Source organism: Oratosquilla oratoria, chromosome 6 (genome assembly GCF_046742065.1).
Source record: "Oratosquilla oratoria isolate Oo_2021 chromosome 6, ASM4674206v1, whole genome shotgun sequence".
NCBI classification, from domain to species: Eukaryota; Metazoa; Arthropoda; class Malacostraca; order Stomatopoda; family Squillidae; genus Oratosquilla; species Oratosquilla oratoria.
In genome coordinates, this window is record NC_134782.1 from 9,861,685 (window position 1) to 9,933,773 (window position 72,089).

The 72,089-nt window shown below is 41.4% G+C and overlaps 1 protein-coding gene across 3 annotated transcripts; it reads right to left on the reverse strand.

The window, feature by feature from the left end:
* Positions 1-16,740: 16,740 nt before the first annotated feature.
* Positions 16,741-56,332, reverse strand: LOC143026273 (uncharacterized). Of its 3 annotated transcripts, none has more exons than XM_076186377.1 (5): positions 56,162-56,332; positions 32,583-34,791; positions 27,095-27,239; positions 23,105-23,361; positions 16,741-18,230 (listed from the first exon to the last, which is right to left on the reverse strand). In XM_076186377.1, exons 1-5 carry the CDS (start codon positions 56,173-56,175, stop codon positions 18,078-18,080), a joined length of 2,778 nt encoding a protein of 925 aa, XP_076042492.1. In that variant the 5' UTR covers positions 56,176-56,332; the 3' UTR covers positions 16,741-18,077. The 3 variants fall into 3 exon arrangements, with proteins under 3 accessions (XP_076042492.1, XP_076042493.1, XP_076042491.1); XM_076186378.1 differs by lacking the exon at positions 56,162-56,332 and adding an exon at positions 44,306-44,385; XM_076186376.1 differs by lacking the exon at positions 56,162-56,332 and adding an exon at positions 44,150-44,294.
* Between the last annotated feature and the right edge of the window lie 15,757 nt (positions 56,333-72,089).

The window sequence follows — 72,089 nt, forward strand, 5'->3', positions numbered from 1 at the left end:
AGTGACTCCGGTGGCTCAGACTCCGAGGCATAACACCGTTTGCCATAGGTGGGACATGGAATGCCGTTTCCAGGAGACGGAAGACCTCGGTTCAGTCGCTCGTGTCGGCAACGGTGCCGCTTCTGTTAACCTTGTGTCCGTGACGCCTCCAAGGTCGCCAATGCCTCTTGTCGCGGTGATCGCCACGTATCCCGGTCACCGGAGAGCTGGTCCAGACTTGAAGGAAGGACGCCACAATGTTTGAGGGTCACATTCATGTGTTTTCTGTGGCTCTTCTTCTACCCTCCGACGGTGCGGTGACCGACCGCAAGTTCGCCGTAGAAGAGAGAGTGCGGGGAAGCCTATCGAATTTTAGTAAAAAATAAAGAATTTTTATCATTGTCAATTCGACGTACTCTGGAAGGTGCATTCCCTTAGGAGGCTTATGTTAAGAAATAGTGAATTCCGAGAAGAAAAAATCAGTAAACTCGACAATTCTGGTATAGTAAACTGAACCTGTGCAGCATATCCGAGATGATAAATTCGACATTTGGCGGAAGTGCGCTTGGTAACCAAAATATTTTTTTTTTCTATTAATCCGCGGTGTCACGTACCTCCAGAACTTTTTCCGTCCAAAAATCACTGTGGCAAACTATTTTGTTTTTTCAACACAAGTGCATAGAATATTATTTGATATGCTAGAAGACAATTATTTTCCTCTAGTATATCAGATTCCTTCCCGAAAGCTGCAAATCTGCTTCAACAGTCGGAGGAAAAACAGCTCAATGTGATAACGTCTCAAGTCGTGGAGATATTAACCTTACTACAGTCATCTCTCCATAAGAAACATATTCATTTCTTCTCCGACTGACATGTGAAAGTAAAGTCAATATTGACACTACTGCTTTGTCACCGATGCACAATACGTTGTATGCGAAGTCACGAAATCCAAATAATCAGTCTAATGAATTTGCCCGGAGTCTCGTCGTTCTGGTAAATCTTAAAATGTGAACAATGTAGATGACGCATCGTTTCCGGCATCACTCATAAGGATCGTGACACATCCTTCAACACTAGCCAAGTCTCCACCTCAATTATCGGCAAGAATGATAATTTTTTTTCCTTTAGTGACTTTTCCAACATCTTCAACGAAAATAACATCTCCAAAGGATGTACAGTCTTCATCGTCCAACACCTATTTGCCCTCTTCACCATAGCCTCAAAAACCATAAACATTGTTCCTAATGACGGCCTAGATTTATGTCTGATAGCATTTCAATACATCCAGAAAAAATAAAATATATGAGACATTATTTGCACAGGCTCCTGAAGGTAGTTACACCTCAAATATATCTTATTGCAAATTTACAATTTTTCTGTCTGGCAAAATCTTTTTTTTTTTTTTTTCACGCCGTCCTACACATCTCTTCATCGCCGCGTCATTTATTTTTATCAAACTTCCCCAGTCGCCACATATTCCCTTGAGCTATTCTCACCTCCCCCACTCTCCGGAAGCCCCCCTCCCTCCCTTCTCCTCGGCTCCCCCTCCTCCTGACGCCGTTCGGCAAGTATATAAACTCCGATGGCAGAAACTCTCATTGCCTGATCTCGTTGTGCATTTGCACGACTGACATCGAACTCTCAGCGTTGCTTAGGACAACCAGCGTTGTTCAGCAGCTTCCCCATTGCCCCCTGAACATCAAACGTAGCCTCCCTCCATCGCCACCATGCGTCCTGTAAGTATCAACCATCCGTAGTGATATTCATAGGCATAAGGTGTGTGGGTAAAAGTAAGGTGATGCGATGTACAAGGGTAGAGGATAGGAGTGAGTTAGAAGTAAGCCTTCAAGGGGAGAGGCAGGAGGAAGTGGATAGATTTAGGTATTTGTGGTCACATGTAGCAGGAAAAGGAGTGGAGGTGGAGTTAAATCATAGATTGAGAGAAGCAAATAAATGTCTTGGATGGTTAAAAAGTGTTATGAGAAATAAATATCTGAGAATGGATGCTGGGAGGAGATTGTATGAAGGGGTGATTTTGCCGACGACATTGTATGGGGCAGAGACTTGTTATTTAGGGGAGGTAGAGAGGAAAAGTTTAAATTTGTTTGCCATGAAATGACTGAGAAGCTTGGTAGGGGTTACTAGGTTGGATAGAGTGAGAAACGAGAGGGTGAGGAGGAGAGCAGGAGTGGAAAAGGAGATGGTAGATGGACCCGATGAAAGATTATTGGAATGGTTTGAACACGTGGAAAGAATGAGTAATGAAAGATTAATAAAAGGGGTGTGGAAGACAGAGGTAGAGGGAGTGAACTTGAAGGGACGACCGAGGATGAGATGGGTGGATGGGGTGAAGGGGGTGTTGAGCAAGAGGAAAAAAATGGTGGTAGTAGTAGTAGTAATGGTAATAGTAGTGGTAGCAGTAGTAGTAGTAGTAGTAGTAGTAGTAAGTAATATTGTGTTTGCGGGAGACAGAGCCTGACTGCTTTCACCGCACAGTTCTACGAGGATGGAGTTCGTTTTTTAATATACATATATACATATATACATATACATATATATATATATATATTTACATGTGTATATATATACACATATTTACATATATACATATATATTTACATATATTTATTTACATGTTATATATATATATACATATATACATATATACTGTATATATATATATACATATATAATATATACCTATATATATATATATATATATATATATATATAAATATGTATATACATATATATATATATACAAATATGTTAGGAGCAATATCATTTTGGCGGTCGTTATTATCTTTTCAGTGATTCATTGCAGCAAAATTGAATTGTCGTCATTATCAACAGTCATTATAAGCCTTCTTATATTTTGTGGGATGACAATGGTGGTGTTGGTAATAATGATGATAAATATGGTGGTGGCGATGATGATGATGATGATGATGATGATGATGATGATGATGATGATGATGATGATGATGATGATGATGATGATGATGATGTTAATTATGATGATGTTAATGATGATGATGATGATGATGATGATGATGATGATGATGATGATGATGATGATGATGATGATGATGATGATGATGATGATGATGATGATGATGATGATGAAATAAGCAAACACAATAGGGATCATGTACTAAAGTAATTATACTCCTCCCTCCCTCCCACACACACACACACACCTCCACCCACTCAGGTACTTCTGGCCTGCATCGTCCTCATGGGACTCATGTTGGTAGACCAAGTAGCCTCATCAGCAAGTCATCACTACAGGCAACATGACGACGGTTACGGCGACGACGGTCCCGGTGACGACGACGGCGGTTACGGCGACGGTGGTTACGACGGCGGTTACGACGACGACGGTCACGGCGGCGGTTACGACGACGGTTACGACGACGGTTACAGAACCGGGTAATGGATGCGCCTTCGAGTCTCCGAAGACGTTCCAGACACCCTGGAATCGGCACCTTCTGCAACCTTCCCTGTCTGCAGAGTCTTGAGACCAAAATGTCCATCTAAGGTCTCTCTACACAAAGATGACATTTCTGGCAGTTTGGAAATATTTTTGGTTGAATAAAAATTAAGAAAAAAAGAAGAGTGAGAGCCTTCGTGCCAGTTTTACTGTCCACAATTCTACAAAGCCTTGTTGTTTTCTAAATCACTCTTCTTTGGGGAAACCGAAATAGTTTTGAATCCCCAGATTCCTCCCTTTTCCTTCACCTCCCCTCCATTTCACCTCACCTCCTCCCTCTTCCTCTCTTCCTCCAGTCTTCCCCCTCCACCGCCTCATCAATTCGGCGACCCCTTTCTCCGGTTCCCTCATGCAGAAAATGAGAAGACGGGGAGAAGTCCCTTCGGGCTGCGTCAATTTACTTCTCATGCATACTCCCTCAAAAAAACCCATCCCCCACCCCCATGCCCCATCCCCCACTTTTAAATTCTTTCACTCAAATGTATACATCTGGATTTGGTATCCCTTGTATTCAGCCTTCGTGAGTGCACTACTCTGACGTCGATTCTTATGGACAACCTGGGGACTGATTCTCCTTTTCTAGAACATAAGAATGAAGGAGGCAGCAAGAGACCATAAAGCCTACACTAGGTAGTTCAAGAAAAATGCACCAACAGGAAGACCTTTTCGTATTTCGCAACAGCTCCGCTCTAAGAATGCGTTCAGTCGTACTCGTCGTTACTTGCGGCGAAGGTCGAGGTGAGGGCGGTTCGAATCCTGCCACCAGCGAAATTGAACCAAGGGCATGGTTCATTAAATTCCACGCTACAAAGCCCTCTGTGAGGGGCACCGTCCTAGCCTCCCGATAGGGGGGAGTGTGTGACGTTAAATCATATCATCATCATTAATGATAATATTAAATGATGATGATGATAATAATAATAATAATAATAATAATAATAATAATAATAATAATAATAATAAGGTAATAAATAAACATGTGCCACCATAGAATATCGAATCCACTATTGTTGCATGCAAAGAATCACGGCAGCATGACCACCTGGAATAAAGAAGAGATATTACGCTGTTGTCGAGCGGATGACAAGCAAAGAACTGGAGGCAGTATACTTAGGCACAGCAGAAACGACCAATCATAGGGAAGGATTTATAAACTTGGTACGGAACGCAGCAACCGGATTGGTCATAGCGAGAATGCGGAGTGACCAATAAGCGAATCTCGTCTCAAGATGTCTTGCAAGATAGTTCTTATGAGGCCTTTTCCACGCTCCCCAAATATTTGTCTTTTTCTTACGTTAAAAACAATGTATACATAAGTCAATGTTCCCCTGAAAAGAAAAAATCCAATAGCAAATGAAAGAAAACAAGAAATTATTAAACATCCTTCTTCCTGATGATTGTTTTTGCAGTTTTCGTCTTTCGATTCTAATTAAATTCTTTTGTTTTGCCAGCAAATGAAAGAAAACAAGAAATTATTAAACATCCTTCTTCCTGATGATTGTTTTTGCAGTTTTCGTCTTTCGATTCTAATTAAATTCTTTTGTTTTGCCAACCGCCAGACTCTATTTATTTCCTTGGCAACCTCTCGCCAGCGTAGGAAATGGCAACAACTGTTAACATCGCTAACACAAAGTTTTCACCCAAATATCTATCTTCTGTCAGTAATATTCATCACTGCCCGCCAATTGTATATATATATATATATATATATAATATATATATATATATATATATATATACATATATATATAATATATATACATATATATATAATATATATACATATATATATATATATATATATACATTCATATGTATATATACATATATATACATATGTATATATATATATATATATATATATATATATATATATATGTATATATATTGTGATTACCATTATTCCCTCACTCCTCTCCCCTCTCCACTCTTCAATCATCTTGGACATCATTACTTTCGTCTTCAGGAATGATACCCCAATCTCGACCGCTATCACGGTTTTATTACTATTCTTACTTTCTTCTTCTTCTTCTTCTTCTTCTTCTTCTTCTTCTTCTTCTTCTTCTTTAGACTTTTTTTTCCAGGATCACTGGCCGAGTGGATTAGAGCGTTGGTACTTCCAGCGAAGGTCGAGGTGATGGCGGTACGAGCACTGCCACCGCTGAGTTGCACCAAAGACATGGTTCATTAAATTCCTCGCTACAAAGTCCTCTACATGGGGCACCGTCCTAACCTCCTGATAGGACGAAGATTCGCGATGTTAAACCGAATGATTATCCTCATTCTTCCTAAATTCTCTTAAACGCAATAGAATACTTAATAAATTATAAACGACATTATTCTGTTTAGGTTAGAATGCCAAGTTAAATAGATCTCGTCCAAGATGAGCCTGACTCTCATCAGACTTCAAATTGTCTGGAGTTTGTCACGACAGAATCTTTAAAATTGTACCACGATAATGAAGACACACACACACACACACACACACACACACACACGACTCGGTGGCGCAGTTGGTAGAACGCTGAGCTGCCACGAAAGTGGCCCGCAGCTCCTGGTTCGAATCCTGCCCAGGGCCGAAATTATTTCGGTACTGCTGCGCTTCGGGTCGTTACTCTGACTCTCGTGGGCGGGGAGTTGGGGGTGTGTGTGTGTGAAAGGTCATAGCAGTACCCATAGATCGGACCTACGAGCTCTGAGCTCTCTTCCGAGAGGGAAATAGCTGTCGATCACGAGTCCAACACGTGATTCAAAGACCAAGTGAATACAAGTGAATACAAGTGAATACAAGTGAAGACACACACACACACACACACACACACACACACGTGTATGGCTCCAGCACATGTTTTTACACTTAAAGGAAAGTCCGGCTAATACTTATTCTTTTATGCAGACATTTCGAAATTTCTTCAAAGGCGACACGCTTAGAGAGAAAAAAAAATCTGGCTTCCGCTCAAGGAAGGTTGTATCGGAACGTTTTTCTTCCAGATTTCGTGCTTGGGTCTTTTTCTTTTTTTCAAAACAAGAGATAGTATGTGTGTGATTTCACAGAGGGGGGAGGGACGAGACCAGCCACACGTTCACATCATGAGACACGCTCACTCACCTAACCCTCCCATCTCACCACCTCAGGAATCACCAACAATTCAATTGGGGGCATCATACGCCAGGGAACGCGTTGCTTCTCTCACACGCCGGCACCAGGCCTCACGGTCTCTTCGAGGAGCAAGCTCCCATGCAGACACCCACCCTTCCCTTCTCCACTCCAAACAACTCTCGACAGGTTCGATCAACTTGCCCCTCCAGCCATCAATTCCGTGGGCGTTCCCTTCGTCTCCTCTTGCAGACAATTCCGTGAGTAGGATCGTCATCAGAGAAACGTACCACATGCCCATATAGCCAGAGTTGATATTCATGAATTATGCCGGTAACTGGCCTAGATTTAGTCTCACAGATAAGTCTCTGGTTTGATACGAAGTCATTCCAACGATACCTCATGATTCTCCGAAGAAACTTAGTAACAAAGACATCGAGGCGCCTCTTCAAGTCAGAATTCAGTGCCCGTGTCTCACAACCCTACATCAGGACAGGAAGCTCAAGTGACATGAAGATTCGAATCTCAGTCTTCCTACATGAATATCGATAACACCATATACTCTAGTTGAACGAGTCCATAACACCATGGGCAATGCCAATCTTTCAAAGTACTTGTTGATGTTGTCACTATTGTCATTCACTACATTACTAAGGTAAAGTTTCCTAAGACCTCAATGCCATCACCACATGCATGGACAAACAGAACTATCCCATCAAGTAAGACCCCAAACTCCTGGACTTTCGATCTCCAACGACTCCGCAAGGAGGACAGCATCATCAGCGAAAACAAGGCCAGTGACCTTGGCGTTGCCAATAAATGTTCCGCAATGAAGCTGATCGACAACTCTGTCCAATATCCAGTCCATGTAGATGTTGAAAAATGTTGGGGCGAGGATATATCCTTCCCTCACTCCTGAATTAGCTGGACACGTCTCTTCCATAGTTTACAGCACTCCCTGTCCTAGAGTATAGGCCAGATACCAAGTCAATAATCCTCGCAGGAATCCAACGGATCCGTAGAAGGTCCCAGAACACTCCACGATGCACCGAGTCAAACACCTTCTTGATATCAACATAAGTTGCGAGAAACCCTTTTTGAAACGTCGGCGCTCCACAAAAGTACGAAGTGCTTGGATTCGTTCGGTTACTGACTTGCCTGGGGTAAACCGAGACTGCTCGGGCCTCTGAAACTTTAGCAGATGTGAACTAGCCCGCGTCAACAAAAGATGGGCAAGCGTCTTACCTGGCACACTGAGCAGTATGATACCGCAGTAGTTATTGCAATACTGCCGGTCCCGTTTTTCATTCCAGATAGGGACGACCAGACCTTTTTTCCAGTCAGAGGGAATGGTATTGGACTGTCAGACAGCAGACAGTACCGTAAGCAACCCGCTGATCTTGGCCTCAACTCCAGTTTTCAGCAACTCCGCACTGACGTTGCAGATGCCAGCTACCTTTCCACCCTTCAACTTACAGAGAGGAATAAAGGTATCAATACATAGTGCCAGAAAATACTGACTCTACATTTTCTGTGCTAGAAATAAATAAATAGATAAATAAGAAAAAATGAATAAATAAATAAAAAGAGGTGATCGTTGCAGAAAGGAGACAACAACCGGACGAGGAGAAAAAACAAAGATTATTACAACTCTCAGCGTCAAAATAGGCGTAAGCACTTTTATTTCCGACAGCAACAATTTCATGCGACAAAAATCGGATTTTCTCATTTTGTTTCTGTATAATGAAAATACATTTCAGATTATTGCATTAAATGTTTGTAAATAATAGAGAAAACTCATTTTCTTACTCCCAAGCAACCCTTGAACCCATTAAAATACTTTTAGATCAAAGAAATCTTTCACTTAATTTTTGTAGGACAGGGTATGGAGGTAAGTAAAATAGTAGACATCTGGACACAGATTTTACCATATGAGTATTTCTGTTTTAATAATGAGTCGGCGTTAATCAGTGCTCCTGTGCGTGTAGATAACATCACGCCAGAACCACAAGGTCGAAGAGATGGCAAAGGAGAGATTTGGAGATCGGCAGGAAGGAGAGGCAGTATTCATGGAATGACGATTCATTTCAAATGCCAAAAAATACTACCCGACTGTAGCCCTCAGGTAAAGGTGAGGAGCCTACGCCAGGTGTCGTCTAGCTGCGGCCGAAGCCGTCACCTTTGTCTTATTATGCTCTTCAGAGACTATTCGGGCAGGTAACAGTCACTGCTGGGAATCGGAGAGGAGTACGGGACTCGAACCCATAACTAAGCTTCTAATTACGCCACCAGTGCACACGAGGTGTTAATAAAATTCCTAAGGTATTGACTGAATACAAGTTACGGAGTTAATACCCGGTACCGAGGACCTGAGGAGGGCCTACAGTATGTTTAACCACTTCAGTATAGGTCAAATTTTCGCGCGCAGCATCGGCTGCCATATGTACGATTCATCACACCATTAGCATTATAAAATATAAAGTCCCTGTTGTATTACTCATTCTGTTTTACTTTGAATGATAATAATAAACACAGGAAACGTGATCAAACCAGTTCACAGAATCCGGGGTAACTCATATACAAATACTATAATGTGTGTATATATGTATATATATATATATATATATATGTATATATATATAATCAAGACGCCGAGGCCGGTATCATGACGCCTACGTAGGCGTCATCGTACCGAAATGATTAAATGATACATTCAAGGACAGCACGAACCGGAGAAATGGGTTTTCACAAATAATGGTATACAGGTTGACTTTACGAGTACAACCACTAAATAACAACAACAAAGCAGTAGTAAGCTAACAATGAGATAACATTTCTAGTGTCAAGACACCCGAAATGAGAAAAAAAAAAAAAATACCAAACTGTCGCAGAGGTGTGCGTGTGTTGTGGTGGGGGAGGCAAAATATATATAGTAAATTGAAAATTGTGATAGTTTTTTCAGTTAAGGACAAGCAAAATTATGCAACCGAGGCCCCCAAAATGGGTTCCCGATTGATCAAAATATCCTTCAGGCAGCGGTCCGCCTACCAGCTGAATAAAATCACCTATCAGAGGGAATCAAATCTGCTTTGCATGTCAGCGTGGTGAGCAAATTGTGCACCACACTGTAGGAGTAGACTGGAATCCCCAAGACGGAGATTTGTCAACGACTTGAGGGAAACCACAAAGTTCATAGGGTCTCGTTCATGAACTCAATGGTGTCTTGCCCAGAACTCTATCTCGAGCAAGACCTTCGGAGTCCATTGTTTTTTTTTTTTTTTTTTTTTCGACATATCAGCCGTTACCCGCTCTGCGAACGGAATAGACATGAATTCTTTTGTCCGAATTCGGAAATTGAGACGTTATGTGCAGAGCTGGGCGCGTTACTGCCCGACAAGTAGTGCATTTGTAACGCAGGAACGCAATAACGCTAGCGGTAACGCAAGTGCCTAGCTCTGGTTATTTTATGTTTTATGATGGGGAATATTAATGTTGTAGTTTAGGTATTACTTTATTGAGAATATTCGTGATTAGTAAATACTTCTCCGTTGTTGTTGTTTTTTCAGCAGCATCAGTCTAAAGGAAATTTAAGTCGGTAACGCGTTGACGGTAATGCACTCCCAAAATTTTCGGTAATGGATTGACGTTAATGCAACTCCTGTCCGGCGGTAACGCACCCGGCTTTGCTTATATGCCAGCCTTTGCTGCCGTTATGAGACTCGTTATCCTGTTACGGGGCTTGAACATCCGCCGTCTAGTTTCTCGCCTTCAGACGCCAGAACGCACGCACGCACACGCGCACACACACACACACACACATGCGCACGCACGCACCCACCCACCCACAAACACACTCAGTGTAAAAATGGAACTTATGACAGCTTGTCTTTGCCCATCCTCTGGAAAGAAGATTAGTGTCAGGATGCTGTCGTGTTCAACTCAGTGTGTGTGTGTGTGTATATATATATATATATATATATATATATATATATATATATATATATATAAATATAAATATATATATATAAATATATATATATATATATATATATATAATGGAATAAATCACTAGTGACAGTGATGTAATTCAAATCACGGAACCCAGGTTCGCGACACACGATATTCGGTTCGAAACTCGTTGTGAACAAAAGTGCAAAGTCAATGGACGCAGGTCCTGTGGGAGCGTTCGATTCACAATGAAACGACACGCAAGATGCACATGAAACTAAACGTTCCATACAACAAATTACTACTGGAATCACTCTGCCACATTGTGGGGTTGTTGCGACTACAAAGTAAAACTGGGAGAGGTTTGCACAAAAGACATGAAAGAAAAATGTAGCCTCATCCACCCAAAGATGAATTCGGACTCCAAGCGACGCAAGCGACTGCAACAAATCCCCCGCGGGCAGTCGATCCCGCGTCGTCCCACCCGCTAACGCCTTCTTTCAACGGATTCATTTTTTTTACGCATTTTCTTGTCGTTCTCTCCGCCGATACATGCAACTACCAACCAGTCTTTTGGGAATTGTACATGCTCAGGGATCATGATACACCTTCGAAGAGGATGGAATTAACTAAACACAATATCTCTCTCCTAATGCTATTGAACGTTTAGTTTGTAAATCCCAAACTTCCTTAAATCGCATTTTTCATAACGTCTTAATTACCTTTATGTTAAATATGAGTTTCAGAAATGCCGCCATATTCAATCTTCTCTTCGTATATTCTAGTATCATTCATTCCTATATTTGCACCCGAGATTTGGTAAAGAGGATTCGGGGAGGGAAATATAGGGTGGATGGAATTTATTTTACACAGAATAATCTGAACGTGTACAAAACTTCATGCTTCCTGGAAGGGATCGATTTCGGTTATGACGATGCAGAAGCTGGGCTTGGCCTCACACTAGGCCGACTAGGCGCGTCTAACAAAAGCGCCGGTTTTCATATATCTTGACTAACACACTACCAACTAAACGTTCCTCCAAGATGATTGAAAACACCTGCGTCGGAAATCGGCTAGGAACGCTCGTGAAGTAGTATCTTCCAACTCTCTTTTAAGAACAAATAAGAACGTGAAATGGCTCGAGTAGTGACAAAGCACTTCCCTACCCATCACCTCACTCTAGTCTCCGTTTTCTACCTATGAGAATGGTCGTCAACTTGACCTTGACTAATCGCGGGTAAAGGCTCTTGACTTCCCATTTTCTGTAATCCCGTTTGTGAAAAGAATGGGAACTCAGACTTGAAATTCCACGTGTTCTTCCATCCCTTCTAATCCTCGTTTGGAAAGGTTTTGCTCTCAACACCGAACCCCTAATTGGGTAGTAGTAAAACGAGTCTGTTTTGGCTGATGTATCTCTATATATATTAAGTTTCTTTTCTTACAAGGGGGTAACCAAAGTAAAAGGGTATATACCCACCCATTCCACTTCCATCTACCCCCTTTTCCTCTCTCTCATCTTAGCTCCTCATGGATGACGAGACATCCCTGTATCCGGCCCACTGCCCTAGACCAGAAGTAATGCAGCGAGACATAGCATCTCCACAGCAAGGCCGCTTCACTTAATCGGCGACCCCCCACCCCCCTCTCATGCAGAAAAATAGCAGACGGGTAGGAGTCCCTTCGGGCTGCGTCAAATAAGTGGCACATAACCACTCCCCAACCCCCCCACCCACTCCCTTCTATGCATCATAGTATTGGCTATACACAGCCATTCTCCACTCACATCTGTCCCCTGCCTTCTCCCTTCCCAGCTCAACAGATATTCCCCTCCTGCTCATCGCCCCTTTTAGCCCATCTTATCCTCGGTCATCTCCTCACGTTTAATCCACCCCCCCCCCCTCTGCCTTCCACACCACAGTCTATCCAACCTTGTAATCCCTACTATACTTCAGACATTTCATAACAAACACATTTAAACTTTCCCTCTGCCTATCTTAAATACCATGTTTCTGACCCATTCAGTGCTGTCAGCACAATCACCCCTTCATATAATTTCCTTTTTGTATACATTCCCAAATGCCTATTTCTCGCTACACTTTTTAATCCCCCAAGACACTTGCTTCTCTCAACCTAGAATCTACCTCCACTCCCCACTTTCCAGCCACATATAACCCCAAGTACCTAAAGCTATCAACACCCTCCAGGATATCTCTTCCAAATTACTGCCATCCTCACCTCTTGTGCATCTCACCACCTTACTTTTACCCACATTTACCTCAACATTCTCCTATTGCATACCTTCCCAAACTCTGTCATTAACTACCTTAATCCCACCTCTGACTGCCACAAATGCAGTGTCATCAACAAACAACTGGTTCACCTCCCACTTCTCTCCATTATCTTTAACTATCTCCAGTCCTCTTCCCATTACCCTTGCATTTACATCCTGTACCACCTTATCCATGTACATTGAAAAGACCACCTTTATCACAAATCACTCTCAATTTCTAATTCTAATAGGCTCTACTACTCTCATAAAAAATCTTTACTGCCCTTAAGAGCTTTCCTCCAATCCCATATATCTGCAATAACTACCACAGCGTCTTCTTTACTCTGTCATAAGCCTTCTCCAAACCTATAAAGGCCCAAAACACATCCATACCTTTTCCCAAAGCCTTCTTACAAATCTGCCTAACCACAAAAATTTGATCTATGCATCCTCTGCCTTTCCTAAACCCTGCTCCTCACCAATTACTCCCTCTGTTCCTCCTAATCTCATTCAAAACTCATAAGCCTTCCCAACTACACTAAACAAAGCAACCCCTCTAAAACTATGTCAAATTTATTCCTTTTATTTGCAGTGGAACTATACAAGCACTCCAACATGCTCCCCTCCCTTAGACATATCAAACCTCACTAGCCAGCCCACTACTACTGTACCTCCCTTCTTCATAGATCCATCCAACCCAGGTACCTTATCTGCTCTCATTATTTTCAATACTCATTGTATTTCATCTTTTCTTATACCTCTTCCATTTTCCTCTCCCTTCACCATCATTTTCTTAGCACCTCCCACTGCCACCATCAATTCCTTCCATTCTTCCTCCACATTCAACAGCTCTCTAAAATACTCTACCCATCTTACCCTTACTGCCTCTATTTCCATTAACATCTGTCCACTTGCACCTTTTACCTTTTCTTCTCTACTTGATTCACCTACTTCTCTTAACTTCCTTCCAAAACATCTTTTAATTACTTTCAAAATGTTGTCATTCTTCCATTTTACATCTGCTCTCAATTATGTTTTGGTTCTCTTCTTTTTTCTTTGTACCTCTCAAATGTGTACAGCGTCCTCCCTTGCAACTAATACCTAAACATTTGATGTTCAGAATGTTCTCATCTTGTCACACTGGTCTCAATCTTGCTAGTGCGTCTGTGCAGCTCTCAAGATGATTTCTAATTTTGATCCTTCTTCAGTGATAACAACACCCAAGTGGTAATCGTCTCCAGTTCCTGGCTATTGACGAAAATATTGGTACTGATCACATCTGTGCTGTCTGACATGATCTATTCTTTCATCACTTATTTCCATACCAACCCATCAACATCATCAGTGGATTTGAGGTTGGTCATGGTACATCCTCCCATGCCCACAGTTCACCCATGGTTTTCAAAGGTATCTGTCACTAAGATTTCCATAAAGATGCTAAACATTGTCACAGAAAGGAGACATACCTAACTAACACCTACTGATGTCCGAAACTATATGTACGCATTTTCAAATTCTAACATCAATATACATGTACTTAACGGCACATTTTGAAATTGCCTCAACATTCACTCATGCACACATATGCACACAAAGACAGCACATGCATGACTACTTCAGTCTAACTTATCATTGAACAGCTGTCAGAATTATGACAGTTTCATTCTTGATGAAATCAAAATTATCAATCACTGAAGTAATAATCATGACAAAATACACATACATGTAATATGTCACAGACAAAATGAAAAATATGTAATTGGGTGAAATATGGGAGTAGAGGACCAAAGACTCTGTATCAAAACCTGTCATGATCCTTAAGACTTCAAATTCAAGAAACTACATCAGCAGTCCAGGATGCAGCACCCTCGAGACTTCATCGAGCTTCCTTTGGAATGAAAAGCAACACAGTTCAGTGGACACTACATTGAAGGCCAAAAGGTTAGTATCCCTACCCTCTTAAACTGTTGTATAGCAACTTTCCCATTGCAATATACTGTTTAACTCTTAGCATATGATGGCACAGATGTCAGCATCATGAGGTGCGAGTTGTTGTAGCTGAGTGACCTCTGTATTCTGTGAACAGGTTTGATCATATTTTCTGTGATTATCAACATTCAGAATGAGGGAAAACAAGCATCACAGCTGTGACCTTATATTTCATGACAGGCATATTGTGATGCATCATTAAATTATCATATATCATGTGCACCATTATTCAACTTATATTGAAGAGATTAAAACCACTTTGGTTGACCACAGGTAAAATGCTCTCGACTTCCCATTTTCTGTAATTGCAATAAGAACGGGAGCTCTGATTACATATTCCACACACCCTGCCCTCCTTATTCAGAAGTGCTCAAGTATTTCCAGTTATGTCTGATGATTGTATTGTGATTGACATTTTTCCTTGGTATACACACCATCTATCTGAATTATGCATACCTGTACACTGGCTTGCTGGTGTAGTGGTACCAACTTGGCCTGGTAGCTAAACCAAGTTCTATCCCATGCATAGGGCTGTGAAGTACAAAGGTATGTACTTGAACTTGGTCACCCTTTGTAAGGAAAAAAGGACCTAAGGAATTTCAATAAGACTTCAATTTAGATAACAACTTTAGTGTATCCTCCCTTGTTTTTCAAGCAAGACTTCATTTTGAACACTAACTTTTTGAGCATTTGATTTATGAAATTTTTGGCTTCAAGGCCAAGCACCAGAGCACTTTTTGAGTGTGACCTCCCTTATTCTTCAAGCAAGACCTGAGGTAACAGGGAACAGAGAGGGTGAGGTTTTGGAGGGTGGATTATGAATAGTTAACCCAGATGTTTTGAAGGTCAGCAAGAAGTTTTGGCACACTTGATGCGTAATGCTTCCTCAACTGGGCTTTCATCAAATCCCTCAAATTTCCTATTGGAGAAAGGTCAGGACTGTTGCCTGGCCAATCTTCTATGTATTCTGTTACCACAAAATCCAGCCAACCTGTTACTAATTTTCTGTGTCAGCAGGTGCCCCATCCTGCTGGTACATTTCACTTTGACAGATGCTGAAGCAGTCCTCAAGATGGTCTGCCAAGAGCTCCTTGTACCTCTCCTTGTTCTTTGGTAAGAGCACAGCCCTCCAGACCATGACTGGGTCAGGATGTTTGAGTCCCCTCACTATACCTGGGGAGAGGAGGGATCTTGAACATTGTGTATTCTTATTTTCCCTCCTTGGTTGCTAGTGATGGTAAAAGTTATCATCAGATCATAACACTTTCCTCTATTTCTCCCGATTCCAGGCAGGGTATTTCAGGCAAAAACAATTTGATTCTTCCTCTGCCTGGTTGTAATAATCGGCTTTCTTCAACGTGTGCAGTACTTACACCCAAGGTCACTGTGGAGGCAATGCTGCAGGGTCCTCGGACACATTGGCCAGCAGTGGAGGGTTCTTAGTATTTTAATTCTTTACAATAAATGAGAAGTTCCCTGTCAACTTGGCACTGCAGGACTTTCAAGGTCCTGAATATAGTTCTATGAGCTCCTCCTGACATTTTTCTGAGGAGCTAAGGGTCAGCACCCCCCAGCATCGTGGCAACGCTTGGTCCACCTCTGCACAGAATGCAATGGAATGCCAGTGATACTAGAATTGTTTTTTAGACTTTCCTCCCTTTACCAGGGCAGCAATATTTTGCTGGTTGGTCTTCCTCCAAGTCCTTTCCCAAGCCCATTGCTTAATGATGAACATAAACACATCTGTCCACCACAAAAGCCAGTGGTAACTGATCTACTCATGCCTGCATGATATCATTGGTCTTGCTAGCCTGTACCCACCTCTGGCATGTTGTCCAAATGTATTTGAACCACTGTTTTAGGGGGTAGTCTCTTCCTCACCATCAGAATTGGCACGAGGCAAGATGTGCCAATCCTGGTGATGATGACTGTACAGTAACAAATAAAACATTTATGGTATATATGTATGAAGAATTCATTTATTCCAACTATAAACATGTTAAAATAATAATAAATAAAAAAAAAACACTATACTTAAAAAAATATACCACACACAGGGAGATCAAATTTTCATTCTTAAGGCAGCTTTGTGAAAAACTAAGAAGAAATTAAATTGTATTTTTTCTTTTTCTTTTTTGTGGATCTGAAGAAGGTATAGATAAAGGAGATAGAGAAGTTGGAAGACCATAAGACTCACGGGAGGAAAAAATGTAAAGTCAATGAGGACCTTCCATGTTGGATGTGAAGCAATGAGAGATATTTGAGGTAAATGTTGATTTGAGGCAGGAGTGTATGTCACCATGGTTGTTTAACCTGTATATGGATGGAGTGACAAATGAATGCTAGAGTTGAGTAGGGGAGTAAGGATGAAGGAAAATGGGCAAGAATGAGTAATAAAATCTGTGGTGGAAGATTAAAGTATTATATTCCTCTAGGTCATTTGCATGACAACAAATGGGGCAAACCAATTTTTCTCCTCCAAAGTCAAGGCAAAAAAGAGGAGTTCTGGTAGGATGACTCCAACTAGAATCCTGATAATTGGGTCACTGAATGTGTATGGTTGTGGAACACAAGAGTAAAAAGGGACTGTAAGTGAAAGATGGATGTTAGCACAGAGTGAAATCAAACTGAATGAGAAAGGAGAGGTGGAGTTTTGAGAATGTGGACAGTAGGATCTCCAAGGTAGAGGGTGAAAAGAGAGGGTGTGATTCTGTTGATAAGCAATAAAATGTGTGTGTGCAACAGAAGAAAGTGCCATCAAGGATTATGTGGGTGAAAATGAGAACAGAATGCAAAGCATGAAGGTTGTGTGTATGATCCTGATAATGGCATAAGGGAAGAAGAAATGGAAGAATTTTGAGGAGAGATTGTGGAAAGGTTCCAAATCAATGTGGAGTGGTGATAGACACAGTCAGTGAATGGTGTAAATGGGAAGTATGGAGTACCTAGAAAGAATGAAAGTGGGAAGAAAATGTTGGAGATATGCAATGAAAGAAAACTGATGATTGCCAACATGATGTTTTAAAAGAAAGATGTGCAGTACATGTGGTTAGATGTGGATAGTAGCACAAAACTTGAGAGAACATTGATTATACAATGGTGTCCAAGGGTGTGGATGAACACAGATATGAATGTACTATGGGGAGCAAGTGGAGGAATGTGGTGGAAGTGGAAGGATTAGGAATGCTCTTCTCCTTTGCCTCACTGTATCACTTTGAAGGTAACAATTAAATGTATTGGAGGGAGGGAGGGTTAGCAAAGTTGTTGGTTCTCTATATGTAAAAGATGTCCAGAACATAAAATCACTTTGGAAGAAACATTTTACCATCCCAGCTATAATATCTCTTAAAGCATGAATACATCTGTTCAATATCAAACTGTTCTTGTTCCAGTTGTTCCTGGGAGACTGTTCCTTGGTCCTCAAGCCCACTGTAGAATTTGTGCAATGCTATATTCTGAAAAACAATGCAAATAATCATTTACTCTGATATCTTGGCTATGGATGACAAAAGCATATGTTCCTTTGATATTCATCTAATTAACATCAGTGTAATAATCATTCAGTTTCAATAACACATATTTATACTGTATTTGAAATTCAGGGATGGAATGGGTGGAAATGATTTTATGCCTTTCCCTTTTTGGCTACCTCCCTTGTAAGGGGGAAGAAGCCTTGGTATATATATGTATGTATGTATGTATGTATTTATTTGAAATATACAGATATTGAAGAATTTGTAAAAAAAGAAAAGAAAAAAATAGTTACACTGTGCATTAATAAATAATACTTGATGACTTGAAGCTTACTATATTGGTATGCTAACTGTATTGATATATGCAGTCAAGAATGTACTTCACTCCTAGACCAGAGCCACACATCATTCAAAATATCTTATCATAGAGAACATAAGAGCATATGAATGAAGGAGACTGCAAGAGCCAATAAGGCACTAAGCAGTTCCATGTCCATTAGCTCCTGTCATCCCCATCCATAAAGTTGTCTAATCGTTTCTTAAAACAACCGAGTCTCAGCGCTCACTACATGGTTACTAAATCTATTCCATTCATTGATCACCAGTTCTTGCCTATTTCCTTCTTCTTGTCTTAATATGATGACCTTGTTTGCATCACTTTTGTTAAAGCCTTTGATCCATTTGAACACCTCTATTAGATCACCCTGCACTCTCCAGCTTTCCAGACAGGTTGAGTTAAGGTGCCTAGCCTCTCTTTGTAAGGTAAATTTCTGAACCCATGCATCATTTTGGTAATTTTCTTCGGTACTTATTCTGGTGAATTGATGTCCATTCTATAGGACAGAAACCAAAACTGTACCGCATAGTCAAGGATGGGTCTAACACTAGTTTGATTACACTGGGTTACAGCCAAAAAATCGTCAGGGGTTTCTCAGCTGATTTAGACTAATTTTGGTGTTCTGAGTCCGAATATCACATTGGTTTTGCTCAATTAGGTCAACTTTTTGAGATACAGCCATAGGCCTACCTGACGAGCTATACATATGATAATTTGAAGGGTTTTGAGTTCAATCCTATTTTTCTTGAAGAAGATAGCGAATTATTCATATATAAATGGTTGCTTCTGGTGTGTTTCTGTTTGAAATTGACTAATTTATTTATTTATTTCTTTTCAGGGTATTGATATGGCTTCGGCGCGATGGTCATGCTGGAATAATCCTGACATTTTCTGCTACATTTGCGGAGAATACACGCTGTCAATGCACAGGAAGAGCATCACAAGCTTTGTGAAGCGCGCATACCAGGCTTACTTTCAAGTCAAGCTGGGTGACCAAGATAAGTCCTGGGCACCGCACACGGTGTGCATGACGTGCGTGGAATACCTCCGGCGGTGGACGAAGGGCACGAAAACTTCACTGAAGTTTGGGATTCCGATGGTTTGGAGGGAGCCGTCTGACCATGAATCGGATTGTTACTTCTGCGCCATCAATACTACTGGCATCAACCGGAAGAATCGGAGCAGCCTCCAGTACCCCGACCTTCCATCTGCCCACCGTCCAGTTGCTCACTGCGAAGAACTTCCTGTACCAGCGTGCAAAGAGCTTCCTGACAGTGACGACGAGGCCACCACTGCATATGAGGGAGGAGATACAGAATAAGAGTATGAAACACAAGATGGTCCGCAGCCCTTTTCACAATGTGAGCTTAATGATCTGGTTCGGGATCTCAGCTTGTCGAAGACTTCCGCCGAGCTGTTGGCCTCCAGACTCAAAGAGAAACACCTACTCGGCGAGGATGCGCGTATCACGTTCTTTCGTAGAAGGCATCAGGACTACATGGGCTACTTCTGCCAGGAGGAAGACCTCGTGTACTGCCGAGATGTCGCCGGTCTTCTTGTTAAACTCGGCGCTCCTCAATATGATCCGAGAGATTGGCGACTCTTCATAGATAGTAGCAAGCGCTCTTTGAAGAGTGTGCTCATCCACAACGGGAACGAGTTCGCCTCAATTCCTCTTGCGCACTCCACAACTCTCAAAGAGAAATATGAAGCAGTCAAGTACGTGCTCGACAAAATCCAATATGAGCAGCACCAATGGCTCATCTGCGTCGACCTTAAGATGGTGAACTTTCTACTTGGTCAGCAGTCCGGGTACACAAAGTACCCATGCTTTATATGTAAGTGGGACAGTCGAGACAGAGCCCAGCACTATGTGAAGAAAGAGTGGCCGGTGCGAGAGCAGTTAGAACCTGGGGCGAGCAACATCATAAACGAACCTCTTGTTGACCGGGAAAAGATTTTGTTCCCACCGCTTCACATCAAGCTTGGGTTAATGAAACAGTTCACGCGCGCTCTGGACAAGGATGGGAGGTGCTTCAACTACCTGTGGCGAGCCTTCCCTGGAGTGACCATTGAGAATCTGTAGGCCGGCCTTTTCGATGGCCCACAGATACGGCAGCTCATCATGGACACAGAGTTCGAAAACTCCTTGAACTCTATAGAGTGCGCCGCCTTGATGTCGTTTGTTCAGGTGGTGAAAAAATTCGTGGGGTACAATAAGGCAGCAAACCAAGCCACACTCATCAACAGCATGATAAAGAACTTCCAAAACCTTGGGTGTTTGATGAGTATAAAGATGCATTTCCTGTTCTCACACATGGAGAAGTTTCCTGAAAACCTTGGTGCGGTCAGCGACGAGCAGGGAGAAAGGTTCCATCAGGACATGTGTCAAATGGAGGAGAGGTACCAGGGGAGGTGGGACGCAGTCATGCTCGCGGACTACTGCTGGTCGCTGAAGAGAGACAACCCAGCAGCTGCTCACACACGGAATTCGAGGAAACGGCGATTTACGCCGTGAACTCCAAACTTTTGTGTCACGTAACGCTCATGTACATGTATTAAGCTTATCAAATGTAATCGAGTATATAAAAAATGAATGAATTTGGATACGTTGACTTTTATTTCCCCAGGAAAACGGAAAAACCGAATTTTTATGATCCGCAGAAATTGGGTTTTTGGACGAAAAATCGTTTTTTTTCTTAAATGTCTGTAGCGAACAATCCTGACCTGATTGAGAAAAACCAAGGGCATTTTCGGACTCAGAGCATCACAATTAGTCTAATTCCGCTGGAAAACCCTGGACGATTTTTCAAAAAAAAAATTTGTTACCCAGTGTTATCACTTCTGCACTTCTATTCATAACTGTCCTGGCAATGAAACCTAATGCTCTGTTAGCTTTATGCCTGATGCTAATGCACTCTTTCCTGGATTTAAGGTCAGGACTCACTAGATCTCCCAAGTCTCTCTCGCGATCAGTTTTAATGTTTCTTGGTGTGTGTGGGTGTTCTGCTATGTAGTGTAGCGGGTGTAATGTGTTTGTGGTGGCTGCGGCAAGTGTTTGTGTGCCTCTCATGTCGAGGTGGTCCTTGACTTTGAGGACTTTTGTTTCATGGTGTAAATGGTCTGTAGGTGTTGTATTTGTGCAGCCTGTAATTGTTTTTAGGGCTTTGTTTTGTATGATTTGAAGGGTGTTGTGTGTCTCACTGAGATTAGGAGCCCATGCAGGACTCGCATAATTCAACACTGAGCGTATGCATTGTTTGTATATTATATTAGTTTCTTTGTTTTGTCCAAATGTTGTTCCAGTGATTGACTTAAGTGCGTTAAGTCTGGGTGTGCATTTGTTTTTTATGTTTGTGATGTGTTGTTTGAAAGACATGGATGTATCGTATGTTACACCAAGAATTTTCGGTGTGTTTGTGTGTGGTATTAAAGTGTTGTTGATGTAGAGATGAGGTATGTATTTGTGTTCTTTTGTCCAGTTGGTGAGAAGTGTTGCTGTAGATTTGGTTGGAGCTATTTTGAGTCTGTTTGTGATGAACCATGTGTTGAGTGTGTCAAGGTATGGCTGGATTATTTCTGCAGCTTTGTCTGTGTTACGATGTGTGCATGTGATTGTTATGTCGTCTGCGTAGGAAGAGATTTGTATTTCTGAGGTGTCTGGCGTGGGTAAGTCATGCATGTATAGATTAAATAGTGTGGGGGATAGAACCGAGCCCTGTGGTACTCCGTTCTTAATGTTTCTGATGTGCAATGATTGGCCATTATATGACATGTAAGCATTCCTACCTGCCAGATAATTGGCCAGCCATCTTTTGGTGTTATTGTGCATGTCTGTGTTATATAATTTATTTGTTAGGTTGTGGCGGGGGATAGCATCAAAAGCTTTACTAATGTCTAATGTTATAAGAAGTGTTCTTTGGTGGGGCCTATCAGAATTGATGCCATCTAAAATTCTTTGTGTGAGGTTTGTCAGAAGAGTGTTTGTGGAGTGTTGTGGCCTAAAACCGTGTTGTGAGGCAGCGTCTACTTCGTGGGACCACCCCCCAACCCCAAGAGTTGGGGGCCAAACGGCAGCAACTACCCCTGGCCACCGGCTCTTTGCAGGTGGCACCGATTCCCAAGAGGAGCTACGCCTACCTTGGGGAGTACCACAATGCTGAAGAGTTGTACTGGGTGCTTTTTATAGGTTGGAAAGTAGGAGTTGCCAACTGATATATAGTTGTTGTTGTTGTCGTTCCCTAGACTGTCTGTCCGAGCAGTCCCGACTGATATATAGTTGACTTGAATAACTGATTACTTTTAGCAGCGAAATGCTACAGTATCCTTGTACTTTTAAGCTATAAAGCCTAAAGAGCTTCTAAAGAATTTAGTCTACCACCAGACAATATCTGAGCTAATGCATCCAACAGTAAAGTCTGCTTATATACAACTGGATGTAGACAATACATATGAGCTCATATACATAGCTAAAAACAGTGATCTTTTCTTAATATTTCAAAATAATCAAAGCTCTTACTTCTGACCGTGCTTCCTTGAGATGATTCAGTTTTTCATAGTAGCACTGCTCAAGACGGCAAGATCTTTTTTGTGACGAGCTTCTGCTGAGCTCTTCTTGGAAGTCACAGAAGACAACATTAATTACTCTGGATACCTTTTGTAGGTTGAAATCTAAATTGACTGCTCTACTCTTTTTGGATGAAGGACCTTCCATTCCATTCTCTCCACCTTGGCATCTCTTACGCTTCAGAGCATTCAGTTTAATAAGTGGTTCAGCTGCAGAGAAAATAATGAGATTAAAATCTACCATCCTTGGGAAAGGACCAAGAGTGATACAAAGGAATAAGGATGGGGAGGAAGAGATGGAAGAAAGGAGAATGGAGAGACAAGGGGGAAGAAAAGCAACATGGAAGATTATTCGAGAAGAACAATGTCTTGACGGCAAAATGTGTGCCTACCTGAAAAGTGGACCTACTTTTAGGAATTTCATGTGGGCAACTATTTCATTCAACCAGAAAAATAGCACTACTCACTGTAGAACATAATCACCCTTGATAATAACTATGTCTTATACCAGACTATTTCATTCGACTAAGAAAAACCATCACTTCTGCAAGTGATGAGAGGGGGAGGGGGAGGGGTAAAGAGAGAAGGATGATCAGAGAGGAGGAGGGGAAGGGCAAATAAATAGAGGGACAAATCAGGAGAAGGAGCATAAAGAAAAGGTTAGTCTATGAGAGAGGGAGGGGCAAGGAGAGTGGGAGAGGTGAGGAGATAGGGTGGGGTGTGTTGAGGAGGGTGGGGTGTGTTGAGGAGGGTGGGGTGTGTTGAGGAGGGGGGATGGTGAGGAGAGGGGAGGTCATAAGGGGGCATAAGGGGAAGTAGTACAAAGTGGGAGGAGAGATGGGGAGGTCAGGGGATGGGAAAGTAAAGGAGGGGGAAGGAGAGAGGAAGGGGAAGGAGAGAGGAAGGGGAAGGAGAGAGGATGGGGAAGGAGAGGGGAGGGGGAAGGAGAGGGGAGGGGGAAGGAGAGGGGAGAGGGAGGGGGAGAGGGAGAGGGGAGGGGGAGAGGGGAGGGAGAGGGGAGGGGAGAGGGAGAGGGGAGGGGGAGAGGGAGAGGGGAGGGGGAGAAGGGAGAGGGGAGTTAGGAGAAGGGAGAGGGGAGGGGGAGAGGGAGAGGGGAGGGGGAGAGGGGAGGGGGAGAGGGAGAGGGGAGAGAGGAAGGGAGTGGGAGAGGGAGGGTGAGGGGGAGAGGGGAGGGTGAGGGGGAGAGGGGAGGGGGAGAGGGGAGGGGAGGGGGAGAGGGAGAGGGGAGGGGGAGAGGGGGGAGAGGGGAGGGGGAGAGGGAAGGGGGAAGGAGATGGGAGGGGGAAGGAGATGGGAGGGGGAAGGAGATGGGAGGGGGAAGGAGATGGGAGGGGGAAGGAGATGGGAGGGGGAAGGAGATGGGAGGGGGAAGGAGATGGGAGGGGGAAGGAGAGGGGAGGGGGAAGGAGGGAGGGGGGAGGGGGAAGGAGGGATGGAGGGGAGGGGGAAGGAGAGGGGAGGGGGAGGGGAGGGGGAAGGAGAGGGGAGGGGGAGAGAGAGGGGGAGGGAGGAGAGGGGAGGGGGAAGAAGTAGAGGGGAGGGGAAGGAGAGGGGTGAGGAGGAAGGAGAGGGGAGGGGGAAGGAGAGGGGAGGGGGAAGGAGAGGGGAGGGGGAAGGAGAGGGGAGGGGGAAGGAGAGGGGAGGGGGAAGGAGAGGGGAGGGGGAAGGAGAGGGGAGGGGGAAGGAGAGGGGAGGGGGAAGGAGAGGGGAGGGGGAAGGAGAGGGGAGGGGGAAGGAGAGGGGAGGGGGAAGGAGAGGGGAGGGGGAAGGAGAGGGGAGGGGGAAGGAGAGGGGAGGGGGAAGGAGAGGGGAGGGGAAATGAGAGGAATGGAGAGAAGAGTGAGAGAAAGGGAGGGGAAAAAGATAAAAGGAGAGAGGTAGGGGGAGAGTGGGGGAGAAGGGGAGAGTGGGGGAGAGGTGGAGGGGGTAGAATGGTGGAGGGGGAAGAATGGTGGAGGGGGAAGAATGGTGGAGGGGGAAGAATGGTGGAGGGGGAAGAGTGGGGGAGGGGGAAGAGTGGGGGAGGGGGAAGAGTGGGGGAGGGGGAAGAGTGGGGGAGGGGGAAGAGTGGGGGAGGGGGAAGAGTGGGGGAGGGGGAGACTGGGGAAAGAAGGGGAGAGTGAGGTGAGGTGAGATGGAGGGGAGGTGAAGGAAATGGGGGGAATCTGGGAGAGGGGGGTTCAGGGAGTGGGGGGGAGATAGAGTGGGGGGAGATGAGGGAGAAGGGGAGATAGAGGGGGAGGTGAAGGGGATGAAGTGGAGTGGAGGGGGAGATGAGTGAAGGGGGAGATGAGGGGAGTGAGGTGGTGAGAGAAAGGGGAGGTGAGGGAAAGAGGGAGGTGAGGGAAGGAGGGAGGAGAAGGGTGGGGAGAGGAGAGATGAACTGAAGGCAGGATGAGAGGAAAGGAGGGAAGTGAAGAGAAGGAAGGAGAGGACGATGATCAAGGACAGACACGAGGGGTGAGGTGAAAGAAGAGGGAGGAGGGGTGAGGAGCAAAGAGGAAAGGAGGAGGCTCAGGAGTAGAGGAGGGGTGAGGGGCAAAGAGGAAAGGAGGTGGCTAAGGAGTAGAGGTGAGGGTGAGGAGCAAAGAGGAAAGGAGGAGGCTCAGGAGTAGAGGAGGGGTGAGGAGTAGAGGAGGGGTGAGGAGTAGAGGAGGGGTGAGGAGTAGAGGAGGGGTGAGGAGTAGAGGAGGGGTGAGGAGTAGAGGAGGGGTGAGGAGAAAAGGAGGATCAAGAAGGAAAGAAACCCACAGAACTAGAAGGTACGGAAAGAGGAAAAAGGGAAGAGATAGAATGAAGGGGAGAGACAAGTAGAAGAGAAGAGAGAACAAATATTGAGGGGAAGCAATGGGCAAGAGGGAGTAAGGGCAAAGAAAGAGGGAGGAGGGACAAGAAGAGAGGGAGGAGGGGCAAGGATATGTGGGAAGAGTGAAAAGATGGAGATGACCGAAGAGAAGGGAGGGGTGATGAGGAGAAGAGGAAAAATGGGAGTATGAGGAGGAGGAGAAAGGAAAGAAAGGGGAGAAGGGGAAGGGAGGAGAAAAAGAAGTGGGAGAAATGGGGAATGGGGGAGAAGGGGAATGGGGAAGAAGTGAATGGAGGAGAAAGGGAGGAGGAGCAGGAGGAGGGAAGGGGAAGAGAAGGGGAAGGGAGGAGGAGAGGTTATGAGAGGAGGGAGGGGCAAAGGGAGGAAGAGACAAGGTTAGGAGGAAGGGGCAAAGTGAGGGGAAGGGGAAAGGGGGCAAGAACAGAGAAAAGGAAGCGGGTAAGGAGAGGGGGAAGGGATAAGGAGAGGTGAAGGGATGAGAGGGGGGAAGAGGCAAAGAGAGAAAGGGACAAGAAGAGGAGGAAAGAGGAATGGCGAAGATTAGGGGGGCACGAGCTGAGGAGAGGGAGAGGGACAAAGAAGGGGACAATGGGCAAAGAGTGCTGGAGGAGAAGGGTGGAGGATAGGGGCAAGGATAGGGGCAAGGATAGGGAGTAAGGAGAGGGGCAAGGATAGGGGCTAAGGAGAGGGGCAAGGATAGGGGCTAAGGAGAGGGGCAAGGATAGGGGCTAAGCAGAGGGGCAAGGATAGGGGCTAAAGAGAGGGGCAAGGATTGGGGGGAGGATAGGGGCAAGGATAGGGAGTAAGGAGAGGGGCAAGGATAAGGGCTAAGGAGAGGGGCAAGGATTGGGGGGAGGAGAGGGGCAAGGAGTGGGGGAGGGGTAAGGAGTGTGGGGGAGGGGCAAGGGGTTAGGACAAAGAGAGGGGGGGGATGAGTAAGGAAAGGGGGGGAAGGAGGAAAGAGTGGGTGGTGAAGACACGGATTATTGCAAGCAGGGCATGCAAGGAAATGAAAGGAAAGGAGAATCTCTATCTCCCCTCAGATGAGGGGGTAGGACGAGGGGGGGAGGGGGGTGAATAACACAGCACACAAACCTGCTTTCACTTTGGTCCTGCGGAAACTGTGATATGTCAAGTTTTTGTTTGGGTCTGGTATGACGACATTCTTCCACTTATTTCGGACCATCTTGTACCTTTCCTCGTCCGTCTCCAGCAGCCTCAGGTAATTCCATGCTGGGTCCTACAAGGGAGATAAAATTTGATTTAGGACTCGCATGGCTGCATCTACAAGGGGCCTCCAGTTACCACTGGTCTCCTGTCATGGAAACATGAAAGATGCTGACACAAACAGAGAAAATGAGAGAGAGAGAGAGAGAGAGAGAGAGAGAGAGAGAGAGAGAGAGAGAGAGAGAGAGAGAGAGAGAGAGAGAGAGAGAGAGAGGAGAATGGGGAGAGAGATGAGGGTGAGAGGGGAGGGAGAAAGGGGAGAGAGACAGAGGGGAGAGAGACAGAGGGGAGAGAGACAGAGGGGAGAGAGACAGAGGGGAGAGAGACACAGGGGAGAGAGAGGGAAGGGAGAGAGAGACAGGGGAGAGAGAGGGAAGGGAGAGAGAGACAGGGGGAGAGGGGAGAGAGATGGGAGAGAGAGGGGAGAGAGAGGGGAGAGAGGGGAGAGACGGGAAAAAAGGGGAGAGAGAGGGGAGAGAGAGGGGTGAGAGAGGGTTGAGAGAGGGTTGAGAGAGGGTTGAGAGAGGGGTGAGAGAAGGTTGAGAGAGGGGTGAGAGAAGGTTGAGAGAGGGGTGAGAGAGGGGTGAGAGAAGGTTGAGAGAGGGGTGAGAGAAGGTTGAGAGAGGGGTGAGAGAAGGTTGAGAGAGGGGTGAGAGAAGGTTGAGAGAGGGGTGAGAGAAGGTTGAGAGAGGGGTGAGAGAAGGTTGAGAGAGGGGTGAGAGAGGGGTGAGAGAAGGTTGAGAGATGGTTGTGAGAGGGTTGTGAGAGGGAGGGAGAAAAGAGGAAGGACAGAGAGACAGAGAGACAGAGAGAGAGAGAGAAAGAGAGAGAGAGAGAGAGAGAGAGAGGGGGAGAGGAGGGAGAGAGAGGGGAGGGGGAGAGGAGGGAGAGAGAGGGGAGGGGGAGAGGAGGGAGAGAGAGGGGAGGGGGAGAGGAGGGAGAGAGAGGGGAGGGGGAGAGAGGAAGGAGAGAGGGGAGGCGGAGAGAGGAAGGAGAGAGGGGAGGTCGAGAGAGAAAGGAGAGAGGGGAGGTGGAGAGAGAAAGGAGAGAGGGGAGGTGGAGAGAGAAAGGAGAGAGGGGAGGTGGAGAGAGAAAGGAGAGAGTGAGGGGGGAGAGGAAGGAGAGTGAGGGGGAGAGGAAGGAGAGTGAGGGGGAGAGGAAGGAGAGTGAGGGGAGGAAGGAGAGTGAGGGGGAGAGGAAGGAGAGAGAGGAAGGAGAGAGGGGAGGGGGATAGGGGAGGGGGAGAGAGGAAGGAGAGAGGGGAGGGGGAGAGAGGAAGGAGAGAGGGGAGGGGGAGAGAGGGAGGAGAGAGGGGAGGGGGAGAGAGGGGAGGGGAGAGGGGGAGGGGAGGGAGAGGGGGGAGGGAGGGGAGGGAGAGAGGGGAGGGAGGGGAGAGAGAGGGGGTGGGGAGAGAGAGGGGGAGGGGAGAGGGGGAGGGGAGAGGTGGGGAGGGGAGAGAGAGGGGGAGGGGAGAGAGAGGAGGGGAGGGGAGAGGGGGAGGGGAGAGGGGGGAGAGGAGAGAGGGGGAGGGGAGAGGTGGGGGGGGGAGGGGAGAGGGGGAGGGGAGAGGGGGAGGGGAGAGGGGGGGAGGGGAGGGGAGAGGGGGGAGGGGAGAGGGGGGAGGGGAGGGGAGAGGGGGGAGGGGAGGGTGAGAGGGGGAAGGAGGGAGGAGGGGAGAGGGGGGAGAGGGGGAGAGGAGGGGAGAGGGGGAGAGGAGGGGGAGAGAAGGAGAGAAGGGGGAGAGAAGGAGAGGAGGGGAGAGGGGGAGAGGAGGGAGAGGAGGGGAGAGGAGGGAGAGGAGGGGGAGAGGAGGGAGAGGAGGGAGGGGAGGGAGAGGGGGGAGGGAGGGAGAGGGGGGAGGGAGGGAGGGGGGAGAGGAGGGAGGGGAGGGAGAAGGGGGAGGGAGGGGAGGGAGAGGAGGGAGGGGAGGGAGAAGGGGGAGGGAGGGAGGGAGAGAGGGGAGGGAGGGAGAGAGGGGAAGGAGAGAGGGGGAGGGGAGGGAGAGAGGGGGAGGGGAGGGAGAGAGGGGGAGGGGAGGGAGAGAGGGGGAGGGGAGGGAGAGAGGGGGAGGGGAGGGAGAGAGGGGGAGGGGAGGGAGAGAGGGGGAGGGGAGGGAGAGAGGGTGAGGGGAGGGGAGGGGAGGGAGAGAGGGGAGGGGAGGGAGAGAGGGGAGGGGAGGGAGAGAGGGGAGGGAGAGAGGGGAGGGGAGGGAGAGAGGGGAGGGGAGGGAGAGAGGGGAGGGAGAGAGGGGAGGGAGAGAGGGGAGGGGAGGGGAGAGGGGAGGGGAGGGAGAGAGGGGAGGGGAGAGAGAAGGGAGGGGAGGGAGAGAGGGGAGGGGAGGGAGGGGAGAGGGGGGAGAGAGGGGAGGGGAGGGAGAGAGGGGAGGGAGGGGAGGGGAGGGAGAGAGGGGAGGGAGGGGAGAGGGGAGGGGAGGGAGAGAGGGGTGGGAGGGGAGGGAGAGAGGGGAGGGAGAGAGGGGTGGGAGAGTGGGGAGGGAGGGGTGGGAGAGTGGGGAAAGAGTGGGAAGACAGAGGGGAGGGAGGGGAGAGAGGGAAGAGAGGGGGGAGAGAGGGGGGAGGGAGAGAGGGGGGAGAGAAAGAGGGGGAGAGTGAGAGGGGAGAGAGGGGGAGAAAGAGGGGGAGAGTGAGAGGGGAGAGAGGGGGGAGAGAGGGGGGAGAGAGAGGAGAGAGAGAGGGGAGAGAGAGGGGAGGGAGGGGTGAGGGAGGGGTGAAAGAGGGATGAGAGAGAGAGAGGAAGAGAGGACATCGAGGAGGGAGGAGAGAGAGGAGAGGAGAAAAGAGGAGAGGAGAAAAGAAAAGAGGAGAAAGGAAGAGAGGAGAAAGGAAGAGAGGAGAAAGGAAGAGAGGAGAAAGGAAGAGAGGAGAAAGGAAGAGAGGAGAAAGGAAGAGAGGAGAAAGGAAGAGAGGAGAAAGGAAGAGAGGAGAAAGGAAGAGAGGAGAAAGGAAGAGAGGAGAAAGGAAGAGAGGAGAAAGGAAGAGAGGAGAAAGGAAGAGAGGAGAGAGAGAGTAGAGGAGAGTTACCTGGGAACCATGAATCTCCTGCAAGAAAGACCTGAAGTAATGGATTGATGGCTTTCTTTACTCAATTAAATTTTTTGTTTGGGATTTTCTTACACTATTATTTTTTTTTATGTCCACATTTACTGCATCTCCACTTTCTCTCATTTCTCCCTCTCTGTCTCTCTCTCTCTCTCTCATCAAAATTTTAAGGTTCTTCTCCAATGGAAGGATCTGGCCATTCAAGGATGTTGGTACACATATATCAAAATAATTAAGCTAGACTGATCATTTTTTTTTTTCTGTAAATGGTAGACGTGTAAAAATGATCAGTGCCAATTTATGGAAATCCACAAATACATGAAAAATACAATATTAATAATAATAATAATAATAATAATAATAATAATAACAATAACAATAATAATAATAATAATAATACATACATATACCAATGGCTTCTTCCCCCTTATGAGGGAGGTCTCCAAAGTCAATGGCATAAAAACACTCCCACACATTTCATCCCTACATACTCCACTCCCTCTCTCCCCCCCTCCCTCTTTTCTGGCTCATTCTGGAGCTAACATAAACTGTGATCTGTTGATATTTTTTCTTTAAGAAAACTAGAAGCTTTGACAAAGATTGTCTTGTTAACTTGTTACTCTATGTCTAAAAGTGACACCATACCAATCTTTTTTTAATACTCAAATTTTGTATAAAAAAAAAGGTAGTGTAATTGTATTGTTAAAAGCTATAGTTTTTTCCTTAGAGACATAATTAAAAAAGACAACTTAAAAAAAATATAAATATTGTGTAAACAAAAAATAATTCATATAGAGGGAAGTTTTTTAGTTATAACCATAAATGTGACAAAAATACTGTTACCAAAATAGTGAGCCTTAGATAAAACAAAAATTTTCACCCTATGTATGAAAAAGCTATTTGCAATATAGATGAAAAATGCACAGATACTGATAAATTAGATATCATAAAGTAGTGTTTTGTAAGTGATATTCATCACATTTACATTACTTTATCCCCAAATATTTACTGGTTTTTACGGGGCATTACAGAAACTGTGATTCATGTTGGGGTTTTGCTTCACTTCCTAACATTCAGCACAGCCCCTAGTTAGTTACATACATACATACATACATACATACATAGAAGAAGAAGAAGAAGAAGAAGAAGAAGAAGAAGAAGAACAAGAACAAGAACAACAACAACAACAACGTTACTTTTCATTTTTTACCTTCACATGTTCATCAGTATACATTGACTGACATATGATATAGCCTTCTAAAATTTTATACGAGAAAAACATAAAATGTAAACGTCAAATAGAAAGCTAGTCTTACACAATGTCCCTTTAAACAGGAACATCACCCACTCAAGATGCATATTATGCATACTTCAAATGATACTTCCACACATTTTCACAAAACTGTAAAAAAAAAAATTACATTTTTAGAGTACTGACATCCTTAACAGGGTGTTTTCATGGTTGTCTGAAATAAGTACTGTCATTATTGATTTCAGGGATGAAGGTTCCATTCTATTATATTTTAACCCTTGTTCCCGTTTGTTCAAGTAAGCTTGAAATATTTCCTATATGATTAACTTTATCCTTGATGATGATGACATGGTTTAGCATCACAAACTCCCCCCTGTCAGGAGGCTAGGATCACTCTTACAGAGAACTTTGTAGCGTGGAATTTAATGAACCATACCCTTGGTTCAACTTCACTGGTGGCAGGATTTGAACTCCCATCCCATTGACCTTCGCCACAAGTAATGACACCCTAACCTACTCACCCAGTGAGCTTCCACCATATTCTTAATACAGACAAAATTTAATGACTGATGATGGGTGCCTCCAAGTAGATGCCTTGCAAGACAGACATCAAAGATAATCATTTCCCTCCCACATCTTGAAAACCTGTCAAGACCCTCACCTAAATCTGCAGGTGCAGCCTCAAAAGCTGACACTCACTCTACAGACTGGACCCAAGATCTTTCTCCATCAATTCTGTATTTGCTCCGGGTGAGAATTGCAAGACCAGCATGCTTCTAATAACCTCAACAGTGCATTTACATTTCAGCAATTGCTTCCCTATGCCTAATACTATAACCCAGTGACACTGATGCAGTCCCACACTAATACAACATTGACAATAGTCTGAAGTTTCTTCCCACAAAGATCTTCTGAAGGTCCATGTACTGTTGCTAGGCAGTGAGACTGCAGGTTTCCTGTTGCTGAAACTCAAAGCAACAATTATCACTACTGAACATAAAATTTATCTATTAATTTTGCAAATCTGAACACATACAATACTTACTTCATTGTCTTTATTTTCTTCTGCATTTTCACTCACAAATGGTACCTCATACGCCTTCACAGCATCTTCGGCTCCATCTGCTCCATCCATCTCCACAGGCTCCTTTATTTTCATATTAATATTAGAAAGACCTTGCTCACTGAAGTCTGCAACTTGTGTTTGTGCATCGGTTGGCGGAGAGATATTTCCATTTCGGTCCTTTCCACTATCTAGTCTCTTATCTGTCAACTGTTTCTTCTGTTGTGGTTTGGTTGGTGTGCTGGTTCTTTGAAGTTCAACATTATTTTCAACTACTCCCTCCATCTGTTGCCTATGGCTATGACTGGACGTAATGATTTCCTGTCTAGCACATGACATACTAGCTTTATTTTTGACTGGTGACATAGCATCAAGCTCAAGTAGATTGTCTTCCACTGTCATATTATGAAGAGATTCTGCTAATGACATATCAGCATCTAGATAATCCCTATCCTCTGGACGCGGATGCAATTCCAAAACATCAATATCAGACATTTCTATGGTACTATTCAAGGTTAAAGCTTCGCCTCTGCTCTTTACATTTGGATCCTCAGTGCCTACATACATATCATTGCCTCCAATTTGAATATCTTGGCCATTTTTTCTGTCTTTTCCAATAATATAAGCATTCCCATCTCCACTTTCAATACCTTCCTTATTTACTCCAACATCCATTGAGCGATTTCCCTTTGCTTTCATTTTCTCATCTTCTTTGGAAACCGATTTAATTTTCTCCCTTTCTTCTGTGTTACTCTTTTCACTATTTCCAATTCTACCACATGTTGATTCATTCCCCTCCTTATCAATTTTTCCACTTGTTTGTACACCTAAGTTCCTATTTGATTCCATATTTCTTTTTCCATTTGTTCCACTATCATCTTTTCCATTGGATTTAGCACCTACACTTACTCCAACACCTGCCTTCCCATCTGCTCCACCACCTCCCTTTCCACTTACTCCAACACCTGCCTTCCCCTTTGTTTCATCACCTGTCTTCTCACTTGTCATAACACCTACTTTCCCACTTGTTCTAAGACTTACTTTTCCAGCTACTTTCACACCTGTTTTCCTACTTCCTCCCACACCTGCCTTCCCTCGTAATCTAGCTCTCGTGTTCTGATTGGTCCCAAGACACGGCTGCATACTTGAATCTCCTTTTACCCTAATACCCGTTTTTTCACATGAACCATCTGTTCTACCACTTCTTTCCTCCTGTGTCTTTCTGTTCAGCTCTACACTGGCCTCCTGACCCCTAAGTGACACTACACTTTCCTTTCCACATGCCTCTGTACTGGTCTTTTTTATTCCTCTTGCATCTGATATCTGACTATCCCTAATGTCTTTATCATTTTCAGTCAAACAGGATTTCTCCTCTTCCTCCATTACACCCTCACTACATTCATCTATAACTATGAAGTCTTCTGCATTTATGTCTTTAAATCCATTTTCATCATTACTTGTTGGGGAACCAACATCTAGTCTTTTTCTGATCTGTTCTGCCTTTGAAGAACCTTTTTCTATCTTTTTATTCCGTTCTGTCTCCACTTCCCCACTTATCTCTTTGGAGTATACCCCTTCTCTATTATTCAGCTGCTCTTTATTTTGGCCAGCTTTATTTAAATTTTGTAGTTTTGTATCATATCTTCTTTTTAACAATTTCTGATAATCTGTAAGACTGGAATTATTTTTTTGGTTCATGTTACTTCCTTCCTGAAAAGTACTGGTTTCACAAACCCCACTATCTTCACTAAATGAACAGCTACCTTGATTTAAGGTATTGCTCTTTTCTGAACCTAAACCTTGATAATCTACTGATATTCTATTTCCTTTGTCACAACATTCCCTATTCCACTTATCGCTGTTACACGAGACTGAGGCAATAAAATCTGTCAGTTCTTTTAGACTCTCATCAATCAGTGGTAGTGGTAACCCCGAGAAGCAATCCAATGGGCTCTTTGCTTCAAATTTGTTTACAGGAGAAGGCTGTCCTTTGCCATGCAATCTACATTCACTGTTAATGTCTTCCAAAAGATCTGAGACCAGATGATGGAGGTTAACAAGGTCACCCTCTTCAACAGATGGGAGATGAAGACAGCAGCAGTTGGGGTCGCCAAACAAAGATGTTGCACTTATTTGTTCATTGAGGAAGTCTCTGGGTGTGACACTGCACATGGCAGCCCTGTTGAATAACCTGCAAAAAGAAAAGATACTTTACACCTACAGAAAACCACAAAATAAATTGCACATCAAAAAGATGAACAAAGGGTGAACATACATCCATATACCAAGGCTTTTTCCCCCTTACAAAGGAGGTAGCCAAAAAGGAAAAGGCATAAAATCATTCCCACCCATTCCATCCCTGAATACACTCCACACCCCTCCACCCTCCCTCTTATCTTAGCACCTCCTGGATAACGGGTCATCCCTGCACCTTGTCCACTGCCCTGGGTCAGAAGCAGTGAACAAGATGGAAAAAATAACTTGCAAATACAGTCATAAATCAAATCTTACATCACAGAATACAATTCAAAAATACTAGAACATAAATTAGGATTAACTCTTAGGTATATGTGAATCAAAATTTATATGAATTTAATTTAGTCTATCATCTCTCTTCAAACATGTTAGTTGAATAGGTAATTTACATCACCTGGGGACAATAATTAGTATCTGATAGTGGCAGTCCTGAAAGATGGATGTTAAAATCATCACACCATCTTAAAAATCTATCAACATCCTCTAGTCCATGAGGAGATGCAGCCCTGAGGGGTTGGCTATTGATCTCTGAACTAGGGACAAGGTCTCTCATTATTAGCATCAGCCTGCCCCCAACCCCATACTTTTCTTCACAAAAAGAGAGCTGACAACATTAACTACTTCCCTCCTCCTCCAGCTATTTTTTGGGTTTGATCCATAGATCAGGTAACAAATCCCTTGGGGCAGCCACACCTCCTTGATGAGGTGTGGTTTTTGTGTCTGCTTGCATCAGCATGTCAAATTCAAGAGGAAATTCTCTACTGGGTCAGTGCCCCAGGGCCTGGGTGTCTTGGGGACATGAGAAGAATGAAGATGCAAGCAGGGTTTTATATAGCTAGAGCTATTTTTTTTTTTTCTATTCATAAATTTGTCTATGTATATTAACCATTTCTTCTTGTCTTTTCTCTCATACTGTATCTTTTTGATTGGTGTCATTTCTATTTCATCAAGTTTTATGTAATGCTTTGCCACTTGAGTGGGGACCCTTAACCACTTTGGTACAATGACACCTATGTAAGCATCATGAGGCATGAGCGGGTAAATGAGGATTCCGGCATCAGTATCTTGATTATATATATTTTTTGTAGTTGTACATGAGTTACCCTCAGATTCTGTGAACTGGTTTGATCCCGTTTTCTGAGTAAAAGAGAATGAGTAATACAGCAGTGACTTTATATTCTATAATGCAAGTAGTGTGATGAATTGTACATATGGCAGCTGATGCTGTGCACAAGAATTTGACTCATATTGAAGTGGTTAATGCTTGCTGCCCCCCCAGGGGCTGCAATGGCTCTCAAATGCACTACACCTACACTATTTAACCTCATCACAAGTATACATATATATACCTGAGGCTTTTTTTTTCCCTTACAAAGGAGGTAGCCACAAAACCACTCCCACCCATTTCATCCCTGACATACTCCACTCCCCTCCACCCTCTTCCCTCCCTTTCATTTTGGCACCTCCTGAATGACAGGTCATCCCTACATCTTGCCCACTGCCCTGAGTCAGAAGCAGTGTCCCAAGACACAGCACATCCACAGCAAGGCCACTTCATTAAATCTGCAACTCCCCCTTTCTGTCCCCTTATGCAGAAAAGGAAAAGATGGGGAGTTGTGTGGCTAAGTAGCATGCAGCTGATACTTCAGGGTCTATATGGGGCACCCCTATGGACCGGAGCCACACATCATTTTGTCTGTGATAGATGAAATCTCTCTTCATAGAGAAATGATACTTTATTATACTGCGTCTGTCCCTCTGTTTTGCTGTCTCCCCCCACCCCGTGTTACTGTCCTGTACCATTTATCTGAATTTTCATTTCCTTTTTTCACCTAACCCCATGGTGGGGGAGAAGAATACTCCCACCAAGCTTCCCGCTTGAGTTGTATGATGCGACAAAAAACGGGACAGGGATAGACCTAGGCACCCTTCTCCCTGTAGCCCCAAAGAGGACATTCCTAAAAAATGTAAAGGCATAAGAGGGTCTCTTCATAAGCAATCTCCCAATACCAGATCCAGAACATAATAACAAAGCACCTTACCTATGCAGACAACCTAATGTTAATAACCAAACACAGGAACTACAAAATAGCACCTAAGTACACCTATAATAACTTAGACAAACTAGAACAATGGCTCAGAAATAATGCAATGGTAGCCTCAACCAAGAAATTACCAGTAACATTGATCACCCGAGGCAACCATGAACCAGATACATCCAATAGTGAAATTAAATGGCCAAACCCTTCCACTGGAAAAAAATAAATCTATGCCTCACTTGTGACGCCACATGATCTTCAACCCACAGGTCAAAGATCTACCAGTGAAAATCCCTAAGAAAATATACATATTAAAATCAATCCCAAACAGTGGCTTTGAACAACTGATTCAATCACGTCTACAAACAGTTCTTAAGAACTGCACTCGACTACTGATTCCACAGCTTGGTTCCCAACAATGAGGAAAACAGACATCTTACAAACTATACAGGTTTTCCTCTACTCATGCATGTTCTTGTAATCCTTTTTCACTTTAGTGCCCTTTGTAATACTAGAACTTTATTTCAAACTATGTTTTTCATATAACCTTTATGTGTCCCCAGCCAACCACAATTTCAGATTACACACCTCCAACATACATGCCACAAAATGTCTCATTGGTACACTAACCGCTCCTATTTCATATACAAAACCCCTCCCACCGTTTTCTTTGAGTGTATACAAAATAACTTAGTTTTTGTGACATAATAGATAGCGTTTATCTCTTTCCCATACCCATGGTAGGTGTAACTAGAGAAATCCATTCCATTTTCTATTTACACTATTTTCTAATTGCACAACTGCCAAAAGAATGCATATATCACATAAATAGACAAATACCTGTATAGCATGGCAATTATAACAGCATGCACCAAAACCACCACGCTGCAACACATTCAAATACACTGCCCCCACACCTATCGCTCTGAACATAAAAGATCAAATACAAGCACTAAACACCAAGATGAACAATAAAATACATAAGCAAAATATCAAATAGGCAAACCTTTGTAAATACAATCACAAAAATAAAAAAAAGTGAAAGACACTCAACAGCATTATACTATCCAATAGTAACTACACACTTTCACACAATAACCACAACTGTCAATTTAGCACCAAACAAACAATAAGCAAACACACATACATCATTTTGCACAAACAAGCCATCCCATCCCTCATCCTGAAGACCAATGCAACATCCAACATATGAAAAACTTCCACACAGACCCAGACTACACACCCGTCAGGCAATTTCACCTGTATTTCTTACATCGTTTCATACATTTCAGGCCTTCATATCACCATGAAACAAAGTATGCTAAATTAACTTGAGAGAAAAGAAATTTGAAGACAGTAAGTAGTTTTGTATAATTAAATTGTCATTTGTATTACAAGGTGTGTGGAAAGAGTTAAATATAAATTCAAGAAGGAATCAGACAGCAAGAAGCAAAAAGATAGGGGAGGGGCACATGTTCACAAGAGTGAGGAGAGGTGCATGAACTCACGTGTTCTATCAATATGTAATTGTTTCTATGTCACTTGCTCAAAGTGGTAAAGTGAGGAGAACAATTGCTGATTGTCAGTTCTCCATGTGTGAAAAGATGTAAGAAATACAGTTGAAATTGATAGAGATCGATCTCTGGCCCAGTCTGGAGATAAAGTGCACTGAGTGGAAAATCCACAATCCCACAGTGGCTTATAATGGTCCTCAGAACCTCCCATCAATCTCTCTGGGAATAAACGGACTGTTGTCTGTGTTGTAGCAGCGTGGGACTGTTTCTATGTCATAGGCTGAAAGTTGTAGAAAGAGTAGGGCAGTTGCCAGTTGTTAGCATTCAAAAGTCTAAGTGCTGTCTAACCCAATTTAATTTTCTAACTATAAAATTGAGAACACAGTCTGCTAAACAGACAATAAAAGTATAATTCCTTTTGTGTTTATGCATTTGTAACAGCCTACTCATATACATTGTCAGTAATTTATCAAATTCATCTTCCTGAAGTAGAAATTTTATATAAAGGTCAATGAAGGGTATAATTTACATTTATATGAGGACAAAATTTCATGCTATGTCTGCAGACAGTTCACCCAAGCACTGTCCACTTTGCCTCATGCTCAAACCATTAAAAATCAAATGATAACACATATAAACATGAAAGCCTCCTTCAACAGAACAGGATTTTGGATTTCAAAGTAAAACACGACCATTTATTTCACCTGAGATCTTAGTTTGAAGCCACTGCGGTGCTAAAAAATCTAGACTAACTTGAGCAAGGGCCTTGGTGGCATGCACCCACATCTTAACCTCTTCAATACGGGCCAAAATCTCGCGGGCAGCATGAGCTGCCAGACATGCGATGTTGCGTCATAATACTCGCATTATAAAAAATAAAGTTACCACTGTATTGCTCGTTCTCTTTCACCCGTGAATTTTGATAACCATAGAAAATATGATGAAGCCAGTTTATAGAGTATGGGGGTCACGCAGGTACAACTACAATATATATAATCAAGACGCCAACATCGGCATCCTCGCGTACCCACTTGCTCCTCATGACGCCTACATAGGCGTCATCGTATCGAAGGGGTTAAATAGTGTTCATGTTTTGCCTGCCCCATTATCTATTATATTTGTGAGTTCCTACTTTTCAGGCACACTGCCAAATGAATGATATATACTGAGATTTGGTAAAGCTAATGTCCTCACTCTCTATTCACTAGATACTATATAAATGGTCATCAAATTGACTTTACAAACCCTAATACAGATGCTCCTCAACTTACGTTTTAGTTACATTCCGAATGGCCGAATGTAACGTGAAAATGAACGTAAGTTGTTACTGTACGTTCCAGTAATGTATGACCGTTCATACTGTACTTTACATCCATAAATTCTATTACCGTATCTTATAAAACACCCCTAATTCATTAATTATAAACATAACATTGTAAAATAATAAAATCAATTTCAAATAAATTAAATTCAAGCAACATAAAGTGAGATGGTGGAGGAGAAGGAGGAGGGGGAGGAGGAGGCAAAGCACGTTCAGTCTGTCATTTGTGCCATGTAAACAATGGATGCAGCGTCATGCGTAAGTATAGTTTGAACATCTTGTACTACGGAGAGCGTGCTAAACTAAAAAATTCACAAAAAAAAAAAAAATATACAAATTTTTTTTTTAGTCAGTTCAAACGTAACATCGAAAAAACGTAAAACGAATGAACGTAAATAGAGGAACGTCTGTACTGATCTAGGACTTACTGTTGACACAACTTTAAACTTTCATTCCCACATCCTCAATATTTCCAACAAAGGTAACACAAGGAGTAATAATATCCTCTACAGTTTACAAAGCTCTATCCTTCATGTGATGATGGTATGGTTTAACATCACAAACTCCCCCCTATCAGAAGGCTAGGGTGGAGCCCCTTACAGAGGACTTTGTAGCATGGAATTTAATGAACCATGTCCTTGGTCCAACTTCACCGGTAACAGGGATTGAACAGCCATCCCCTTGACCTTTGCCGCAAGTAACAACGCCCTAACCCACTCAGCCAGTTTATATTTGTTTGATAGGGAGTGTCACTACAAAGCTGGCACCACTCAGGAATCAAATCCAGGACCTTCCTTTGTCTGGCCAGACATGCATGCTTACCAATTAAACCACAGTCACCTCCAGTAACCACTTGCACACCTCCCTTTCCACACCTCCCTTCCCTGGGCCTCCAACAGTCCAGGAATGTGCATTGTTTCAGGGTCCTACTCACTGCACCAAGTTGGATAGGAACCATCAGTGCAAAGCTGGCACTGCCCAGGAATCGAACCCAGGACCTCCCACTGTCCGGGCAGGCATGCTTACTGATTACACCATGGTTGTCTCTACTAACCACATGCACAATATTACATACATTAGACAATGTATTTTGGCTCTGTAATGTACAACACTGGGTATACATTAGATATCTGTTTACTGATCTATACAGAGATTTACTACCAAATTCCCAGGACACATTCCACCTGGCCAGATTGCGATGTGCCCACCATCCAGCCCTTTATGTTACCAGAAGAGGCTGAATGACTGCATCAGAGATAAAGCCAAGTATATATATATGTATATATCGACTGGGAGGTTTTCCAAAACTTACACTATCTTTTCAGCAATACTGTGTAATCTGACAGGAGTGACAGTCATTTATGGCACCATCGTAGCTCTGGTCAGACTACTCAGTACAGTCACAACTAGGTTTACCAATCCGAAGACAATTAATGTAACTCGCTTCTACATGTACAGTAGGTTTATTTACTATAGTATATAAATCCAAATGCCAAATTCATTCCACTCATTTCAACTACTTTGGTTTTGCAGCTCTGGTTGCTTTGCAGTTGGCTGAACACCAGATTCCTTGCAGGGTGCATTGAGAGGATAGAATCCAACACCCAAAATGAGATCATCTTCACATCCACATTAGAAACAAAGAGGTTCACTGCAAGAACTATATCATGGTTTTCCCATTGGAGAGATGCAAGATAGGTTTCTCTGCACTAAAACCCAGATCAAAATGGCAGCATGGCTAGTTTTCTGATACAAAATAAAATAATCTAAAAATAAATTGGCACAGTGCTGATTTTAGGTGCAGACAGGGACAATATTGTTTTTTTTAATATATTTGACCAGGATGTAACACTTCACCCCATACTATACAACATATCATACAAGATTGCATTGTACACAATCATGCATGCCAACAACACAATATACATTCTACATGGGATTTATGGGAAACCCTCATTCCAGCCATAGCATTCTTCAGGAAGACAGGACATCTCAGCCAGACAGTTTAGGGAACAACACCAATAACTACGAAAGTTGTTGGTCTGGAGTCGGCCTCTTCTGCCCAAACACTGTCCCAATTAGTTCTTTACTCATTAAAGGGATGTCTATCTCTTAAAGACAGAGAATAATGCATAGTCAATTGCCTACAAATTCATTAGATGTGTTCTGGTCAGTCACATATAAATCCATAAGATGTGTTCAAAGCTGACCCACAAATGGGGACCCAAGGTCATTTGCAGCTTGCCACCCGTCCTTGAAATAGTGATGTAGTTTTTTCAATGTTAGTATTGTGAAAGAGTGGAACAAATTACTACAAATTATAGGCAAGACCAGTACATTGTACCATTACACAGAGCTGGGTGCATTACCACTAAACAGGTAGTGCATTACCTCCACACAGGTAGTGCATTAACAATTAACGAAAAATCTGCAAATGTGTACACATACGCAGTAATGCAGACCGCTGTAAGGATATTAAAATCGGTAACACATTGACAGAAATACATCCCAAATATTTTGATAACACACTACCAGTCTGCCAGTAACACACCCAGCTCTAACATTGCAACACTTTAGTCCTTACTAATATTTGGAATCACGACTTTTCAAGTACAGTCACTATCCGAGTTACGACGCACGCGAGTTACGACCACCCGTACTTATGACCACGTCTAGCAGATGTCTATTATGAGTTTACTGTATTTGTCTGGCAGCACAGCGTGTAAGATAGTTGTAGCAGCCCGGCATCGCCCACGACATTTATGGCAGAGATGGAAAAGTTGCTATACACGTGGTTGGACGATAATAGGCAAAGAAATGTGAAATAGATGTTGCAAACAGTGCAAAGTAAGGCTACAAGTTAATTTCACATGTTGAAAGAACGTGCAGGTGAAGAATACGCTTCACATGAATTCATAGCGAGTGCTGGGTGGTTTCGTCGCTTTTGAGAGCGTTACCAGGTTCACCACGTGTTGTCGAAAGTTGAGGCTGCTTGCAGTGATGCGCATGCAGCTAAGCCATTTGTGGATGAGTTTGATAAATTAATTAAGGATGAAGGATATTAACTTATTTAAGACCATGCCTAGCAGATGCCTATTATGAGTTTACTAATAAGAGAACTTTATAATAAGTATTTTCTTTCTTTAACCTACCATATCATATTAACAACTAAGCAACTGAAAACAATTCTGTATACAACTGTAGGAGAGAAGCCAACCGCAGAGTATGGGATCCAATGTATTTAACGCTTCGCCCAGCAGGGCTTCTTCAGAATTTTTTTTTTTTTTTATGCAATTGATTCATAAGATGGTCATTAAGCCTGATTTGAAGTTGTACAGTCTCAATGTTGTTATGTATGTGAACACGGTGGACAAACATCAGACTCCTTATATAACCCGAGCTTACGGGGTGAAACGAACATGAAACTGGTGTAAACACAGTTTGCATAAATTGCTCGTTACTTTGTTTTTAAAATTGCTACATGTTTATTTATTGTAAAAAATATATTGTTTTGGTTTGTATTATCAATGAGAGATATAAAAGCAGATTCAAAACATCTACGTTTCATAGTATGGTTTTCATTTCTTATAATCTTAGTAATATTCCAGTCAGCATTGTGGCCTGTATCGTATCTATGTCTAACAATGGCATTATTCATATTGTAAGTTTTCATATCATAAACTAAAAAAAACTATAAAAATTAAAATAAAAGGCATGTAATTGATAAACAGTAAACAGCTTGTATATAATAGTATTCAGTAGAAAAAGTTACTTAAAAATGCAACAGATTGATATCATGTATCCCAGAGTATAACCCTCGTATTGGCCATTTTATTGGGATCCGACTTACGACCAATCCAACTTACGACTGGTTGGTTAGAACCAATCTAGGTTGTAACTCGGATAGTAACTGTATTATCATATGAATGGCAAGCACCTTGCTGTACTTGCTGCTTAAAAGCTGATTCTTTTTATATATTTCAGCATAAAAGATACAGTATATCTGACCATCACATTGGCAACAACTGTTACAACACTTTCCATCTTATTTTTTCATTCATCACCCCAATATACACAATATGACAATAACATTAAATGTGCTAGCGTGTCTATAGTATTATATGGGTCATTTTCTTCTACCAGAGGTCGATAGATAGGGGCTCAAAAAGAGGTTTATGTCTCCTAACCTCACACGTATTTGAACAAGGTTTGAACCAGTGTAACTTGGTTTATCTTTACCGCGGAAAAATAAATAAATAAACAAATAAATAAATAATTAACCATTGATATGGCCAAACCACTCCTACAGAGCATTTCCAACAAGGACGAGTTAAAAAAAGGTACTTCCAAATATATTTATATTAGAATCTTATGCTTACAGTTACAGTAACAATAATTACAATTACAATATATACGTACTCTGAATATTCTTCCATTACATTCACGAATTGTTTGAAATTTGCAGAACTGAGTCTAACCTGTCTCAATTTCACATCAATAATGTAAATTGGTTATCAATTTTCATAATTATTTCCATATCAATCACACTACCGCAAACAGTAAATTACTACCAACCAATAGATTCACTTGGCATGACAATAAACAAAAGAACCTTTCCTGATAAATACGCTTGTCTGTCAACACCCGTATGAAATAGATTCTCACCGTTCTACTTTTAACCTGAACCTAACGATAGAATCTGAAGCGATATTACCACGTTCTTTTTATTTTATTTTCTCATCCTTAAATCCTTTTTATTTGTCACCATTTATTGTCAAATAAAAGACAGTATTTTCCATGTATATAAAATATTATCATTGTCGATATTTCTATACAAAATGTAAATAGTTTGACATTTTTCAGTTTAACTAAAATGTTATATTTGGTAATTATCTTGTTAATATTAGGGTTTGATAATTGCCCTTGCAGAGCGTTGAAATATAAAAAAAATACATGCATATAGTAAATTCCTGCAGGATATCCACTTCAAACGTAGCCAAAAGCTCATGTGCTTAGACTTCGGCAAGAAGGAAACACCGGTGGCTATGTTCTAACGCAGATCTACGCCGTGCGAACCACAATATGAATAAGATAACTAACTATTCTCTCTGTATACCAAGATCTTTTTCCTCCTTACAAGAGAGGTAACCAAGTCATAAGCACGTACCTACTCCCGCCCAATCCACTCCTATCCACCACCCTTTCCTCCCTCTCACCTTAGCTCCTCATGGATGACGGGTCATTCCAGTATCACGCCCACTGCCATCGATTAGACGTAATGTAGCAAGACACAGTACAACTACTGCAAGGCCCCTTCTCCGTCCCCTCAAGCAGAAAAAAAGAGAAGACGGGGAGAAATCGCTTCAGGCTGCGTCAAAATATCATTCACACATAAGAACCCCTACCCCCTATCCCCCGCCCCTCCCTTCATTGCATTATCATCTATACACAGCAACGCTCCTTTAATCCCTATTTCCTGCCTTCTCTCTTCCTTGCTGAACAGACATTTCCCTCTTTCTCAACGCCCCCTTCACCCCATCTATCTCATTCTCGGTCGTCCCCTCAAATTCACTCCTTCCACACCTCTCTTACTAATATTTCATCACTCATTTTTCTCATGTGTCCAAACCATCCCAATAATATTTCATCAGCTCAATCTGTCATCTCTTTTTTCCACCCCTGCTCTAATCCTCACCTCTTCATTTCTCACTCTGTCCAACCTAGTAACCCCTACCACACTTTTCAAACATTTCACCTCAAACACACCAATTTTTCTCTCTCTGCCCCTCTGTGATTCAAAGTCTCTACACCATACATTGCCATGGGCACAATTACCCCTTCATACAATCTCCCAGTATCCATTCCCAGATGCCTATTTTTCATAACACTTTTTAACCACCCAAGGCATTTACTTGCTTCTCTCAGTCTACAGTTTACCTCCACCTCCACTCCTCCCTTTCCTGCCGCATGCTATCCACTTCCTCCAGCCTCTCTCCTTTTAGATTTACTTCCAACTCACTGCCACCCTCTCCCCCTTGTACATCTCATTACCTTGCTTTTCACTTACCTTCAACCTTCTACTATCGCATACCTTCCCAAACTCCGACAAAGTTTGTTCTTGAGTACATCATTTCTACGATTATAAAATATATACCAATCCAAATAAATTGTTCAAATACTGAAATCGAGATGCTGGATACCTGCATGAACAGCCCAATCTTAATTCATATTTTTTTTAAATGTGTTTGACCAACGAATTATACATTTCACAAATATTCAGACTGCATACATTGTAGAGCTGCTTTATATGGCTAAGTCAAAATAAGCGCAACAGTTTCCATTAGTTCACCAGAAACGAGCACTTTAAGTAGTATAGCATGAAGAACTGGCAGTTTGGTGAAAAATCTCAGTTGCTAGAGCGAGAGTCTGGTTATCGTGCGATTCAAGCGTCGGTTCGAATCTCAGCTCACCTCGAACCTGTATCACTATGTGATGCATTTGCTTCCTCCGGGTACCTGCCCCGCAAATCATAATAAAAAAAAAAAAAAACGATGCAGACAACGACCTGTTTAAAAGATTTTGTCCTATTTGTTAAGTTTATAACCGGTAGGAGGGTTCCTGACTGTAAAGCTATTTGATACAATTTGCATATATATATATATATATATATATATATATATATATATATATATATATATATATATATATATATATATATATATATATATATATTTTTTTTTTTTTTTTTTTCTATCTTTTTTTTCGCAGTTCTTGAAACCTGAGCGCTGCCAAGCGAATGGACAGCGAGTCAATGGCAAACCAGACATACTTTCAAGGGAGACAGGGTACCTATAACCGGAAAAAAAGGCCTCTTATCCCCAGTGGACAAAAACTCAGTCTTATATAAAAATAATCTGTAAGATTAGGTGTCAGGCGTTAGGTTAGGTTCAAGTGATTCCTTTATTTGTGTATTAAAATGTGTTACTTGTAAGTCAAGTATCACCACACTACAGTAGTTGACTTTATCCAGTTTTGATCGAATATAGCCAGTTGCAGTAAATGAATAACACATGGTTCCATTGAATGTGATTTTCTTTATCTGGACTGAAACTCATAGAATATGTTTTGTTGTAGATACATATACAATTGATCATATACCACTCTTTCTAGGATTTTTGGCATGACACTAAGAATAGACACTGGCCTGTAATTACTTGCCTATTTTTTGCTCGATTTCTTTTTTGTACAAAGGAACAGCACGCGCTTCATCAGGCACCACACCTTGATCAAGTGACAAGTTTACAATGTGGGTGATTACATGTGCAATAGCATTGGCACCATCTCTGATGAATAATGCTGGGATTTAATTTAAATCAGTTGCTTTACATTTGTTGACATTACTTAGAGTATTACGGATTTGTTCAACACCGACATCTTTTGATTTATTTGCAACGACATTTTTCTAAAAAGTTACTGAGCCATTCACAGTCAGACCTACGTTGACAGATTTTTTACTCTGCTTGCTAGCTCCTAGATATTTGAGTGTTTTCAATGGTTATATTCTTCAACCTGATCTCTAATAAAACCTTTTAGCATTGTTGATGAGTTGTGTTTTGTTCCTAATTTTCTTGTACCTATCATACTTCAAAGGATCCTTTGACGATGAACTGTTTCAGTAGGTCGTCCCTAAGGTGAATATGACAGGATTTCACTAGACATCCAATCTTCAGCCCTTTGCTTTAATCTATCAGATTTGGTTGGAGGTGCCTTATCTAGAATTTCTGAAAAAAGAATCCTGAATGTTCGCCAGGTTTTGTTAACATCTATATAATTCAATACTACTGACCAATCAATTCTAGATAATTTCAAATTGAAACTCTCGTTGTAGTGTTTATTTGTGTCATAGTCACTTTTACTGTACAAAATAGTATGTTGTGGCCACTTACACCATAAGTTAACATACCGTTATTTGAAATTCTATACTCACCTGTCACCACGATCTTATCAATTACAGATCTACACATTTTCGAAATTATGCTAGGTTCATTGATTTAAAAATTATCTGCATAGGGTTTTTCGACCTTTACACAAATAATTATTAGTCTACATTATTGACACTATTATTAGAATCCCCCAAAATGATGCACTCATATGATAAGAACATATCACAACTAGATAAGGGCTTTTCAAAAATAACGTAGAAGTTATGTTGGTCTGTACATCGTGCCGGCAAGGAGGGGCTTTGCCTTTGGAAGAAAGGATTCCGATCCAGAGGACCTCAAACGTTTCGTTGTTCAGGTCATCGAGGACGCTGAACAGATGTGCACCACGACGTTCGTATCAGAAGCAAGAGTTCTAAGACCGAAACGATATTTAATGTTAGTGTAGTTCATAACTGAATCGAACTCTATTTCTGCCGTTCTACAGGCCCCTTTGAATCTCCGATGACATGTAAATGTACTGGATGACTTTTGTATACGTAGTATCGATATCAGCCAACTTAAGACAGCCTTGCGAACCGTTGTCATCTTCAGTGTTCCACGGATGAGAGGGGAATTTGAAATAAAAAAAAAGGAAGAAAAAGGGAGAGGAAGAAGATGAGAGGGAAATTTGAAATCAAGAAAAAGGAGGAAGAAGACGAAGAGACGAAGAAGACGAAGAAGAAGAAGACGAAGAGACGAAGAAGAAGAAGAAGAAGAGGAGGAGGAGGAGGAAGAGGAGGAGGAGGAGAAGGAGGCGGCGGCTTGGGGAAATATGTCGATGCTTACGGCCCAGTTGTCCATGCCGCTTGCCCGACTTGGGAGGCGGACTCGCGGGGTAGGGTAAGGTGTTTTATGACCTCCCAACACTGGCACCCTTGTAAACAAGACGAGAGACCAAGGGCCCAGTCCTTTGGCAGTCGCCCCGCTCTTTCTTTTCCAACTGTAGCCACTCACGACGCAGATATATACAAGATACATAGACGATTCACTCTTAAATCACTCAGTTCCTAGCCACTCTTGTCGCCCTCACCCTCCCTCCGGCGTAAAAAAAGAAAAATTTAAAAATCGGCCCCCTTCATATATACCGTTTTTAAGTGGTCTTATTCCAATTTATTTGGCTTCACATGGGAATTTTTATTTTATCAATATACTATAGACAAAGATATTGTGACTTCACGTCGAAATTTAAAAAATAACCCATCAAAAATTATATTATGAATACATAACCCTTATTGGAATTGAGGTATATTTTCATTTCCAAGAAGATGTTTTGGCTTCCCATGAGAATTTCAGTCAGTCATATATATAATGCATTAGAAAATTATTCTTATTTTCTGTTATATGAGGAGGAAAATGAATAATGCAGTGTTTCCCAAACTTTTCCAGTGCGTCATCTTTCAGTAGTACCAAACCTACCATGACCCCCCCACACCTTTATAAGCCTCCTAAAAACGTACCAATTTTTTATATCGCTGATACATTATCTTAACAGTTTAAAAGATTAATCACAGCAGAGAGAGTAATCATTTTTATCATTTATTGTTTATAAAAAGATTGATTTAATTATACATTCTAATGAGAAGGATGTGTTTACTTGTTTGACGCAAGCAAATCAATACGCGGGTCTGTGTAGCTGAAAGTACATACTGTTAGACCAGCGTTTCTCAACCAGGGTTCCCCGGAACCCTAAGGTTCCGCAAAAGGTACCCAAAGGTTCCGCGAGAACAAATGAGATAAGCTAATGCACTTTTTTATTTAATTTCATATACGTAATATAATTAAACACGCACGATATATTCTTGGTTATTGTAATACCTACCTATTATTACGATGAAAATTAAAATGAGAAAGATATGGTATATGTTTTTTGTTTTTTTTTGCGCAGGGGTTCCTTGAGACATGCAATTTATTTTAAAGGTTACGCAAGGGTAAGAAGGTTGAGAAACGCTGTGTTAGACCCTCCGTGACTCCGAGAAAAAGGATCATGACCATTTTATGGGTCATGACCCGAAGTCTAGGAACCCCTGGATTAATGTTATTCCAGAGCTTAGGTCACTCTTGATCTGAGGTCAACAGCTCATCTTTGTACTTGGAAGGTCACCTCCAATGGGGAGATCTGACTTCAAGATATCTATTTTCACACTCCTCGTTGACATACAAGATTTGATCTAATTTTACCACTGATTATATTTTCATACAAAATTAAAAATTTATGTGATGACCTGTGCTTTGATTTGGAATGTCTGATCAAAATAATTGAGATATTATATTCTTATTGTAATTTTCTTAATTTATCCATTGGTACATCTCATCTCATAATCGCCGTAATTTGCGTCTAGGGAATTTGTGAAATATTCATTTATGTGCAATGAATATCTTATTGAATTGAAATATATAAATATGTTGATAAATTGTTTAAGACAAATGAGAGAGTGATAGGTGGGGAAGGGAACACTAAGATGGGCTAACAAAACATTAATTGTTCTTACGTTTCGGTTATTATAACCTTCATCAGAGAACTCTGAGAAAGGTTATAATAACCGAAACGTAAGAACAATAAATGTATTCTTAGCCCATCTTCGTTTACCCTTCCCCACCTATCACTCTCTCATATAAATATATGTACATATCAATATCTAATAAAGTACAATAAAAAGGAGTATACTTTTTCTTTTTTTCATTTCAAATAAGCTGACACGTCATTTGATTTAATAATAAAAACAACATACTAAATGTTATTTGATATAATTTTATAAAGCACAATAACTTATTTATCAGGTGTTTAAAAGGGAATATAACAATGAAGTGTCCGGCATTCCCACCGCACACAATCAAGATCTCTTACTAGCTATTAGTAGCTCAGCAGTTAACAAACTCGCATTCAAAACGATCCACCCAAACCTGACGCCTTACTTGACAGATTAAAGTAACCTGACCAACAATAGGCGAGCCCCCCCCCTCCACTATGCATCCCCCGACAGTCTACTGTAGAGACCCCAACACCAACGGGTAGAGAGAGCCGCAGATATACGAATCTTGGAATGTTTTTTCATTTCTCCGAATGTGGGATTCACATTCTATTTTACGAATGAGCTAGAAAAAGTATATAATAATAACAATGATAATAATAGTAATAATAATAATTATCATTATAATAAAAATAATAATAATGATAAAGTAAACTTAAATGGCAGCCAACGTTTCCTACTAGCTGCCTTGCCCTTCTACTTCTAAATCGCCTTGACCACAACGTGGCCGAAGGCGGGATGTTGGGGAAGGGGGTGGGGGGTGAGTGTGTGTTGGAGAAAGGTGGGGGGGGGGGGATGAGGTGGTGGCCGTTGTGGCGCAAGTGTGAGTCAACGCATAAAGCCGACTAACCGATTGATATATTTGTTACCCTTGGCGGAGGGTTTGAGTAATTATACAGGCGCAAACGCAGTTGAGTCAGGTGTCAGACTTGCGCAGTCCAGCTATTCAGTCACGTGACATGTAAACTTAATCCCATGCACTGCACACAAACACAGCACATACACACACACACACACACACACTGCACACAAACACAGCACATACACACACACACACACACACACACACATATATATATATATATATATATATATATATATATATATATATATATATATAAATATATATAGTTATGTTAGGCCATTGCAAATTGCATATATGATGAGGGTTGGTGACCTTATTCTCATCAGCAGCCATGCTCCAGCTATACAATTGATTTTGTAATTACTACGTGTATTCACTTGGTCTTTGGATCACGTGTTGGACTCGTGATCGACAGCTATTTCCCTACTGGAAGAGAGCTCAGAGCTCGTAGGTCCGATCTATGGGTAACGCTATGACCTTACACACACACACACCCAACTCCCCGCCCATGAGAGTCAGAGTAACGACCCGAAGCGCAGCGGTACCGAAATAATTTCGGCCCTGGGCAGGATTCGAACCAAGTACTACGGGCACCACCATGCTAGCAGTTCAGCGCTCTACCAACTGCGCCACCGAGTCGCGTGTGTGTGTGTGTGTGTGTGTGTGTGTGTGTGTGTGTGTGTGTGTGTGTGTGTGTGTGTGTGTGTGTGTGTGTAATAATAATAATAGGTTTATTGAGATAGCAGTGATACACTGACAATAATACAATTGAGCACTTTTATGAGTAATATAGTAATTATTAGAGTGATATGCTTAGTCTAAAATTTATAATGAGTTTATTGTGCGGACAATGGATGGAATGGCACTGTTCTTGTATCGGTCAGTTCTCGGCGCTCTGATGGGCTTGATTTTGTTTGAATGCCGAGTTGCATGGCGGGTGGGTGTGGTGTTAGGTGGGAGGAAGTGACGGTGACGTGGGTGTAGCATTAGGTCCTGTCCAAACTTATTCAGTGCCTCACTGTGTTTGTCGGACAATCTTGGCAAGCTGAGGGTGGTGAGGGCGTGTTCGTATCCCTCATACTGATTACCCAAGATAATTCTGCACGCTCTTTTTTGTACTTTCTCTAATTTGCTCCTCTGTGTGATGTTAAGTGATGATGACCAGGCTGGGGAGGCGTACATGAGGGTGGGGAGTATGAAGGTGTAGACTCCCTTTAGATCTGGTGATGGGGTACCAAGGGACTTCAATCTGCGCAGCATGAAGAGTTTGTAAGAGGCTGTCCTGATGATGTTGTTGATGTGCTGGTTCCAGTTAAGGTGGTCGTCTATTGTGATGCCTAGTAGCTTGGCGGACTGGACCACCTGAAGGGAATAGGTTCCTAATGACAGTTGAGGTGGTGCCACCGCCTGTTTGGATGTACAAACATGCATGACCACGGTCTTGTTGTGGTTAACTGTCACATTCCTGCTCTCAGTCCACGTTTTGAGGTTGTCTAGGATGTTTTGTAGTGAAGAAAAGTCAGGCTGCCTGGTGTTGATGGGAATGCCAACTGTACAGTCATCGCCGTATTTCCATCTATGTTGGGTGTCCATTAATGTGTGTGTGTGTGTGTGTGTGTGTGTGTGTGTGTGTGTGTGTGTGTGTGTTAGTTGTGTAGTTGTGGTGTACGTATTTGGAACAATGTTCACAGTCCCCTCTCTTCTCCATTTGTCAAACCTTGCTTTGAATTATTTTATAATGTGTATGCGAGTTTGTCTAATTGTAGTTTACAACACCCGTTGGATCCCGCCTCATAATCTCCATTTTATCATAATTATCCTTAAGTGCGTGCGTGTGTTTACCTGATTGTAGTATACAGGAAAGGAGAGAGAATTTTACTTTGCTGGTAATCAGTACTTCCATCGCGCCCGATAGTTCTTTAGAGAGGCCACCAGAAAGGAGGGAGTAAAAGTTAAAACGCAAACACGCCTCTTGCGTTCGAATTTGTCTCCAACCGTAAAACAATGATACGTAGCTTTGGTCTCCTACTCTCCAATTTTGTCATTCCTATCTTCAAATTCGTGTACATTTCAACATAATCCTTGATTTCCAATTGTATTTAGATTTGAATCCATGTATTGCATGGTCTATATATATCACCTTCTAAGTTATTCTAAGTATTTATGTTTCTATACGGAAAACTAAACTTCTTCACATCCTTTAGACTTGTGGACTTAATTTCTTCCCATGGCCTCTTTAACCCCCTGCCATCCTTAATCAAGAGATATCTTCTGCCATTGCAACCTGTCCCCTTTAATGCCCTGAATACTGTAATCATATCACCTTTTTATCTTCGATCTTTCAAAATTGGCACATCCAGTGATTTTAGTCCTTCCTCACGTGTCAACAAAATACTGACTGCACGTGTGCGGAATGGTATACTTCCATCAACTGAATAAAATCGTCGACGACAGCTAGAAGTCAATTTGAATGAAACACTCCCCACCCCGCTTTCCTGCGGGGTGGGGAGTTTCCATCAACCGAATAAAATCGTCTGGTGGCTGTTAGAATAAGCTGTTTCATATGCAACAGGTAGAGACGTGATATTGCGCGAGCATCCACATCAGTACTGGCATTTGGTCAACTGGTAACCCGTTGGACTCGGGCATGTACGTTTCCACACCGAGTTTCTGGGTCAGGGGATGGGCAAGCTGTGTGTGTGACCAAATCAACCAAACCTTTGTTACAAATTTCTCTCTTGTGTCAACAGAATAAAACTGTATCTCCCCCCAAGAAGAAGCGTTGGGCTGGTATCTACAGTAGATAGATAGATAGACTTTATTTGGCAATGAATCAATGTACATGAAGTGCAAATAATGACAAGAACTCATAGTTCGGAATAATAAATGCAAATTGCCGAGGATAACACAAAAAGCATGCACGCTTATTTCCATTGTGGTCCTCGCGTGCATCCTTTCATTGCCACCAAACAGTAAAGAAACGGTGGAAATTGATCAAGAGATAGTCTTCGGAGGCAGATTACCAACCTCTCGGGATTCCTACTTAGTGAGCAAGGAGTTAATCCTCTTCGGCGTTCGTACCGCATGATCACCACCAAATATTGTGATCCTACAACTTAGGGAATGTTTTTTATCCTCCTCCTCGGGTATATAATCATTGAGTTTATTCAGCTACTTCTGAGTCAACACCTCTTCCAATATGTCTATGAACAACAGCAATATTGTCCTTACAGGACTATCAATAACATACATTCTGCACTACACCCCGAGTCATGTTACTGCGGTCACCAACTGCTGAGAGGGGTTAGCTCGGAGGAGGACGAGGAGGAAGAGGAAGAGGAGGAGGATAAACAGCAACAGCATTCGCTGACGTTTCGAATTGCTGTGTACACTTACTGGCTGTCCAGAGATGGACATATATTGTAATGCGGTCCGAGGGAATGTGGGAAGGCGAGAGCTACAGGCCTATTGTATATTAATGTGTACGAACACACAATAAACCCACAGTCGAAGAATAAACTTGTCTGTTATTTACAAATGCGCTACTACATTTCTGTTTAACGTGTAAGAAGTTCAGTTAGTGGGTGGGGGACGAGATGATTTACAGCAGTAAGGTCGGGAGTGGCTAGCCTAGTGTGTAGGATCCTATGGACAGTGAAAGCTGCACAAACGTTGCCTATACAACTGCACTTAGAATTAATACCTTTCACCAACAAAATCGATGTATCATTTCGTCGCGATTTTGTAAGCACTTTAGTACTGTAATTCTAGTTCCTATGGATATATCCTAACAAATTTCGCACCACTATTCTACCCTGGCCATTTAGTCACTATTATTGCTTAAATATGTTGGCAACATGTGATGGATGCCAGTAAATGTACCTTCCATTTGAGTTTGTGCGACGTTAACTTATCAGATAAATATAAATTCTGGACATGCTTTGGAGTTGAATTTTCCGCTGCGACATGCTGCAATTGTTATGACCCAGTGGTAGAACAGCAAATGCCCGCTCCTCTACTTTTCAGAATGTATTAATATTTATTCCAAGCACAATATCAATAACAAGATGACACGGATACAGCAAATACTACGTAGTTATTGTCTCCCAAACCGTCGAATAGTCTTGAAAAAAGTGAAGCTGTCTTGCAGAGAATTGGACCGAGCCCCGTAGTTTCTGTTACATTGGCGGTCATTTCCAAAATTCACCTATGATCTAATGCCTGATTGATTTCGACTAGAATTAAGCACACGACATTCTAGAAAATTACTTAAAATAAAGGGAATGTGGCAATGGTTAAAAGAATTTTGGCATGGACTTGGATACATCAGACCTTATCTTTCCGTGCTAAACTTGTGGTGAAAACCGATTTTGGTACCGAAACCTGACATACCGCATTAATTGGGATAATTAAACAGCACATCTCGTCAATACAGGTTAGGCAAATTCACACCAGGCATAATTAGCACGGAACATAAAATACTCATCATCCAAAACCTTATACTTCATAGATTTACACAATAAAATTATTAAACACATGGTTTAATAATAATAGACATACGTTCATACAGAGTAAATACAGTTTCCATTAGACATACTTCCCAATAAAAACATTTTCGGTAAACACAACGTATTAAGCAATAAATATAACACGAAATAAAACGGTCACATTCAAATGTAAGTTATCTCAAGTTAATCTGATAGTGAGGAAGAAGTGGGTGTGAAGCCTAACAGTGACCCCCAAATGTAAACATAAACACCACAGGAGTTAAATCACGATGACTAAAAACACCACTACATTGGAGCATTCATGATGAATGACAACACTATACACTGATTTAGCGCAAATTAATTTTGCAAAAACCATAACAGCTTACAAACGTAACATATACAACTACATGTTCATACATTCAAAAGTTGGAAAATAAATTTCCACATACAAAATAAGCACCTGTTTATGCTTACAACGTAAATCATATATATCAAATGACGCAATATATACATAAAACTGTACACACATATATAACATTGTAGATAAAGTGAAGTATGTAACTTACCGTTTTTCTAACATTTCTCTGTTATTATGGACCACTCACTGGAACACCCCAAGGCAGTGAGATGCACTGGCAGTGAACTAACTACTAGAGGTGAAGAGGCCAGAGACCGAAGGGGGAAGAGGGAAGAGGGAGAGAAGATGTTGGGGGGAGGGGTTAGGGGAGGATGGGAGGCGCAAAGGGAGAACGTTGCCACGTGATCAGCTGCTCGCTTTTGGCGCCAACTCCACCGGGCACAGGAGATAATGGTACGAGGTATTCAAATGAACCTCACTTTCACTTTTTTTTACATGCACAAATGTACTAATTGATTCTATACGACTGACTGACAATTAAACAAGAGCGTGAATGAACAACGGAAGAACTATGTAACGGAATATTTGAAGGACGTCGAGTAATAATGATTTCCGCACAGATACCTTAATTTGTGGAATAGGTTAAAAGAAACAGCCCAGGTGGAGAACGCAAAAGAAAGAAACACGCGTACATTTAGGTAAATGCATTGCTCTCTGCTTTAACTGGTACATGTATGGTCAAGACAGCAAAGGTAGCTTTCGCGGGCTCTGTGGCAGGGTGGCGACAAGAATGAGCCCCCCCCCCCACACACACACCTCACCCCACCCCAACCCACATCACCCAATATGCGCCCTTTTCCCGTAATGGCTTGTTCTTAGTCAAACTGGTCAAAATAGATACTCATACAATTGTTTTATGACAATGAATGAAACCGCATTTTGTTTCTTATATTAAATTAGCACGCCCTATCGTTAACATTTCAAACCCATTGTTGGACAAACTGGTATGTGAAAAAAATTATTGGAAATTTTGGAGTTTGTGATTGTCAGTGTTCAGCATAGAATGTGATAGAATGTGAGTGTTATTTGAATGCTGTTGAAGGATCATTATTGACTTGATATTTGGCTCATACTCTGCAGGGTGTACTGTACACCAATAGTTCGTAGTCACTTCACACGCTAGCCGAGTTTGTGATTGTCAGTGTTCAGCATAGAATGTGATAGAATGTGAGTGTTATTTGAATGCTGTTGAAGGATCATTATTGACTTGATATTTGGCTCATACTCTGCAGGGTGTACTGTACACCAATAGTTCGTAGTCACTTCACACGCTAGCCGAGAGTGAGAAAGGGTGGCGATTTTTTGCAAGAATGGTCAATATACCAAAACGTATTATTTCTTATTTTACAATTTGGTGGACCAGCGAATCACCAATCACGGACCACTAGCAGTCAGCTTGTCCAACCTCTTTCCTGTTAATTCAGGAGTGAGGTAAAGGTGTGTCATCACTCCAACACCTTTCAACGTGCGCTTGGACCTTGTGCATGTCGATGCTGATGTATTTCTTATGGAGTCGATGGAGGTCGTTACATCCTGGACCAAGAGCATCTAGGGGCTTACAGGACGAAACAGTTCAATGAGGCGAAAAAATGCCTGAAAAGATTCACATATTGAAGTGTAGTGCATAGCAGTAGTGAGTTATGTCAGAAAATCCTTTAAAGAATTAGCATAGCCCATGGTATCATGAACTCGTTCAATTACGCTGTCAAGATGTACGCAAGGGGACTAAGATCTGAATCTTCTGTTTGTTTGTTCTCCCTGTCTTTCTATAAGATATGGGCAGTGAATGCTGACTTGAAGTGCTGTCTCGACGTCGTGGTAAGTACCAAGTGCCTTTGAATAATCATAGGGTAAAGTCGGGGTGACAATGCATCAAACTCAAGACTATTCTGTGAAACAGTCTATGCCTGTTACCAACAGAATTGGTGAACGTCGACACCGGCTACATAGGCGTATATGAGAGAAGCGACGTCTCACCCACGTACGCTCCTGATTGTTTTATATATATATATACTTATATATATATATACTTATATATATATATATACTTATATATATATATATATACATATATATTATATATATATATATATATATATATATATATATATATATATATATATATATATGCTGGTACATTGTGACGTTGATGAGGTGGAAAAAGAAGTCACGGGTCTAGTTAGTTCAGAGTTTCTGGCCGGTTTCGCTCTATGCTTCTTCTGAAAAAAAAACATAGAGCGAAACCGGTCAGGAATAAACTTAGAAACTCGGAACTAGACCCGTTACTTCTTCCACCTTCATTAACACACACACACACACACACACACACACACACACACACACACACACAAACACACACACACGCTCACACACACACACACACACGGTATTATATAAAAGAATATATATATATATATATATATATATATATATATATATATACATATATGCTGGTACATTGTGACATGTTGATGAGGTGGAAAAAGAAGTCACGGGTCTACAGTAGTTAGTTCAGAGTTTCTGAGTTTCTGGCCGGTTTCGCTCTATGCTTCTTCTAAAGAAAAAAAACATAGAGCGAAACCGGTCAGGAATAAACTTAGAAACTCGGAACTAGACCCGTTACTTCTTCCACCTTCATTAACACACACACACACACACACACACACACACACACACACACACACACACACACACACACACACACACACACACACACACACACACACACACACACACACACACACACATACACACACACACGGTGGCGCAGTTGGTAGAGCGCTAAACTGCTAGCATGGTGGTGCCCGCAGTACTTGGTTCGAATCCTGCCCAGGGCCGAAATTATTTCGGTACCGCTGAGCTTCGGGTCGTTACTCTGACTCTCGTGGGCGGGGAGTTGGGTGTGTGTGTGTGTGTGTGTGTGTGTGTGTGTGTGTGTGTGTGTGTGTGTGTGTGTGTGTGTGTAAGGTCATAGCATTACCCATAGATCGGACCTACGAGCTCTGAGCTCTCTTCCAGGAGGGAAATAGCTGTCGATCACGAGTCCAACACGTGATCCAAAGACTAAGTGAATACACACACACGACAGTCGAAGTGACAGCGAAGTTTGGAACTCCAGGAAAACTTCAAATTTCGTGGATCTCAACGACGAGGGAGTACCTTTGTTGTATTAGTAGGGAAGGGGAAAGCTCGTGATGTAGTGGGAAGGTGAAGAAAAAGGAGAAAGGGAGGGATTACTGAGGAAAATGGAAGGAAATGAGGAAGGGGACGAATGGGCCCCGGAAGTCAGAAGGAATGTCAACAAAAGGTGCGCAGACGATAGAGGTGAAGTCGAAGGCATTAGTAAAAATGTAAAAAATAGAAATATAGATAAGAGCAGTCCAATGGAAGGTGAAGATAATTATTTCCATGGATTTAATGAGGGAGGAGATGACAACTTCCCCCGATTAGCAAGTCTAGAAGAAAAACTAGAGAACATGAACAAACAATGGGAGTTTGGTTCAGTCAACTTACATGGATTACACAAAGAGTTGATAAATTGGAAGAACTAAAAAAGGAGAACCAAAACCTAAATAAAGAAATATAAGAATTAAAAAGAAGTAAAGGATGAGAATGAAGAATTAAAGAAAAATAATAAAGAGACAGGGTTGGAAAAAAGTCCAAGAGAGAGAAGGAGAATATAGTAAGAGACTTAGCGGATAAAAATGTATAACTATATTAGGGATGGAAGAGAAGCATAATCCAAATAGGACTACAAGAGTAAAGGAGGAGAAGGAAAAGGTAAACAAGACATTAGAAGTAGTTCAAGATGAACAAGAAACAGGGAAAGAAATTGAAGAAATATATAGACTAGGGAAATACAATATAGATAAGACCAGACCAGTTAAGGTCACAAACGACAGCAGAGAATGTCTTATCAAAATAGCAAAAAGTTATCTGTATAACAGGTATGGATAAAAAGAGAGATGAATAAAGAGGAAAGAGAGAATGAGAAAAAAAGACTAGAAACTAAGAAAAAAACGAGAAAAGAGTCAGACAAAGAGAAATTCTATTGGAGAGTAGTGGATATGAAAGTGAGGATATGGTTCATAGCAGAGAAAAACGGAAGGGAAACAGAAATAACAATGGAAGTAGCAGAAAATTAAAAATGCCTTACACATATTTAGATGGCTTAATAACAGGCTTCAATGAACTGAATGATTACCTGAAAAAAGAACCGGACATAATGGGAATTGCAGACACAAAATTGAAAGGTCCTGTTCATCGCGCCTTCTGCGCTGTTGACGGTTTCCGTCAACTTTTGTTGGCGGTTAGGTTAGGACAAGTGCATATAATTATTGGATTAGAAACAGAGATAAAACAAGGGGGCGGAGTTATGTTCCTGACTAAGAGAGATATAAATGTGAGGAACGTCACATATGGAAAGAATAGAGTAGAGATGATTATGATGGAAGTGGAGGACAGGGATGGGAAGAACAGGAAGTTTGTGGTAAATTATGTGCCTCCTGTAACGGCTTCATGGGAAGAGAGAGAACACAAAAATATGTTAGAAGACACAAGGATAACACTTAATAAGATAATGGAAGATGGAGGGAGAATAGTTGTAATGGGTGACTTTAATTGTAAAAAAGATCTGCTGGGAAGAGATTACAGTGAAGGGTGGAGACGACCTATGGGGAAATGTATTACTTGATATGATTATAGAACATACAATGGCGCAATGAATACAAGAGAATACTAGGTATAGAAATGAGGAAGAACCATCGAGACTGGGCCTAATAATCACACCAGAGCCTGAAATAGTGGACAAGATTGAATATAAGACACCAATAGGTAAAAGTGACCACATATTGGTTGAACTAGAACTAAATGAGGAAAAATACATGGAAAAAACAAACAATATAGAAAGAGAAGATTGATGTATGGAAAAACAATTTTTTTTTTTTTATAGAATAAGAGAATTCTTTCAAAAAGCAGACTGCGAAAGGATACACAACGAGGAAACAGCAGTAGAAGAAAAAATTATAAAGGAGTGAAAAAGTATGTTCCAAGACAAAAACAAGAAAAAGGATATGTAAAGTGTTGGTACAACAAAAGATGTATGGAGTTAAAAGACAAAAGGGATAAACAAAAGACCTGAAAATGGAAAATATATACTAGTTATAGAAATGAATATGTACAAGTGTGCAGAGAAGAAAAGAGAAAATATGAAAAAATTGGAATGAAGGTAAGTATGTCAATGGTGGGTATAAAAATAAATAACGGTAAAACTTTGAGAGATTGCTAATGACTCTCCTCTGCTTGGCTGGCGCTATTTGGTTGACTCCTCAACCTAGCCGATTGTCTAAGGCTCTAAGGCATGCCATTTTGTCCTCTGCGGGGTGCTTGTTTTGATCCGGTGGCTCTATTTTTGTAAACAAATGTCTCCTACGTGTAGGCTTCATGCTGGGGAGGAGGGAGAAATCATTTGTTTGTACATTAATAATGGGCTGTAAATCCTTTATAATCACAACCTCCAAGATGGTCAGACGTTGGAGGTCCTTCTCCTCTGCAACGATTTCAGTATTATGTATCATGGTTTCCCTGTCGAGATGGCGTCTGTGGTGGGTCTAAAGGTGTTGTTTAGGTCTTCCTTGTTGTAGGTGAAGGGTGATTCTTCTGGACAAGGTGGTAGTTGTCCAGAAGATAGATAGGGGAGATAGGGGAGTACAGTCCTCCTCTGGGCAAGTGAATTTGTACACTACGTAGGATTGACGTATTCCATGAGGTTTTGGGGCGGTGTGATTTCTCAGAATTAAAGAAGATGTTTTTTTGTTCCTGTAATAAATTATTATATTAATTTGTCACGTTCTTTCGTGGGGGTCACATTTCTTTTAATAATGTTTTTTTTATCATTTTCTCATCATCTTCATATTTATTGGACATGTGGGACTTATAGAATATGCGGTGTGTAGTTCCTTCATGTTCTGTGGCAGTATGATGGGGTTCTCGGTACCAGGTGTCAATAACTCTTCTGAGTGTAGATTGGACTTCATTGTTGGAGTATCCATTATTGATTAAAAGTTGGTGGACTCTGTCTATCTCCTTTTGGGTATCTGACTAAGAAGAGCAATGGCTAAGCGCTCTTCTAAAAAGGGTGCTGATGGTGGAGTCTCTGTACTTTTTGGGGCACTCACTTTCTCCGTTCATACATAGTCCGGGGTTGGTGTCCTTAACATACACGCTGGAAGAAAAGGAGCAATTAGTCTGTTTGAGGAGGACGTCCAGGAAGGGGAAAGAACCACTTTCACTATGCTCGACAGTGAAATCAATCCCTGACACCTCCATGTGTTTCCTCCTCAAGGTTTCAAGGTCTTGGTGGGAATCAGTTTGGACAAAAATATCATCAATATATCTACAGTAAATATTGGGTTGGCTAATTTCACTGAAGACTATTTCCTCTACCGAGCCCATGAAAAAAAATGGCAAGGAGAACCCCTAAAGATTTGGAGTCTGGGATCCATATTGGAAAATTGTAAACACCAGACTCAATTGAAGGGTTTATTTGCCCGACGTTTCGATTCCCGTCCAGGAATCGTCTTCAGGGGGTATAATGGTTACAAGATTGTGAACTCAAATATAAATCGTCAAAGTGGTAAACCTGGGAAAGGTTCACACTCTCAATCACATGTACAAAGCAAACCTCTTTACAATATTAAATACACTACAATTGAAATGAAATATTGGTACCAATTAAAATAAAATAAAATATACAAATAAAATAAAACAAGTTATATGGCTGTGAACATAAAACAAGTGTATCAAAAAAGCATCAATACGTAACACAAACGTAAAAACACCAGAACATAGGACAAAGACGCAAATGGAGGTGGACCAAATGTCCGAAATGAAGTGTCAAGAACAAACGACTAAATTAAAATCAGACAAATAAAAATAAGGAAAAAAAATTAAACGGTTGTGAATATAAAACAAGTGTAGCATAAAACATCAGTAAATAACAGAAACATTTCAAAAACACCAGACCATAGTCCAAAGACGCAAATGGAGGTGGACCAAAAGTCCACAATGAAGGACGGGGGAACAGAAGGAGGAAAAGGTCTCAAGAACAAACGACTAAATTACAGACAAATAAAAAGAGATACAAAGAAGATCAAAAGAAAGATAGAACAGAAGAGAAAAGGGAAGTAGACTAAAACTGAAAAAGGGGGAGGACAAAAGTCAGGGAAGAGAAGTTGCACTTTTTCAACTCCCCTTCCCTGGACGGGAATCGAAACGTCGGGCAAATAAACCCTTCAATTGAGTATGGTGCTTACAATTTTCCAATATATATATATATATATATATATATATGTGTGTGTGTGTGTGTATACATAAATATATATGTATATATGTATATATATATATATATATATATATATATATATATGTATGTATGTATTTATGTATGTATATATATGTATGTATTTGAGGAAGGTGGAAGAAAAAAACACAGGTCTAGGTCCGAGTTTGTTACTGATCATTTTCGCGTAGTTTGTTCCTTCACAGGAATGACACTCCTGGATGAAACTGGCGGTATACATACAAGACCCGACACCACAATCTCACCAACTACGCACTGGACCCAAGGGGTGGGGTTGGACAGAGACATAAATTAATAAACAAATTAATCTGCACAAAATAAATGAATTTAAAATGTGTTCCCCGAATCATCTATAAGAATGAGTAAGAGTATAAAAATAGAAAGCCGACATACAGTGTAATATATATATATATATATATATATATATATATATATATATATACGCACACACACACACACACACATATATATATATATATATATATATATATACATATATATATATATATATATATATAAATATAATATATATATATATATATATATAAATATATATATGACTGTGATAGTTCATCCTTTCCAGCCCGCTCCTCGTGACCCATAGAACTCTAGGGTCCCGCACATATATTGTTGTATGTTAATAAGTGGCATATCGTTTCTTTTCATCACTGCCTCCATGCATTTTAGTTTTGTTATATTACTATTCCTGGTGATTTTCATTGTGTTCTTGTTTAGGTGTTCTCTTGATATTTTGCTCTTGTGGGATTTCGTCATGTGTGATTTTATTGCCCCGTTCTGCATGTGGTACGTGAGTCTTTGTGAAAGTGTTTGTGTTGTGTACCCGATATACTCGTCTGTACAAATTGTTAAAATTACAAGTATATTTGTACACAACATTGCTCTGTTTTTATCTTTTTGTGCTGCCAAATTATTCTTCATAACTAGAGATGATGTTCTGGGGTTCCTGTAATAAACTATCAAATTAAGCTTATCTCCTTCTTGTGTAGGTTTACAATTCTTTTTTATTATTTCTTTCAAGACCTTTTCATCTTTTTTTTATAAGCTGGAGACATTGTGTTCTGGTAGTAAAGGTTAATGTTATTGGATTTACTACTTTCATCTAAAACGGTGGTGTTGACTAAATCCATTTTAGTTTTTATTTCTATGTCAATGTCTCTCAACGGGAAGCCATTATTAGTTAAGATTTGTTTTATCCTGTTTAATTCTTGGTGAAGGAGAGACCAACTTGAACAAATTTTGAAGGCCCTAGTAACGAAAGCCCGTACCACACTTTTCTTATACTTAGAGGGGCATTCACTCATCCCGTTTAGACGCCTTCCTGAGTCACTAGGTTTTCTGTAAACATCAGTGGTGAAAATGCCATCTGATCCATCTACCCACACGTCTAAAAAAGGAATTTTGTTCTCTACACTCTTTTCAATAGTGAATCGTAGGCATGAGTTCTCTTCCAAAGCCCTCTTAAGGTTTTCAAGCTGTTCGTCTCCGTCTACGTCAACAAAGATGTCGTCTACGTACCTTAAATACATTTTTGGTGAAGGGTTGATGGAACTTAGGACGGAGTTTTCAATATGGCACATGTAAGCTTGGGCAAATAGTACTTCCAATGGACTGCCCATTGCGACACCATTAACATGGAAATAAATTTTACCTGAAGGGCATCTAAAGGGTGCTTCTCTTGTGCAGGCACATAGCACGTCCTCAAGGACGGGGCGTGGTACCTTAGGTGGGGGCAGTGTCATGGTGGAAGACATTTCGTAAGATGATTTGAATTGTTTCATCCACAGGCACGAAAGAGAATAAACTCTCTACATCTAACGAAGCTAAGATTCCTTGAGGGGTAGTATTTCTAAGGATATCTATGAATTCGTCTGTAGAGCGAAGGGCATGGGTAGTGGGGATGTATGGGGTAATTAGGTCGTTCAGTTGTTTTGCCAGGTGGTATGTGGGAGTAGGTATTTGTGAAATGATAGGTCTTAGTTTGTGAGTCTTAACATTTCCATAGAGATATCCGGGCTCATAATGACCATGCAAATTCTGAAATTTAACACCATATACTACTGCATTTGCGATGTTAATTATTTTTGTTACCTTCTTCCGGATATCGTCTAAAGGGTTCCTGTTGACACGTAGGAATTTGGAGGAATCCTGCAATAAACTTTCAACTTTATCAATGTAGTAAGATCGGTTTAAAATAACAAATAGGTCGGTTTTGTCGCTCTGCGTATCACTATGTCCTTATTCTCACGAAGTTCCTTAGCAGCTTGGCGTAACTCTGCAGTGAGCAGGGAACAACTACCAAAGGATCATTGTTTAGTACTTTTGGCCTGAAGTTGTTCTTTTACGTCTGGGTTAAGTTGAATCTTACCTTCTTTACGAAGATTGACAGGTTCCTGTAAAGTAGTTCCAGTTCCGCGGTCTTCTCAGCTTTCTTGAATTGTGGCATGTAGTTGCATTTCAAACCCAAGTTGAGGAACTCCTTCTGGTTTTCCGAGAATTGGTAGTTGGAAAGATTAACAAAGCCGTCAGTGTTTTTTTAGGCAGAAACATCTTGTTTCCGTATAGGCGGCTAAGTTTCTTTTGCACGCGTGTTTCCGTGGCGTTGGTGTGCATGGAAATACTATGTTGTAATGTTCCGAAGGTCTGAAGTGATGTTACAATGATCGAAATCCCCCACGGCTTCAACTAATTCCAACTTTAGACCCTTGAGTTGTTGTTTCTTATAATCCATTTGCTCATACAGCAGTCTTCGTCTGAAGTCGAACGTAAATTGTTTATGCTGCACTGCTCTGTCGTATGTGCGTATATTAGTGAATTTAGGGAGCAGATTCTCTTCAATGCATTTCTTATCAAATAACACAGCAAACTGGGCGTTAGTTATCTTCTTATTGAGACTTCTATTCTTCTAATGACTCTCCTCTCTAAAGGAGGGAGAAGGTATACAATACTTCCAAACGAGTCCATGATTGGGTAGGGAAACTAACATTTTACGACGTTCCGCCTGTGCATTAGGCATCTTCTGGTAATTTATTCAGGAAAGCTACATACTTACAGTATATATTATAAAGGTAGGTACATTAGGAGAGATCTAGGAATGTGACAGTTCATCCTTTCCAGCCCGTTACTCGTGACCCATTGTATGTTAATAAGTGGCACATAATTTCTTATCATCACTGCCTCCATGCATTTTAGTTTTGTTATATTACCATTCCTGGCAATTATCATGGTGTTCTTGTTTAGGTGTTCTCTTGATATGTTGCTCTTGTGGGATTTCGTCATGTGTGATTTTATTGCCCCGTTCTGCATGTGGTACGTGAGTCTTTGTGAAAGTGTTTGTGCTCTGTACCCGATATACTCGTCTGTACAAAGCGCACCATAATATACTTGTAATTTAAACAAAGACGGTGCGCTTTGTACAGACGAGTATATCGGGTAATATACGAAAGTACTTACTGTCTACAAGTTTCTCTTCTCCTGTAGTTATTTTGTATTTTTGTATCACGGTGATGTGATTGCTTGCATATAATATACTGTATATATATATATATATATATATATATATATATATATATATATATATATATATATATATATACGTATACACACACAACTATATATATTTCTTAATTTAGAATCAAATCTCTCTAGTCATAAGCGGCAAGGTAATAAACTGACCCGAAAACTAATTCAAATCAGGTGTCCTTAAAATTGAATTCCATTTTCTATAACAATTAAGGAGAACTCGTCTGAAATGCATTAATCACGGCTCCGCCCCCAAAGTAATTTCGTTCCTCATCCTGACGTTCATTCATCACTGTCACAACTAAACCTCCTTTCCTGAAGCTGGAGGGAGGAGCGGTTACCACGGAGATGAATGAAATCATCTGACAGCAGTCAGAATGAGAAAGAAAAGTGCCACTCGGTGCGTAAATGGTGAGCCACGACGAAAAATCTCGCTCTGAATCTGTTACGCCCTTTGCAGTTCTTGTTCTAGCTGCCGTTCCTGTATCTGTGGACATTGCGCAGCAGACACCTGGGAACCTTCAGGGTTGAGTCACACTATCGGTCCGGTCGCTCTCCGCTCTCGGTTCTGAGGTATTCACACGTACGGTCCGCTCTCGCTCCCGTCATTGCCCCTCCCTCGACACCAGTAGAAGTCTTACCATCAGTTACGAAGGATTTGTGACTTTTCTGACGCCGAGTTGGCAATAATCGCTATTGCACTTGATGAAGAAGAAGTAAAACAAAATAGAAAAAGAAAGAGATTGTGGGTTCATCCTATGTTGCAAGATAGGAAGACTGAAGGAGAATTTCATACTCAGAATGAACAAAGGAACATTTGAGAAAATACTATCCAAAATTGAGGATGACCTGAAATGTACCAGATGCTGCACTTCCTTGCACTGATGTGCTTGCACCATACGTTATAGTGGGAGATGAGGCTTTCCCGCTGAAGAGAAATTTGATGAGGCCCTATCCAGGTTCACAGACTGAACATAAGGTAGAGAAGAGGATTTTTAATTATAGATTATCTAAAGCCAGGAGGATAGTTGAGTGCACATTTGGTATTCTAGTGCAAACCTTCAGAATATATTTAAGGAAACTTAAAGCTATGCCTTCTAACGCTAATGCAATCATTACAACAACATGCATACTTCACAATCTGATACACCCAAATGCTGTTCTATTAACAGATACTGTTGTCATGCCTCCATCAAACACAGTACGTCCAATGAGAGGAAGAGGGGGAAATGCTACAAGGGAGGCTTTTGGCGTGAGAGAAACACTGAAAGATTATTTCAGCTCCCCAGCTGGTTCAATGCCTTGGCAAAATGATAAAATATAAGTAGACAAACAAACTTGTGTAGGAATATTTGTTGAGTGAGCTAGTGGACAGCGACATCAATCATACAATCCATGACCGTCGCGCAGAGGATTCGAACCACCGGCTATAGACTCAACAGAGTCCACAGCACCCGCCTTTAACCACTCGACCACAGTGGTTAAAGGCGGGTGCTGTATGCACACACACACACACATATATATATATATACTGTACAAAAATAAGAAAATAGACATGGTTTTATAATATAAAAGTAGATTTAGCTTCAAGGAGCAGTAAAAACGTCAAAGTGAGAATGAAATTATAGCACAGGCGAAGTCGGAAGGGGGCCCTGGGTGAGGTCACTGGGAGAGATAGGGAAGGACATCAGTCTTATTCCGGAGCTTGTGGAGGAAAGTCTCGCTCGACTTCTGGTTTAGGGTCCTGTGGGCTGGGAATTTTTATGTTGCTGAGGGTTTTGGTGAAGGTATCGCTCTTGTAGGGGTTCGGATGCCCCTTGATCTTGTTGTTTTTGTTGGGCATGATGTTCATGGGGGCGGGCTGCCGGGAGGATGAAATCTGCAGCTTGCTGTACATTGATGGAGGGCAGTGTGACACATAGAAACAAGGAAAACCATCTTATGGACTGGAAGAATGCAGAGCTGCTAATACGGAAACAAGACAAAATCCGCAGGAAGTGTTTAGAAGCAGCAATCATTCAAGGAACGAACACTATTGAACAAAACAGGGGCATGTTTAACATCTCGCCTCACATTATTCCCCTAATACCCATGGCCAGCAAAATATTACATATCTAAACCACCTTTGTGGACATTTCGCCCAACGGACGTTTGGGCCAGCATTCTCATCATTTCCCAGTGTCCAATCCCCCCCCCCCTTTTCTCTCCCCGTTCCCTCCTTTGCCCTTATTTAATCTCAAGCATTTGTATCTCAACTTGTACTTGAAAAAGCTGTAATAAGCGAAACGTCGTACAAATAAAGGCTCCGTCCTCATATGGTGTTTATCTCGTCAATCTTGTCGGCAAACTGCCACTTTTAAGCATATATATATACGTATATATATATATATACGTATATATATATACATATATATACGTATATATACATGTATGTATACGTATATATATATGTATGTATACGTATATATATGTATGTATACGTATATATATATATATACGTTTATATATATATATATATACATATATATATTCTTTAAGGAATATTGAATTGTATGCAACAGCAAATTGAGCTCTGATGAGTTTCCGATGAAGAGTTTCAAGTCTTCTAAAGATCTCTCTAGCATGGAGAGGTACAGAAAAAACCAAGTTGCCGATAGAAGCCATCTAATGGGTAGAACAGGATACAAGACGTTTCGCTAATCACAGTTAGCATTTTCAATTGTGACAATAGCAAAGAAATGGATGATTATATATACGTATACGTGTATATATATATATATACGTATATTATATATATATATATATACATACATATATACGTATACATGTATATGTATACGTATATATATATGTATACATGTATATGTATACGTATATATATGTATATGTATACGTGTATATATATATATATATATATATACATATGTATACGTGTATATATATATATATATATATATATATATATATATATGTATATGTATACGTGTATATATATATATATATATATACATATATATATATATGTATATACATATATATATGTATGTATATACATATATATATATATGTATATATATATATATATATATATATATATACCTATATATATGTATATACATACATATATATATATACATATATATATATGTATATACATATATATATATGCATATATATATATATATATATATACATATACATATATATGTATATACATATATACATATATATATGTATATACATATATATATATGTATATACATATATGTATGTATATATACATAAACATATATATATATATATACATATATTTACAAAGGATTACAAAGGCGGAGCATGCCGACAGGAGACCTTTTGATCCATATCTAGGTCGGATGCGAAAAAAAAATCATATTAATAATAAAATAATAAATAAAAACTATGATAATGTAAATAACAAATAAAATATATAAATAAATGCATAGGTATAGTTAATAAACGAACAGGTAAATAGTAAATAATAATAAATTGACATATATCTAATAATAAATAAAAATCAGACAGACAAATGATAACAAAACAAAAACAAATAATATAAGATAAATTATAATCATTACAGCATCTTACTTAGGTATTTATCTAAATGATTCTTAAAGCTTCGAACTGAACTACATTGCACTACCTGTGCAGGAAGTTTATTCCATTCATTAACTACACGGTTGGCAAAGTTGTTTCTACCTATACGTGTATATATATGTACATATATACATATGTACATATGTATATATGTACATATGTATATATATATACAAGTTTTCTTTTAAACATGTTTTGTTAAAGACAATTGCACATTCGGCGCTACAAAGCTTCTTGGGTAGACTTTCAAGTCGTCTGAACGTAGATTTCTGGTCACAGGACAGACGGAATAATAAATTTCTAGTAGACATTAGGAACTGTTGTTGAGTAAGAGTATTTTCAATGTAACAGAAGCAAAGAGTATAAGACATAATATACATAGGAAGAAAGCTCTGGGTGAGGTCACAACAGACACGGGGAGAGGTCACATTACATGTGTGGGATGACGGGGGGATTTGTCTCTGTGGGGCAAATGTCCCCTGGAGTTCAGAAGTCCACCGCTGCCCAAGTGTCCGTTGAGGGCCAAGTTTACTTATTTATTTATTTATATAATTATTATTTTTATTTACAGCAGTAAAGTTCTCCTAGAGTTATCACAGGCTTTATTTAGGACTTCACTTCGAAGTGTTTCGTTTACGAATATTGAGCTAAAATTGTTGTTTAAAATATCATACATTCCTTCAGTCGAATGTTCAAGTTGACCGTCAGCAGATAATAATAGGCCAATGTGATTCCTAATAACCGTTTTATCTCTAATATAACTGTAGAATTCTTTGGGATTCTCTTTCGATTTATCAGCGATATTCATTTCATACTGTCGCTTTATTTTTTATAGCTTTTTTAAATATCGTTTAACCAATTATTCGTTTATTAGATTGCTTATTTATTCGTCTACTCGTTTGATCATCCACTCGTTTATTCGCTTATTCTGTTCTCACCAAACCAACTTGTCCAACCTATGAATAGGCCCCCACAAACGATCCTATTCGGTTTTGTGTGTGGGGTGGTTTGAGGGGGGATGAAATTACAAAAATTCTTCCGTGCCAAGCTTTTTGTTCTACAGACGATTGTATTTATATGTGTGGTCCCTTTTTTTCTGGTGCAGCAGAGGGATTTAAGTTAACCCATCTGGATAAACCCCTTCCGTAACTCAGGGTTCTATTAATGATCTGACCAACGCAGGTTGATATAATTTGACTGCGTCCTGGTAGGGGTGGAGATTTATAATAAATGGAACAGTACATTCCAACTTGATGTATGAAATGCCTGATTATTGGACCTCTCTTTTTCATTATGATATTCCGAAGGACCGATGTTGCTCTATAAAAGGCCACACATGCCTGGACAGGGTCACAGCCATCCGTGACTTCGGATCGACAGGTAAAGTTTAACTGATAAGCCTAATAATGATGCAAAGTGTGCTTTAGATTTTGGCCTTAGTTTCGCGACCACTCATCAGAAAATATTTTTGTAATTTTAAAAAAATGTGATGTTCATGTTTAAGACATTAATATTAGCAATGGTTCTGTAAACGCCCTATTGTCAATGCCTGGTACTCCAA

Coding starts and splice junctions, on each gene's coding strand:
- LOC143026273 (XM_076186376.1), bottom strand. Junction 23,362..27,094: donor CAGGACCAAAGTGAAAGCAG/GTTTGTGTGCTG, acceptor TTTTCTCTGCAG/CTGAACCACTTATTAAACTG. Junction 18,231..23,104: donor TCAAGGAAGCACGGTCAGAA/GTAAGAGCTTTG, acceptor ATTGTTTTTCAG/AATATAGCATTGCACAAATT.